Source organism: Mobula birostris, chromosome 3 (assembly GCF_030028105.1).
Source record: "Mobula birostris isolate sMobBir1 chromosome 3, sMobBir1.hap1, whole genome shotgun sequence".
In the NCBI taxonomy this organism is placed as follows: domain Eukaryota; kingdom Metazoa; phylum Chordata; class Chondrichthyes; order Myliobatiformes; family Myliobatidae; genus Mobula; species Mobula birostris.
The window spans coordinates 39,803,041-39,875,129 of NC_092372.1; positions in this window are offsets into that span (position 1 = coordinate 39,803,041).

Below are 72,089 nucleotides of genomic sequence, written 5' to 3' on the forward strand. Positions count from 1 at the left end.
CCAAATGGAATTTGTGTGAGCCTACAGAGAAGCCTTCACTTGCCCATTGGCACAGGACGCAATTTTTTTTCAACTCATTTGTTATGCCAATAATCTATTAAGGTTAAAAATCAAAGCAGAAAAGAAAGGTTGAACAGTCCCAATCAAATCTATTCCACCAGCAGTCAAGACAGGTGTGCAGTTTGTAAATGATCCAAATTGTTTACCTGGAGACATAGAATGGAAGTGACTGGAAAAGGACCTGAATGTGACATGAGAAATCAAAACCTTCATGCAGCAAGTTAGGATATGAAGTGACTGGTCACAGATAGCGGTGGAGGAAACTTTAATTCCCATCATGAAGGACCTCCACCATCCAGGCCATGCTGCTGCCATCGAGAAGGAGGTACAGGAGCTGTAGGCCCTGCACCACCAGGTTCAGAAACAATTATCACCCTTCAACCATCAGGCTCCTAAACCAGAGTGGCTAACTTCACTCACCTGGGCTTTTTCACCCTTCCTTTCCAGTGCTGTGAAGTGTCTCAGCCCAAAACTTATTTATTTCCATAGGTGCTGCCTGACCTGCTGCATTTCTCCAGCATTTTGTGTGTGTTTCTCCATGACTTATGGACTCACTTTCAATGACTTTACAACTCATGTTCTAATTATTTTTTTTTGTATTTGCACAGTTTGTCTTCTTTTGCACATTGGTTTTTTGTCAGTCCTTGTGTGTAGTTTTTCATTGATTCCATGGTATTTGTTTGTTCTACTATGATGCCTGCAAGGAAATGAATCTCAGGGTAGTACTGTATATGGTGACATATACATTGATAATAAATTTACTTTGAACTTTAAAATAAGTTCCCACTGCCATTATGGACCCTCACCACTTAGAGAATGCCCTCTTCATATTACTAGCATCGGTGAAGAGATAGAGGAATCTGAAAACACACATTCAATGTTTAAGAACAGATTATTTTCCTCGCCATTGGATTTTGGAATGGTCCATGAACACTGCGTTACAGAGACAGAGTAAATGTGAGTAGGCTCTTTCCACTTAGATTAGGAGAGATAAATACGAGAGGACATGGCTTTAGGGTGAAAGGGGAAAGGTTTAGGGGGAATATTAGGGAGAAATTCTTCACTCAGAGAGTGGTGGGAGTGTGGAACAAGCTGCCATCTGACATGGTAAATGTGGGCTCACTCTTAAGTTTTAAGAATAAATTGGATAGGTACATGGATGGGAGAGGTCTGGAGGGTTATGGACTGGGTGCAGGTCAATGGGACTAGCAGAATAATGTTTTGGCACAGACTAGAAGGGCCAAATGGCCTGTTTTCTGTGCTGTAGTGTTCCATGGATCTGTGGTTCTACTATTCATCCTTTGCATGCTTTTTGTAAGTTATAGTCATTTTTATGTCTTGCACTGTACTGCTGCCACAAAACAACAAATCTCCCAACATACAGCATGTCAGTGATAATACATGATTCTGATTCTGATTTTGGAAAAGAAAGGGTTTTTTTGGGGAGAAGGGCATGGGGGTAGAACAAGCTATACTGCTCTGGCATAGAGCCATTACGAACTCAATTTTCCATTGCTTCCTCATTGTCTCCTATTCTGTAATTCTACAGAATACAACTGTAAGAGTCTGCAAGTTGAAGTGGAACTCAGACAGAATGAGAAAATTTAAAGCATTGTCTAATTGTGTACGGAGTTTTAACCTATGTTCTAATCCACACTATGCAATAGAGTCCAGTGCACCTGCTTTTTGGCCAAAATTGTTCTTCCATACAGTTTTCTCTATCCCCAACAACGCTCCCTCTGTCAGCATTTAGACAATGGGGATTAATAATGTCATTATTTAGACAAAGAGTATAAATAATGACTTGCTTCTTCTTTGACCTTGTGGTTCTAAGGTGGCCGATAGGACCAAGATGATAACCGCACGTCTTGTGGTCAAGATCACAGGAGGTCAAGCTCTCTTTCTGTTTTCCTGACTGGACGTTCCCAATGTCTTCCAGCTGCTTCAACTCTTTTTTTTGGAGACCTTGTATTTTGTCCAGAAAGTTTTATGTGCTTTTTAGAAGCATTTCCTTTTGTTTGCTGGTAATCACAGAGAAGAGCACTGTTTTAGGAATTCATTTCTGGGCATGCGATCATTGCAGCTGCCCATCACTGCTGGTTGAGTGTAAGTACAGCAATGCCCCTGAGAATATTTGTCTAGAGAAGACAAAGATTGGTTTGTTTATCCTCTCAGTAGATTTGGAGCCTTTGACGGAGACAGTATTTCTCCAGCACTTTTAGATGCTAGCAGTGTGCATTTCAGGCCTCTTCTGCATTGAGGATTAGTACTCACTGCTGCTCATAGACTGTGAACTCCTCCATGGTGACGTCCTGATGAATGGTCATGGCCTGAGATGTTGAATATTTATTTCCCTTCTTAGATGCAGCCTGACTTGCTGAGTACCTCCAGTATTTTGTGTTTTGTACAATATTTTCAAAACTGGAAATTTTTAATTGGGTTTTCTGCCTCAATAGAAATAATGCCAGCAGATTTTTTTCGTAGCTATGGTTTTATGTTTTATCATCATTTCAGTGAATCTAAACTAAGCACTCTCTATGGCTTTATTTCTTTTCCAGCATAGGAATTTGAAAACTGAAGTGGAGTTGAGTTTTACTTAGATTAACTGTCCATCCATGGATAACACCAGCTTTTGATAATATTGCCTAAACTACTATTAATGCTATTATCTCTTGTGAAGTAAAAGTAAGCGATGTGTGTAACAAGACTTCACTTGCAGATGAGCTTAATGCATTCTATTCTCAGTTTGACCAAAAAAACATGGAGGCACCTTCATGAACTCCCACAGTCCTTGACAACCCTGTGATTTTAGTCTCTGATGCCAATGTGAGAGCATCCTTCAGGAGGGTGAAACCACGGAAAGCATCTGGCCCACATGGGGTACCAGGCAAAGTACTGAAGACCTGTGCTAATCAACTATCTGTGGTGCTCACTCATATCTTTAACTTCTCGCTTCAGTGCTCTGGGGTACCCACCTGCTCCAAGCAAGCTTCAATTATAAGAAGAATGTGGTACAGGTGTCCCCCGCTTCTCGAACGTTTGCTTTATGAAACCTCACTGTTACGAAAGACCTACATTAGTTCCCTGTTTTCGCTAACAGAAGATGTTTTCACTGTTACGAAGAAAGGCAGCGCGCGAAAAAAAAATCAGCGCGCGATAAAAAAGGCAGCGTGCGCCCAGAGCAGCTGCTCTCCCCCGGATTCGGAATGGCATTCTCGCCAGCATTGCTTAAGCACGTGCCTGTGAGCAGCCATTAGCAAGATGAGTTCTAAGGTATCAGAAAAGCCTAAAAGAGCTGGTAAGGGTGTTACACTTAGTGTAAAACTAGACATAATTAAGTTTTTCGATCATGGTGAACGAAGTAAGGACTAAGTGAGTTTGGCTTGTGGAAGTTGACGAAGATGATGTTGAAGAGGTTTTGGCATCCCATGACCAAGAACTGATAGATGGAGAGCTGATACAAATGGAAGAGGAAAGGATAACAATCGAAACCGAATGAGTAATGATAAAGTACGACTTTAATTTTGAAAGGGCACGTTGGTTTAAGGCATATTTGCAGGACGGTTTGAGTGCTTACAAAGAACTGTATGATCTAAAAATACGCGAGGCTCAGCAGTCAAGCAAGCCTTCCATATCAACCACAGCAGACAGCAAACCTCGACCTTCGACATCCAGGCGGGCAGTCATAGGAGAAGATGAGCTGCCTGCCCTAATGGAAACAGACGACGACGAGATGACACCCCAGTGTCCCACCACCCCAACCCCCAGGCCACGGACAGATACCGATTCGCGAAGAATGAAATGGTAGCCAGGAGGCACACAGCACATCTTTAAGAAAAAGCCAAAATAAACATGCTAATTAATTAGGTGCCGCCCGGCATGTAATTGTCGGCCTAGATCAGAGACGATTGTCAGTGTGCTCGCTATCTTCCCGATTCCTGTAAGTGTACATATATTATTTCTACTTTATATCAGCTGTGTATTTTTACATGTTACTTGGTATGATTTGGCAGCTTCATAGCTTAAAGGTTACTGGAGAGCGTGTTTTTGCCAATGGCGCTTGCGTGAGATTTTCAGTACGGAGAACATTGCCGGCAATGATTGTGGAAAAGTATTTCTACTTTATATAGGCTGTGTATTTATCATATCATTCCTGCTTTTACTGTATGTTACTGTTATTTTAGGTTCTAAGTGTTATTTGGCATGATTTTGTAGGTTATTTTTGGGTCTGCGAATGCTCACAAAATTTTCCCATTTAAATAAATGGTAATTGCTTCTTCGCTTTACGACATTCCGGCTTACGAACCATTTCATAGGAATGCTCTACCTTCGGATGGCGGGGTAAACCTGTACTCTGCCTCAAAGACTATTATACAGTAGCACTTACATCCTCTGTGATGAAGTGCTTTCAGAGATTGGTGAGAGTGACTTGGATCTGTTCCAATTTGCCTACAGTCACAACAGATGCCATTTCATTGGCTTTTCACTCAACCCTGGAACATCTGGACAGTAAAGATGCTCTTCTTCAGCTTGGCATTCAATACTATCATCCCTTCAAAACTAATCAATTAGCTCCAAAACCTAAGCCTCAATAGCTCCTTGTGCAATTGGATCCTCGATTTCCTCGCTTGCAGACTCCAATCTGTTCGGATTGGCAACAACATCTTCCCCACAATCATCATCAGCCCAGGTGCACCACAAGGCTGTGTGTTGAGCCCCCGGTTCTACTCCAATACCATATTAAGTTTGCTGATGACACCACTGTTTTTGGCTGATTCAAAGGTGGTGATGAATTGGTATACTATAGGATGGAGTTTGAAAATCTGGATAAATGGCGCCACAACAACAACCTCTCACTCAATATCAGTAAGACCAAGGAGCTGATTATTGACTACAGGAGGAGGAAACCAGAGGTCCATGAGCCAGTCCTCACTGGGGAATCAGAATTGGAGAGGACCAGCAACTTTAAATACCATGGCGTTATCATTTCAGAGGATCTTTCCTGGTCCAGTACTTGTAATGTGTAATTATAAAGAAAGTATGGCAACACTAATTCTTTCTTCAAAGTTTGTGAAAATTTGGCATGCCACCTAATACTTTGATGAATATCTGTAGGTGTGCAGTGGAGAGTACATTGATCGGTTGCATCATGGCCTGGTGTGGATCACTAATGTCCTTGTAATGGATACGACCCAGTCCATCACAGGCAAAGCCCTTCCCACCACAGAACATATCTACATGGAGCAGGAAAGCAGCATCCATCATCAAGGACCCCAGCACCCAGGTCATGCTCACTTTTCACACCTGCCATCAAGAGGGAGGTACAGGAGACTCAAGGCTCACACTGCCAGGAACAGTTATTACCCCTCAACCAGCAGGCTCTTGAACCAAAGGGGATAACTTCACTCAACTTCACTCACCCCAACACTAAACTGTTCCCAGAACCTGTGGGCTCACTTTCAAGGACTATTCATCTCATGTTCATGATATTTGTTCTTTATTATTATTCTGTTTGTTTTTTTTTCTTTTTTATATGCACAGAGTGTTGCCTTTTGCACGTTGGTTGCTTGTCCATCTTGTTTCATGCAGTTTTTCATTGATTCTATTGTGCTCTTGGTATTTACTGTGAATGCCCACAAAAAAATTAATCTTGGTTTTGTAAATGGTGACATATACATAGAAACATAGAAACATAGAAAATAGGTGCAGGAGTAGGCCATTTGGCCCTTCGAGCCTGCACCGCCATTTATTATGATCATGGCTGATCATCCAACTCAGAACCCCGCCCCAGCCTTCCCTGCATAACCCCTGAGCCCCGTAGCCACAAAGGCCATATCTAACTCCCTCTTAAATATAGCCAATGAACTGGCCTCAACTGTTTCCTGTGGCAGAGAATTCCACAGATTCACCACTCTCTGTGTGAAGAAGTTTTTCCTAATCTCGGTCCTAAAAGGCTTCCCCTCTATCCTCAAACTGTGGCCCCTCGTTCTGGACTTCCCAACATCGGGAACAATCTTCCTGCATCTAGCCTGTCCAATCCCTTTTGGATCTTATACGTTTCAATCAGATTCCCCCTCAATCTTCTAAATTCCAACGAGTACAAGCCCAGTTCATCCAATCTTTCTTCATATGAAAGTCCTGCCATCCCAGGAATCAATCTGGTGAACCTTCTTTGTACTCTCTCTATGGCAACGATGTCTTTCCTCAGATTAGGGGACCAAAACTGCACACAATACTCCAGGTGTGGTCTCACCAAGGCCTTGTACAACTGCAGTAGTACCTCCCTGCTCCTGTACTCGAATCCTCTCACTATAAATGCCAGCATACCATTCGCCTTTTTCACCGCCTGCTGTACCTGCATGCCCACTTTCAATGACTGGTGTATAATGACACCCAGGTCTCATTGCACCTCCCCTTTTCCTAATCGGCCACCATTCAGATAATAATCTGTTTTCCTATTTTTGCCACCAAAGTGGATAACTTCACATTTATCCACATTAAATTGCATCTGCCATGAACCTGACATATATGTACTTTGATAATTGAAGCCAGGTTATTTATTGTTATTTGCACAAATACGATGAGGTACAGGTACAGTGAAAAACTTGCCTGCAGCAGCATCGCAAGCGCACAGATTCATATAACCCACAGAACAAGATAGTGAAGAAATAGAGACTATGCAAAACCAGATGTAGTGCAAGAGGAAAACAATGGTGGACACATCATGGTATTGAATAAAGTACACCATATCGATCCATTACTAAAGTACAATTAAGCTGTCCAGGCTCCCCATTGCAATGGTAACCATGGACAATAGTTCCATTTAACATGCTCAACTAGTGTCTCCAAAAGGTAGTACACAGAAGATGTAAAATAGACTCATTTTGAATTTTAAAAGATTGTTCTAGTAATAATTAGAAGAAGTAAGTGTACAAGAGTAATGATTTCAGGCACAGAGTGATTCATGCAGAAAGATCACAGAAGTGATGTAAGTTAGCAATAAGTGACAGAAGCTGCTATAAAAGTACATTATTTAAAATATAAATGAAGTATCTAAATAATGCAATGAAGGTTCATTTCTGCACCTCAGCCTTAGAAATTATTTCTAAAGACAACTCAGTACTTTATTCACACCCTCATTAGGAAAGGACTGTCCGCATAGAGAAAGGCAGTGCAGCCCAGATAGGTTTTCAGATAAATTCAATGTCTATGAGAAGTTTGTTATGAAAAGATGGATGTGTGAGGTAATGCAGAAAGATATACATAAAGCTGACTGATCGAAGCAGAATTAGGAATAATCAGTGATGACTGGGTTGTAGAAAGATGGCAAAGTGGCAGAGATAGTAGAGCAGCTCCAACAAATCCTGACCTCTAGAATGGCATGTGTAGAGCTATAGGGCTATTTACATGCTGTGTGACTAACTTTTGCAGTGCTGTATTTGTTTTATTTACAGATAAATGGTGACTTACCATATTCACACGGGAATTCATTTAGAAATTTAAATGGATATCCTGTGACAACATTGGTTCCTCAGTCTCACTTTTGAACAGAGGTGATTGAAGTCTGGTGGTTGAAACAAAGTGGTGTTCATTGGTACCCATTTCTGTAACTTTGTGGACCAGTTCTTCCAGACTTCATGTCGTAAGCCTGGGTCACTATCATTCTGGCTCCACCAGAGCTCCTGTGTCAGAGGCATAGAGCACAGCAACACAGAAGTAGGTTCTGGGGCCTAGCTAGTCTAAGCCACATGGCTATTCATCCTAGTTCCATCAATCTGCACCTGGACCATGGCCTTCTGTAGCCCCCCATCCATGTACTTATCCAAACCTCTCTTAAATTTTGAAGACAAACCCACATCCACCATTTCCACTGTCAGTTCATCCCATGCTTCCACCACCTTCTGAGTGAAGAAATTATGCCTTAGGCTCCCCTTGAATATGTCATCTTTCATCCTTAACCTATGACCGCAAGTTCTAGTCTCACTCAACCTCTGTGGAAAAAACAAACCAGTTTGCACTTATTCTATCTCTACCCCTCATAATTTTGTATACCTCTATCAAATCTCCACTTATCTTCTTCTGTTCCAGGGAATAAAGTCCTAACTCATTCAACCTTTCCCAATAACTCATGTCCTTGTAAATGTACTTTTCTCAATCTTATTGATATTGTACCTGTAGGTAGATGGACCTCTTCTCATTCAGTGCTCAGGCACGTTACGTGTTCTTTCATTGTGCTGGACCAGGAGGGTTGGCAATTATTTCATGTTCACAGTTCACTACTCTGGAGCTAATGAGATTCAAACCTCAAGATATCTATGTTCTCTAAACTCAAAATATGTGGTCTCAGTTAATGAGGTCAGAGGGTACATTGTTTCTGGTCACTCTGCATGAAATAGACTTCTGCCAAACTCAGTGGAGAGTCATACAGAATCTATACGGGGAAATTGGCAGTTGATGTTTCAGGTTGATACCCTTCATTCAGTCCAGATGTAGTCTCAACCTAAAGTTTCAAAAAGTTCCATTTCTGTCTACAGATGCTGTTTGATCCACTGATTTCCTACAGCAATTTGTTATTTTTGCTCCAGATTCCAGCATCTGCATTCTCTCGTGTATCCAGGTTCTACTGAAAGATTTAGCATGCACAATACCAACTTCGATCATTACCAACTAACTGTGCATTACACGAGGAATTCTGTAGATGTTGGAAATTCAAGCAACACACATCAAAGTTGCTGGATAAACACAGAAGGCGGAAGGGTCTCGGCCTGAAACATCGACTGTACCTCTTCCTAGAGATGCTGCCTGGCCTGCTGCGTTCACCAGCAACTTTGATGTGTGTAACTGTGCATTAGTTAGTCTTCCTGTTAGAGTGTTAATACCATAAAGTATGTTCCTTGTAATGATCTCTTCACTGCTTGCTTTGCCAGAGTCAGATATCCTTCCTGTTTCACTGCTTTTGTAAGATGGAGAATATTGGAACATTGTGGTGACATAACTCATTTCAATAGCTTGGCTGACTGTTTAAATTACCATGAATTGAGGAAAGATCAAAGGCCTACTTTTAATAAAGGCTAAAAGGTCTGTGGTTTTCTCACAGAGTTCCATCCAGTATCTGATAGAAGTAAGAATGAAAGTGGAATCTGAATGTCGGTGCCTACAGAGCTTTGTTTTCAAAGGCCATTTCACAGTTCCATACAGTGCCGCCTGAATCAGTATGTTAGGACTGAATTGCGGCTCAGACTCAAAGATGTTTAACAGGCTTCAAGCCTTGTTGACTGGTACAACAACCTCTCAATACCTTAGAGATTGAATAAAGTTACTGAGTGATATCAAGAGCCATAGTTATGATCAGTTGCTAATTAACACTCTCCCTTCCAGGTGAAAGCTCGAGTTTAGCTGCAGCTATTTTATTAAACTGTGTTTAAGGCATAAATGATAGTGAAATACAAACTGTGTATGGTAAGATGTTCGTTGGGAAGATAAGGGGATATGAACGCTCATCGTTTCACCATTCTCAGATGTTAACTCGGTTTCTCATCCCACAGATGTGGTCTGACCTGCTAATTATTTCAGGCATTTCCCCCAACATATTGATGCAATTATGAAGAAGGTTTGCCTGCCGTGCTACTTTATTATAAGTTTGAGGATATTTTGTATGTCACCAAAGGCTCTTGCAAGTTTCTATGTGTGCACTGAGGAGAGCATTCCGACTGGTCGCATCACCGGCTGGAAGCTACAGAGGGTTATAGACTCAGCCAACTCCATCCCAGGCACAAACCTCCCCACCATCAATGAGAGCTTCAAGAGGTGGTGACTCAAGAAAGTGGCGTCCATCTTTAAGGACCCTCTACTGCATATCTGAAGAAGGTCATGAGTAGTGATATGCATTGTTCAACTCACTTTAAGCTCCTCAGAAAGTAGGTGCATTGAAGAATTTTCTTAATTGTGTAAGATGTGTTCTGGGACCATGAGAAGTTGTGTGTGATGTTCACACCCAGGAGTTTGAAACTGCTCGCACTTGCCACTGCTGCTCCACTGATGTAACGAGGAGTGTGAGTGGCATGAGTTCTCCTGAAGTCAATGACCATCTTCTTTATCTTGCTGATATTGAGGAAGACATTACTTGCTTGGCATCAGGCCTCAGGCTCCAGCACCTCCTGTAGTAGGACATCTCATCTTTGTTGGCGACTGTCATATCATCGGTGAACTTACCAATGTTATTACTCGGGTATTTGGTCGTGCAGTCGTCTGTGAGCAGAGTGTAAAGCAGTGGGCTCAGCACACAGCCATGAGAAACCCTTGTGTTGAGGATGATAGGGAGAGAAGAGCAGTTGTGCATCTTTACTATCTAAGGTGTGATAATGGGGAAGTCCAACACTCAGTTGCTCTTTAAACCAAAGAGTTGCAGTTTGTTCACCAAGGTCTATGGGAGAATAGTGTTGAATTCCAAAATGAAATTTAGAAGCAGCATTCAGACATATGTGCACTTGCTTTCTAGGTGTGTCAGGGCCAGGTGCATGCCAGATGCAGTTCCGTCGATAAGCATATTGGTGAGCATCCAATGTGGCAGGAATGGAGTTTTTGATGTGTGCCATTACAAGCTCTTTAAAGCACTTTAGGATGAATGGCGTCAGTGCTACTGGGTGGTAGTCATTTAGTTCTGAAGGTGTGGAGTTCTTTGGTACAGGGATAATATTGGGCAATTTGAAGCATGTGAGGACAACAGCCAGGATGAGTGGAGCATTGAAGATGTCCCTGAAGACATCAGTGATCTGGTGTGCACACTCCTTGAGCACTCGGCCTGGGACGTTGTTTGGCCTGGCAGCCTTACTGGGCTTGACTGTCTGCAGGGTCCTTCTCACATATGTTGCTACTACAGACAGTGTTGCACATCTGGAAAGGGGGCAGACATGGTAGCTTTAATAGTTGGTCTTGTGACGGTTGTCTCAAACTATGCAAAAAAGTTGGTTAGAGCATCAGGGATGAAGGTGTCACTGGTAGAGTCAATGCTGTTTTCTTTGTGTAGTCACTAATGCCATTGATACGCTGGCACATACACTGGGGATCATTATCAGACAAGTACTCCTGTTTTTTTTTGTGTTCAGGTGGTCTTTGCCCTCTTGATGCCTAACATGAGGTTTCTTCTATCTGCTCTAAGAGTTGATCTGACACCAGACCTGAAGGCAGCCTCCCAGAGTTTAGTAGGGAGCGCACCTCTGTGTTCAGCCAGGGCTTCTGGTTGAGACAAGTGATGAACGTTCTTGAGGTACTAACATCGTCCACACGTTTACAGAGGTATGAGACATCTTTCTCGAGGTCTATGTCTTCTCCATTTGTGATGACCTCCTTGAACATCTGCCAGTCAGTCAGTTCACAACAGTCCTGAAGAATAAAGATTGCCTCGTTAGGCCATATAGTGATGGTCCTCTTGACTGTTTTTTCCATGTTCAGCAGCGGTCACAATGCTAGGATTAACATTATGGAGATGGAGTCAGAAGGGCCAAGATAAGGATGTGGGCTGACTATTTCTTCTGGCTTCTCTTTGGATAAACATGGTCCAGTCTGCTTGTTCCCCTAGTAGCCATGGTGACATGTTGATGGAACATGTATAAAATGTCTTGCAGTTTAACATGATTAAAATCTCCTGCAATTATGAGGAGACCATCTGGATGATATTGTAAAGCTCTCCCAGGGCAACCTTGGTGTTCACACTTGGAGGACTGCACAGAGACTTGATGAACACAACAGTAAACTCCCTGAGCCGGTAATGTGGCTGCCTCTTAATTGTGAGATGTTCAAATGCCCAGAAGAGTGACTGCTAACTACAGATGAATTTGGGCACCAACCCTTGTTAATATACATACAGAGTCCTCTTCCTTTAGATTTCCCTGACAACAGGAAATTCCTACCTGTGTAGAACAGAGCCATCCTGTCAAATTGAAATGCTGAGTTGGGCATGTTGTTGTTTAGCCAAGTTTCAAGGAAAACCAGGATGAAGCAGTTTCTCATCTCTTTCTGTGCATTCATTCTCAGACTCAGAGCATCCATTTTATTTTCTAGCAAGCAGATGTTGGCCAGTTCTATTTAGCTCTCAGTCAAGCTAATGCCCCAGGTCTCTTGTCGCATTTCAGCTTCCTCTCACACTACCTATGTCTGGTGCTTCCTCGGCTGAGCCACCCAGGCCAAGTTACTGTCGCTGGGCCTGGTGTCTGTAGAATCCCTTGTCTAAGGTACTGGTGACCCCTGTTTCCATCCAGGGGGTCAGTGTGGACATGGTGGAGGATTACAAATACCTGGGGATATGAATTGACAATAAACTGGACTGGTCAAAGAACACTGAGACTGTCTACAAGAAGGGTCAGAGCCATCTCTATTTCCTGAGGAGACTGAGGTCCTTTAACATCTGCCGGATGATGCTGAGGATGTTCTACGAGTCTGTGGTGGCCAGTGTTATCATGTTTGCTGTTATGTGCTGGGGCAGCAGGCTGAGGGTAGCAGACACCAACAGAATCAACAAACTCATTCATAAGGCCAGTGATGTTGTGGGGATGGAACTGGACTCTCAGACGGTGGTGTCTGAAAAGAGGATGCTGTCCAAGTTGCATGCCATCTTGGACAATGTTTCCCATCCACTACATAATGTACTGGTTGGGCACAGGAGTGCATTCAGCCAGAGACTCATTCCACCGAGATGCAACACAGAGCGTCATAGGAAGTCATTCCTGCCTGTGACTATCAAACTTTACAACTCCTCCCTTGGAGGGTCAGACACCCTGAGCCAATAGGCTGGTCCTGGACTTATTTCATAATCTACTGGCATAATTTACATATTACTATTTAACTATTTATGGTTTTATTACTATTTATTATTTATGGTGCAACTGTAACGAAAACCAATTTACCCCAGGATCAATACAGGATGACTATGACTGTTGAGCACTGCTGTTAACTCTGCTGCCGACAGGCTATAAGTAATTTTGTCTTAATTTTGGTTCAAATCCCTGACATTATTATTGGGAGCTGGAGAAGCTGCTGGCTCTCTTTGTGCCATCGTGTTTAAAGGCTGCCATATTTTTATCCTTTCAACTCCATTGCCCTGCTTTCATCCCATAACCTTTGATGCCATTCATCATCAAGAACTTATTTACAGCATTTTCTTTTTGTATTTCAGATTTCCAACATCTACAGTTATTTGATCTTCATTTTTTAACATGAAATTATTTAGAATATAAGTCTTTGCTTAAAATTACATAGACATTCTGGTTTTCAGATATTTGATACTTTGATCCTACAAAGCAAAAGTTTATAAAATAAAAAAAGGATATGAGTAGTCATCCAAATCTAAATAGATAACAAGCCCTTGTTCCACTACAAGCTTTTCGATCCTGAGCGATATTTGGCACAGCAATAGCCTTTAAAGCAGAAACATATAACTAAGGATATGCTGCATAGCATTCTATTTGTAGAGAGCAGTTTATTTATTTAATTATTTGCAAATTATTTTGTGCACTGTTCATTTGTTACTTTTCTATGTCTTCTAAGATATTCGTCTCCAGATGCAAGATAAATAAAAAAATCTAAAATTAAAAACATGAAACATAAGCATGCTTGGTAACGCCTCAGCTGTTAAGTGTTACAATTTTTCTCCATTCAAAGGCTTTATAATGACACTGACATGCTTATCAGTCGCTCTCATTCCAGATCTCTATCTCAATTTACTGATGAGGGTAGCTCACAGGAAAAGCAACAGTCTTCCAGGGATATGGGTGTTTATAAAACATACTTAGATTGCTTGTTCACTGTCTCCAAACAGCATGTTGGTGCTAAAATTTCTGAATGAAAGTTCTCAAAGTGCTTTCTACTGCATTTTATATTACATTCCAAATAGGTATATGTTTTGCTTATTTTCTGGATCCAGGACACCAAATCCAAAATCAAAGTTTGCAGAAAAGCGTTTAGTGACAGAGGTGTGCATAAAACGTTCTGTTTGTGATTGCCCAGAATAACATATTTTTTATTAAAACATGTTACTAAAGACTTTTAATGAATCAGGATCTGACTAAGGTATGCCTTGCTAATTGCCCAAGGCTTGTATTCCCTGTGAAATACTTCAGAAAAGACTGGTGTTCCTAAATTGCTTTTTAGGCTTTGCTTCATTTTTTCATTCATGCGTAGAACATGCTACGGTTGCCCATTTGTCACTCATTCTTAATGTATCAGGCAAACAGAAATAGCATTTTATTGTTAAAGAAGCCATCATTTTGCAACCAGTATTGTGTCATGTGAAGGTGTCACATGTGTCATGTGTTGAAAGTAAGTCAGTGAGACTAGCAGTTCAGTGAAAGATACACTTTGATCTGACCAAACATTGTTGGTCTTCTAGTGTAGTGAAGTATTCCTATGTGAATGGAATAGTCCAGGCTGCAGTAGTAAATGCACTGAAGCTTGGTGCAGCCAGTGCAAGAGTTTTGTGGTAAAGGAATGCAATCTAATGACCCAATGCAATAAGACATTGCGGTGGGTACTGTGTAATGGCTTTTCAAAGAAGTGAAGGGTATATTGATTAACGGGGCACTGGTGTTTTGTAATAGATATTAACTTACTTAGTGATATAATCAATGTAACTAAAGACATGTACTAATTGTATGGTATTTCCTGAATATATTTTTATAAATAAATATTGATTTTAAATTTAAAAAGGAAAACATTTCCCTTCTCTAAGGAGTCACAGCAGATTAGATGGGTTGTTTCATCGTTTGATAGCGTCTGTGTTTCTATTACTGATATAGCTTTACAATGTAATATTGAATTAATTACCCTGCTTCAGATTCACTAACTTTCATGTGACTTGAACTGATCACCAAATCACTAATCCAAGATCCTGGATTTCTAAACCAGTAACTTAAACACTACTAGACCCTTATTTACAACTGCAGAACATGTGTGCTGAACTTTGAACCTGTAATTATTTCATGACATTATTGTAGGGAAAGTCCCAATGGACTTAATAACTCCATTAACTTAATAATGGACTTAATAATCAGATAAGAAAAAAAAATACTGGGTTGAAGAAAAAAATGAGTGCAAAATCTCACTAAGAAATGAAGATGTATAATAAGAAACATGGAGATACTCCAGCCAGGAAAACTTGGGGAATACTAGCTGGTTGGTGAAAACATGGGCAGTATTAATGGAGAAAAGGCAGTGGTATAAACACAGGAGGCCAGAGTCAAGGGCAGCCACATTGTTTTTCATCAGGATAGCGGAAGTTAAAAAGAGGGTGCATACACTTGATGTTTTAACTGTCTGGATAAAAATTTTAAATAAGGCATGAATTATGCAAACTCCTGGTTTATTAAAATATAGCACTGATCAAATCAACATGTTTTGCTACACAATTAGAAATAACAAAGAGAATATACTATTCAATTCCCAGTGATGGCAACAGCAAATATAAGAGTTTTTCATAATTCAATAACATAATTTAACCAATTTCCCCCGGGATCAATAAAGTATGACTATGACTATGACTATGACTATGACTAATTCGACCATGGCTACAGTCTGCTCAGTCAATCCAGGAAACAAACAATTCTGAAGAGAAAATAAAATTGGTGGAGCGTGATAGTTGAGGGTTATTTTTCAAATTGCACTAGTTTGCCATAGAGATGAGTGCTGGGTCCTCTGTTGTTTGTCATACATATTAACAATGTGCATGAGAATGTACAGTAAGTGACATGATTAGCAAGTTTGAAGATGGCACTAATATTGGTGGTGTAGCATGCAATGAAAAAGGTTGCTTAAGATTGTTACAAGATCTAGATAAAACAATATGAGTGATTCTGCATATGCTTGAAATCCAGAGCAACACACAATGCTGAAGGAACTCAACAGGTCAGGCAGCACCTTTAAAGAAGAATAAACAGTCGACGTTTTGGGCTAAAACTGGAGTTGGATCAACTGAGAAAGTGGGCAAAGGAATGGAAGATGGAATTTAACTTAAACAAGTGCAAATTGATGCATTTTAGAAAGTTAAACCAAGGCATAACTTACAGAGCAAATGATATGGTGCTGGGATTGCTGTGGAACAAAATGGCTGTGAGATGCAATCGCTCACTGTTAGTCTGCGCGCCTCCACTCCGACATCTCTCTGACGTAGTCTAACAGTGAGTGATTGCCTTATCCGCATTTCTTGTGATCGCTAGACCCTATTGGACATTGTTAATGTGGAATGCTTCACTGATTTATTGGCAGATGGGAGGGGAGCAGTGTGGCCTTGGGGGTAGTGAGGACTAGATCTCAGTCTGTGGTGTCACCTATTGGTAACAACACAGGGGAGAGGCATTGGAGTCGGTGCTGGACTTCTGTGTTCGCTTGTCAGTAGACAAGATGAATTGAGTTCAGCTGTAGACTGCTACAACATCCATGGACTTAGGGACTTGGACTATATATATTTTCTGTGTGACTGTATTTTACTGCTTTCTTACAATATATGTGCTATGTGTACCTTGTGCCATGTATGCCCATTGGTACAGTGTTTTACATCTTCACTTCGTAGAAATGCTATTTTGTTTGGCAGTATTCATGTACAGTTGAATGACAATTAAATCTGAACTTGAACCAAAGTAAGGTCCTCTCCAGTGTGAGGTGAATTGTGATTGATCAACTGTGGAATTTACAGCCTGAACATGAACTAATCCCAGCACAGCTCTTTTGAATTAATCTAGAGCACCGTTTTAACATTATGTTTTCTGGTTCTGACATACTCTATACTCAACATTACTTTCCCTTAATGTCCCAATAAATTTATTGTGCCTCAATCTAACAGGGGATGAATTGTTCCCAGAAACTGTTTTCCCTTCTTCATCTTGCAAGCTCTGATGGCTTTGCCATTTACTATCTTATAGATATAATAATACAATAAGGAACGAAAACTGTTTTGATAGGAATTCAAATAATATTATTTAAAAACACATGTGCAATTTCCAGTCAATTAATTTAAGTTGCAATGCATTAAGGTTACCGTACCTGGGAGACTATGGGTGACTTTAGGTCAGTCGAACCCTCAGCCTTGCTCTTTCCAAATCTGGTGACTTTTAATTCCTTCAACCGTATCTTCAAACATTATGAACTTGACGCACTGAAAGGAGAAGTTTTTGAAAAAACCTCAGTTCTAAATACCTGCAACACACATCAAAGTAGCTGGTGAACGCAGCAGGCCAGGCAGCATGTCTAGGAAGAGGTACAGTCGACATTTCAGGCTGAGACCCTTCATCAGGACTAACTGAAGGAAGAGTGAATAAGAGATTTGAAAGTTCTAAGTACCTCTTTGTTAACACCATCTCAATTTGGAAACATATTGCTTGCTATTTCTTTACTGATAGTGAGTCTTTTTCTTAGTACTTGCAGTCTGACTGCATTGTGGGAGTACCTGGTTTCAAGAAGGGTGTCCTCCATCTTTTAAATGTCATAAGAATTAAATGCTGATGACACAAACATCTGTGAAATGACTAAGTAAAAAGTAAACTCGATAGAGACTAATTCATGTAATAGGTCAGTTCTCCATTAATATTGCATCATGCAAATCCAGGTTAATAAATGATAAACTGTATGGATCTGTGTATTTTTCTATTGAGAAAAGCATATGTTTCTCTGCAAGAACTGCAATGGCTATCTCACTGGGTGTTCCACTGTTCTTGATATGATGGATAGGGTTGCTAGTTCTGTACTTCATGGGTCAGGAATGTTTGTACATTTCAGTCACCTACCCTATTGTTCACTCATTAACTTCTGAAGGGCCAACACACTTCCTAAACTTGCAATATCTTTCTTAAGATTTTAGATTCCAATATGTTTCTTATTTTTGTTTCTAGCCAGTTTGTTTTCTCTCTATTTTATTCTTTTACCTCTATTCCTCTGTCAGTCTCAATATATATTTTGATGATCATTCACGATATTTCTTCTTCTATCATTCACTATTTGTACTGATTCATTCTTTCATTGATTAAGGAGATGCATCCATAGCATTTACTGGATCACAGATGTGATATTGGTATCACTGGAACAATGTTTAAAAAATCTTTCAAATAATCTTTATTCTGAATATAGCCAGATGACAATGCTTATACCCATTTCTGGTTTTCCTAACACAAGGAATGTCAGTGCAAGTAGATGTGTTAAAAGAAATAAGGTCTCCTCACACATGAATAAGATATCAGGAGACAAAGATTGGCAAGTAAGAAGAAAATCTAATAATAGATGGACAAGCAAAGAGAAAACTGACATTCCTTGTTAAGTATGACATGCAGTTATCCTGCCTTCCACCTCATTAAGAAATTTTGAGATGTCTCACAGCCAATGAATTCGAATAAAAACCACACTTATGTTGGCAATTATAACAGGTAAATTACTTATAGATGTATCCCATAAACTATGATAGTAAATGGCCAGCAGTGAAATCCATTGGAAAGAAGTAAAGGTTATTTAAAATGACAAGTAACAGAAGGGGTGGTGCGAGTAGGTACTCTCACATTTCAGAAGTACATAGGTGAGAAGTTGAAATATAGAAATCTACAGCAAGACAGCAGGAACATTGGATTGATGACAATAGAAACTCAATGGCCCATACAAAGATGGTGCTGAAGGCCTGCTTTTGTGCTGTAGGACTTTTCATGACCTCTCTCTCTTCATCAGTTCCATAAGATTTGTGATATCTGTATTCAGCTCTGCTTGAATATTATTTATCTGACATAAATTGAGACGACAACTTAATATTTAAGATGAAATTGGATATAGTTTTGACTTGGTTGATGCGAATTAGATTTGCTGGTTCCATTCAACATTTGCTAGGCCAGTGTTTCACTATCCTTTCAGGAAGATTGATGGAAGACAACTAACACCCATTGTTTTTAACAGGTCCAAAACATGAGTCAGAGCATATCAACTTATTTATGAAGAAATTGTACCATATCCACTAGAACTAAATACGTCATTAATCACAGGTTTTCTGGCGAACAATCATCGCAAGTAATAGTCTGCAACTTCTCTTTGGACTTGAAGGCAATTTGACATGGCAGAACCAAGACGAGCTGAGGTGGCAGGCCCAAAGCCAAGAGCAAGTTGGACCCGAGGCTGGATCGATTAAAGTGCTGTGCAGAAGGCCGAATCGAGGCGGCGAGGTTTAGGCACCAGACCGTACCGATTCAACTGAACTCGATGTTTGGACAGAGACTTAAGTGCTTTGCCAAATCAGAAAGGTCAGGTAGAGGCTGAGTCAAATCAGCAGGGTCCAGGCACCGGAGCGTATCGAGGCAATTGAACCCAATGCTTGGATGTCATTTTAGATGCCAAACCAGATTGGAAAGGTCTGAGCGGTGGGCCAGAGGCAAGGGACAGGCCAGTTCCTCAAGATATACTCAGCTCTGCACTGCTGCATGCTGAACTATGGGACTCACTTGCGGACTTCAGTTCCGAACGCTGTTTGCTTGCAGGATTTTTTTTCTCCGCACATTAGGTGTTTGACCGTCTCCTTTTTTTATGTGGGTTCTTTTTACTTTTTATGGGTCCTTTTTTACGGTCATGATGTGTTTTGTTTTCTCTCTGCACATTGGGTGTTCGACAGTCTTTTTCTATATGGGTTATTTTGGATTTCTTTGTTTCGTGGCTGCCTGTTAGGAGAAGAATCTAAAGGTTGTATAATATTTTGATACCTAATGTACCTTGAAGCTTTGAAGTATGCAGCACAGGCAAATCCTGTGAGGCCATGATCTCAGGTGGAAAGGAGCTTTCATGTTCTTTTGCTGTAACCACGTGGCTTATCCTTTGGTTCTCTGGTTCATTCCCAAATCCGAGATATATGTGGATAAGTATATTCATTAGCCAGTGTAGATTTGCCCTGGTGTGCGTTAGTGAGGACTTTGACAACAGTATCAGGAATTAGTATACATAGTTAGTAAAAAGGGATTAGTATACATGGTCAACATGGACATGGTGGGCAAAAGGATTTCTTTCTCTGCGTTATGCCTCTGAAACTAAAGGGAGAACGTACCACCTGGTCAATGTAAAGAGAACAGCAAATACACTTATTCTAATTGTCATTTAACTGGAAACAAGAGATTCTGTGCATGCTTAAAATCCAGAGCAACACACACAAAATGCTGGAGGAACTCAGCAGGTCAGGCAGCATCTATAGAGAGGAATAAACGGTTGATGGTTTAGGCTGAGACCTTTAATCAGGACAAGAAAGGAAAGGGGATGAAGCCAGAGATGTTGTCTGAACTGCTGAGTTTCTCCAATATTTTCATGTGTTACCATTTGAATTTTTGTTTTGCATCCAGACCTTGCAAAAATCGTTTTGAGTTCCAAATATTAACAAGTGTGACAAATAGGGTTTTGCTGAATGCAAATCTTCTATGCTAACATGTTGAATCAAGACAAAGGTATGCTCATTGCTGTTCTGGGGCAATAAGCAAGACAATATAGCACACAAGAACCCAGAAGAATAAGGGAAGGCAGAAGAGGAGGAAAGAGGCTATTTGCCAAGAGGCCATTATCAACCAGAGTGTTCTGTCAGCTAGTTTCTGTCCTCAACCACAACACAGAAAGCAAAACAAAATACTGCAATGCTGGAAATTCAATATAGAAGCAGAAATTCCTGGAAAGGCCTGGCTGTATAAGCAGCATTAGAGAGAATGTTTTAGGTGAATGACCTGAGAACATCTTCGCTAAAATCAGTTGCCACTTTAGAGCAGTGTATTTACAAAATCACCCAAGGTGACTGTGTTAATGAATTGTTGTGTACCCAACTCTCTACTTGGGTTGATGTTAAGTAATTGTAACATCTGGCAGTTTGCCATGTGAAACTTACCAAGTGCTAACTGTATCACATTTCCTCTTCCCAATGGCTCTGTTAGGATTTCAGGCCTTGTTAGGATTGTAGATTTTCCTATGGTTATTGATGACACTGAATATCACACAACAATTTACAGTCATGGCACATCAGCTCAGCCCTACCGGGGAGCCTTCAATGTCCGGTTGGTATGCAGCAATAAACAGCAAATGGTGAAGATCAGTTGGTGATACATTGCCAGCAAACACAATGAGTCTGATTAGGAGCCAGCGTGTCTTTGTGCATGGCAAATCAAGCTTAGTGAAACTTTTAGAGTTTTTTGATGAGGTAATCAAAAATGTAGATGAGGGTGACAGTGGATTTTGTCTATTTTGACTTTATCAAGAACTTTGAGAGCGTGTTTCATGCAAGGCTGGTCTGGATGGTCAGGTTCTATGGAATTTAGAGAGAGCTATCTAGCAAGATTCAGAATTGCCTCAGAGGTAGGAAGAAGAGTGTAGCAACTGAATGCGTTTTCAGAATTATGGTATGTTGGAGGAGTCAGTGTTAGGACCCTTGTTTATTGTTATGTAAATGATTTGGATGCAAATGTACAAGGTTTGTGGATGACATAAAAGGAGGAGCTGTTGTTAATAGTGAAAAATGTTATTGTAGACTACAAGGGGATCCTGATCAGTTAGGGGTGGAGGGTGGGGGTGGGCAGAGGAGTGGCAAATGGATTTCAATGCAGATAATTGTAGAATACATTGTGGAAAGTCAAACGACAATAGGATTTATGCTATGAATGTTAGGGAACTAGGAAGTATATGGTACAAAGGTACTTAGAATTGCAAATGCATTCTGTAGCTCATTGAAATTGGTGCTGCAGGTAGACAGAGTGGTGAAAAAGGTATTTATCATGCTAGGCTTCATCAGTCAGGACACTGGGTATAGGAACTGGGACATTATTTTGCAGTTGTGATTATGTTGTCATCGGTAAGGCCACACGTATATGGGTGTGGTCACCCACTGATAGAAAAGATATGGTTAAACTGGAAAGAGTGCAGGAAATACTTACACAAATATTGCCAGGACTAGAGGGCCTGAGATATCGGGAGAGGTTGACCAAGCCAGATCTTCATTCCTTGGGATGTAGGAAGATAAAGGGAAACCATGTAAAATGTTTAAAATTATGAGAGGTAAGGTAAGTTCAACAGTAACAGTTTTTTCCCCAGGGTAGGGAGTCCAGAATTGGGGGAAATAGATTTATCGTGAGAGGGGAAAGATTTAAGAGGGACCCAAGGGGCAATTATTTCACACAGAAGATGGAGGTATACAGAATGAGATGCCAGCAGAAGTGATTAAGGCAGGTACAATAGAAATACTTGGATAGGTACATGAAGGGGCTGGGCTGTATCGCTGGATGATCACTGTAGTTGAGATGGACTCATTACGCTAAAGAGCTTGGATCCATTCTGTACTACTCTATGAGCCTGTGACAGTGCACTAATTCTGGGGTGTCATTGTTCCAGCTGCATTTAAACAAACATTGCAGACCTGGGAATGACTACCAGGTCACAAGGCCTATCCTCCGATAGCAGAGCTGATGACTCTGATGCATAACCCTTGTGTGCATGAGTGGCATTTATATGAGTTGATCTCACACAATGTAATAGAGCAGATAACTGATGTGTTAGAACAATGCTGCAGCAACCTAACAGTACTTAACCTGCATTGTATCAAGTTCAATGATGAATTGCTGCATGCTTCATAATCTTGTGATGCAACAGCTCTTTTCATCAGCTATATAGAACGCAGATGAGAACCATAAGGAGGTAGAAGATAGTGGAGAAAGTGTAAATGAGAAGACAACAGATATAGTCTTTTTAAAATCGAAGCTGTTGCAATAAACTGTTCTGAGTGAATCCCTAGTTCCCCATTTACCAACAGTTTCTCATAGCTTTCACAATGCAGAAATAAAATCTACTGTAAAATAAACATGCCAATCTAAATTCATAAAAGGATTGATCCCAACAAGACCGTGATACTATATTGAAGAACAGGGGAGGTTTTTTTTCTTGATTCCAGACCAGTTATTATCCCTTAATCAATCTGTCACAGACACATTGATATTGATATGAAATAGCAAAGCATAAATTTGTTACTGTATTCCACTTGCTCCTGCATCGCTTTTGCAAAGAGAAGACAAGATATCAAATGGCCAAAAGGTTCCTTCTGTATTATTATAATTCAACAATGCCATGATTGCATCATTACATCATTACACCTGTTGTAAAATGTGTCCATCCATTTTCAGATTTGATTTGAATTTAGATCTCCCCATCTTCAGCTGCAAACTTGGAATACACAACATTTGTTAACTTGAAGGTGGATAAATGTACTTGTATAAAACAAGAGCCATATCATTTTGCAAGGTTGTAGGAATGTTTTTGTACAGATTTATTATAAAGTTCTGTCGCAAATATCTATGTATTTGAAGTAGAATGAGTAGATTAAAGGTTTGGTACAACATCATGGGCTGAAAGGTGTGCACTGTCCTGCAGGGTTCTCAGTTATACACTCTGTGGCCATTTTATTAGGTACATCTGTACCCCTGCTTGTTAATCCAAATATCTAATCAGCCAATCACATGGCAGCAATTCCATGCATAAGACCATGCAGATACAGTATGGTCAAAAGTTTCAGTGACTGTGGTCAAAAGCACTGTCAACATTTCAGACTGAGATCCTTCATCACAACAGTTATGATTGAACTACTACAATGCAAAATCTCTTCTAGGGATGCCTATCCTGAAGAAGTTTAAATCTTCCCTTTGATGTGAGTTCAGCAAAACCCACTCTCACTGCTCCCCCTCTGTGACTCTGCTGCCCTCTGACAGCCCTGATGAAGGGTCTTGGCCCAAAACGTCAACTTCTTTCTCTTTTGCATAGATGCTGTCTGGCCTGTTGAGTTCCTCCAGCATTTTGTGAGTGTTGTTTGAACCTTGAAGTGGATGAACTATTAAAGTAGAAGAGCATGAATATACATTCAATTTACCCACTGTACCTAATAAAGTGGCCACTGAGTGTATGTTCTATGAACTAATAAGTGATCTAGTATTAAGCAATTGTGCATTGTCAATAAATATTCATAGGTAGCATTAGGCAAAAGGAAAGACTATTCTTGCATACTTGGAACAAGTTGAAGCTTCAATGCTAAGAAACACTTGAAAACTGAGTTAATTTGTCCCCCAACCTTCTTAAAGATAAGCCATCAGTTCAACCAGTAATCCTGACCCTTCTGCACAAATGTCACAGGCAAGATAAATTATGTTTGAGATAAGTTAATGACTTAACCTTGGTTGTTTTGTCTATTTTCCAGCATGGCTATGCAATGACTATAGGGTCATGGAAGGAAAGTCTCCAGGCAAGGAAGCCTCTGTGTGTTTTATCTTTTTACAAATATTTTGAAGAGAATCATCAATCTGGAACTGGTTGCACGCAGCCTGGTTCTTTGGATTCAGGAGTAGCAGCAGTGTAAGGCAAGTGAGGTTGAAGTGTCAAAAGCCATCACCGCAAAGCAAACAAGTGGGAAAACATTAGTGGGAAAACAAACTTTCTTCAGCGTCAAGAAATGCAAACAGCAGCCAGTTAAGCAAGTTACAATCATGGAACAATGGTGATAATAAGGAAACAAAAGAGCAGATTGTGCTGCTTACCACACCAGCTTCCAGAGTTTACAGATAACATGTAATCAAGGCCATTCATAATGCTTTGTTTGCCTTCTCCTGACAGGTGTTTAAATGTTGTTTAATGAAATATTCTTTGAAACAGCAAAATAATCATCTGCACTTCAAAAGCTAATTTGACAATGTTAGTTCTTTGTGTAGAATACAATGTCATAATAAGAAAATCAACAAATGTTATAAAGGTGTACAAATAATAATTATGTATTTTTACGGATTGATAAGGACTTTTGCAAATGGCAGTACTGCATTAAATAAATAATGTAAAAGTACATCAGTGCAGCAAATCAAACGTTATTACCAGAGATAGGTATAAGCGGCAGATTATTGGTCTGCTGTCTATTGTCATCACAAGCATTACTCTGGCGTGATAAAACAATGTTCTATTTTCATAATATGGATATGATGCCAACCTGAACTGTGTCAAATCATAAAGGACATCTCACTGAAAGTAACCATAATGAGAAAGCTTTATACTACTCACATAAGTACACTTTACATTTGTGATTAATGAGTTGAATCGAATTGAATTTATTACTTGTATCCTTCATATACATGAGGAGTAAAAATCTTCATGTTACATCTCTGTCTAAATGTGCAATGTGCAATTTATAGTAATTTATAATAAATAGTATGTGCAACAGGACAGTCAATGTCAATTGTATCAGCATGAATTAATCAGTCTGATTGCCTGGTGGAAGAAGCTGTCTCAGAGCCTGTAGGTCCTGGCTTTTAAGCTGCGGTACCGTTTCCCAAATGGTAGCAGCTAAAGCAGTTTGTGGTTGGGGTGACTTGGGCCCTTTTTACACACCTGCCTTTGTAAATGTCCGGAATAGTCGGAAGTTCACATCCACAGATGCGCTGGGCTGTCCACACCACTCTTTGCAGGATCTTGCAGTTGAGGGAAGTACAGTTCCCGTATCAGGCAGTGATGTAGCCAGTCAGGATGCTCTCAATTGTGCCCCTGTAGAAAGTTCTTAGGATTTGGGGGCCCATGCTAAACTTCTTCAACTGTCTGAGGTGAAAGAGGTACTGTTATGCATTTTTCACCACACAGCCAGTATGTACAGACCACGTGAGATCCTCAGTGATGTGTATGCCAAGGAACTTAAAGCTCAACCCCAGATCCACTGATGTCAATAGCGGTTAGCTTGTCTCTGGTCTTCCTTTAGTCCACAACCAGCTCTTTTGTTTTTGCGACATTGAGGGGAGGTTGTTTTCTTGACACCACTGTGTCAGGGTGATGACTTCTTTTCTGTAGGATGCCTCATTATTATTTGAGATTAGGCCAATCAATGTAATATCGGGTTGAGTTCAACATGGAAGCAGTAAACTTTCACTGTTCTCCAAATGAGAAGAGATGAACAAGTGTTTAAGAGTCATATTTCTACATTTTGAAATCCACTTACAAATACATCCATAGCACTACAATACGGGCGGGGGGGGGGTGATATCCAAGTTATTGCTATTGTCTTTAAACAAGGACAAATCAATGTATGTTATTCAACACAGCATGTACACATACACATAATTCCCTATATATATCCATATCAAGGTTCAGGGTTGTTTAATGTCATTTTTTTAGGCATTCGTTAGTCTCATGAGACCATGGATTTGCGCTTGGAAGGTTTCCAGGGTGCAGCCCTGGGCAAGGTTGTATGGAAGACCAGCAGTTGCCCATGCTGCAAGTCTCGCCTCTCCACGCCACTGATGTTGTCCAAGGGAAGGGCATTAGGACCCATACAGCTTGGCACCGGTGTCATCGCAGAGCAATGTGTGGTTAAGTGCCTTGCTCAAGGACACACACTTGGACGCAGCCAAGGCTCGAACTAGCAACCTTCAAATCACTAGACAAACACCTTAACCACTTGGCCAATGTCATTTACACTGGTTGTATGTACATAAAATGATACTAGGTACATGAGTGACTGTATATAAGGGACTCTGACAGGAAATGATATAGTAGTTGTTGGGGGGGTGTGGTGGGGGTGTTCCACATTGGAGGTGTCCATCAGCCTTACTGCTTGGGGTGTGAAGGAAGCTGTAAATCATAAAACAGTCACAACTTGGAAAGAAGATTCATAAAGTTGATTCCAGAGAAGAGGGTTTGACCTCTGAAGAGATTGAGTCACCTGGGACTTCATTCACTGGAATTGAGAAGAATGAGAGGGGGTATCTTATAGAAGCATAAAGAATTATGAAAGGGATAGCTAATATAGAGACATGGTAAGTGAGACTAGAACAATGGAACATAGCCTCAAGATTGAGGGGAATACATTTAGGATGGAGAGGAGGGGAAACTGCTTTTCCTGGAGAGTAGTGAATTTATGGAATTCTCTGCCCAGGAAAGTAGTAGAGGCTACCTCAGTAAATATATTTAAAATGCTGTAAGATAGATATTTGTATAGTCAAGTCAAGTCACATTTTATTGTTATTTCGGCCATAGCTGCTGGTACAGTACACAATAAAAATGAGACAGTGTTTTTCAGGACCATGGTGCTACATGAAACAATACAAAAACTACATTGACATGTAAAAACAACACAAAAACTACACTAGACTACAGACCTACCCAGGACTGCATAAAGTGCACAAAACAGTGCAGGGATTACAATAAATAATAAACAAGACGATAGGCAGAGTAGAGGGCGGTAGGGTGGTGTCAGTGGCTTGGAGGAAGAAACTGTTACATCGTCTGGTCGTGAGAGCCCGAATGCTTCGGTGCCTTTTGCCAGATGGCAGGAGGGAGAAGTAGAGGAACTGATGGTTATAGGGAAAAGGCAAATAGATGGAGCTGAGTCCACAGCCAGATCTGCCATGCTCTTTTTGAATGGTGGAGCAAGCTCGATAAGCCAGATGAACTACTCCTGTCAGAATATCTTACATTTTAATTTTCTTATAGTGCACAATGCAAACATTGTGCTACTGCATGCCATAAGAGCCAATGAGCTAATGCATTTATTGCATTAAATGACTGACTGAACTACCTTTAATTGAAGAGTCCTTGCAGCTGAAGATAATTTAGCACAATATATGAATCATTTCCAGTTCTTCACATGACCATCAGAGAAGCCCCACATCTTGTGCACACTGAGCATGTACACTGAAAATCTGGACAAATTTATGGAAATGATATTGCAACTAAAACTGAATTACGGAAAATTTATTCCTGATTTTTGCAGCATTAGACTCCTTAAACAATATTTCTGGCGTGGAGTAAAATTGTGTTCTTTGTATGTTCATGTGTCTATCTAAAGGTACCTTAACCTTATCTTCTTCAACTGGCAATGCGTCACAGGCATCAGTCACTCTCTATGTAAAATCTTCCTTCACAAGTCTCCTATAAACTGACCCCTACGCAGCTCCCTTGTCCATTCATCCCCCCCCAAGGATCTCCCTCCTGGCACTTACCCTTGCAAGCTGAACAAGTGCTACATCTACACCTACACCTCCTCCCTCACTACCATTCAGGGCCCAAAATATTCCTCCCAGGTGAGGCAACACTTCACCTGTGAGTCTGTTGGGGTCACTTACTGCAGTGGTCCCCAACCACTGGACCATGGACCGGTACCGGGCCGCAAAGCATCTGCTACTGGTCCGTGAGGAAAAAATATGAGTCAGCTGCACCTTTCCTCATTCCTTGTCACGCACTGTTGAACTTGAACATAGAGTTGCCAACTGTCCCGTATTAGCCGGGACATCCTGCATATTGGGCTAAATTGGTTTCTCCCATACGGGACCACCCTTGGCCCATATTTCCCCCACTGAGGTAGAACGTTCCTATGAAACCTTTCGTGCCGAAATGGTGTGAAGCGAAGAAGCAATTACCATTGATTTATATGGGAAAAAATTTTGAGCACTCCCAGACCGAAAAAATAACCTAACAAATCATACCAAATAACACATAAAACCAAAAATAAATAACACTAACATATAGTAAAAGCAGGAATGATATGATAAATACACAGCCTATATAAAGTAGAAGTAATGTATGTACAGTGTAGTTGGGAAGATGAAGGCAAAACCAACTTGTGGAGGGAAAAATTGGCACGTATGCGCATGCGCATATTACATGCGCACGTCACGCATGCGCACACAGGTGCCCGCGCAAGGCTTCATGGTCATGGTAGTCTTTCCTGGGGTAAAGTGTCCCGAGATTTAACTGCTACTTTTGTCCCTTATTTGGAAGTGAGAAAGTTGGCAACCCTAACTGTAAAAGACATGTTGAGGTGAGTTTAACCCTACTTGAACAGCCCCCTCCCGGTCGGCTGGTCCGCAAGAATATTGTCAATATTAAACTGGTCCATGGTGCAAAAAAGGTTGGGGACCCCTGATTTACTGTGTTTGATGCTCCCTGTGTGACCTCCTGCACATCGGTGAGATCCGATGTAGATTGGGAGACTGCTTCACTGAGCATCTACACTCCGTCCGCCAGAACAAGTGGGATCACCCCAGGGCCACCCATTTTAATTCTGTTACCCATTCCCATTCTGATATGTCTATCCATGGCCTCCTTCACTGTCATGATGAGGCCACACTGAGGTTGAAGGAACAGCACCTTATATTCTGTTTGGGTAGCCTCCGACCTGATAGCCTGAACATCGATTTCTCACACTTCTGGTATTGCTCCCCATCCCCACTTCTACATTTCCCATCCCCTTTTCCCACTCTTACCTCATCTCACCAATCAACTTCCCAGCTCTTTATTTCATCCCTCCCCCCTAAGTTTCTCCTATCACCTGGTGGTTCTGTCTCCCTTCCCCCTCAGCTTTCAAATCTACACCTCAGCTTTTTTTTCCTCCAGTCTTGCTGAAGGGTTTTGGCCTGAAACATTGACTTTTTTTTTCCATAGATGCTGCCTGGCCTGCTGAGTTCCTCCAGCATTTTTGTGCATTGCTCGGATTTCCAGCATCTGTGGGTTTTCTCTTGTTTGTGACTCACATATCAGCCCTGATCCTGACATCGCAAGATCCCAAATCCCATTTCTTCAAATTCCCTGAATTCTCTTCATTCCATTATAATCCTTCTCAGACGCATGTCATCCGACTACCAGAAAATCTTTCCAGGCCGCATTCTAGCCTTCAGCTGCAGGTCCTCTCTCATCTTTGACTGCTCCTCCATTCAAACCCGACTGCAGACCTTGGAGCTTGGCTGCATCCAAGATAGTTGTAGACCCAATGTTCAAAAATCCTATTGTGCACTTTTTAGGGCCCACATACATTTCTAGGTCACTGTGTTTCTTCTGTATTGATTTAACTTTAAATTACGAGCCTTTTTCCATTGGCTAATGAAACTTCCAGAAGTAACCTTGGTGTCTGCCGCAGGCTGAAGAGGCAGAGGAAGGATTTTAAACGCTAATGCATTGAAAGCTTTCAACAGGCTTCTGCACCACTGAACATCTGGCACTCATTACAGGTAGTTCGACTGAAAACCCATAAACACTTAGAGGACAAATTGCTGGACAGCTCTGTCAGCCTTAAAGTATATCGGTATCCAAGACCATGATGGCACCTGCCTGAGTTTACATGGCAGAAGTTAGAAATGCCACAGCAGCAACCAAATATTGTACAGCTTTTTCCACAGACTTGCTGTGCAATCTAAGACTGTGCTCTTAGATGTTTAACGTGGTTGGATCTCCAAATGCTTAAATGGAGTCAAAAAAATGCATCCATGTTGGTAATTTTAGGCTTTAGGATCTGTGCAAAATATTGTAACAGATAGAACTTGATTCTCATGCTCTTTAACAATTTGCAATAACTTCCATTCAAATCTGCCAATAACCCAAACATCCCCTTCAGCCTTCATCCAGGGACAGCCCAGTAAAGCCTTCATCAGTGCTTTCCAGAGCATGCAGTGGAATATATGTTTGTATATCAGTTGCAATTCCAACATAGAACACATGAATAGCCTCATCCTCTTGGCAGTTGGAACCAGAGCTTCAGAAAGCAAGAAATGTAGGGTCATAATGTGGATTGAAGCAAAAGTAAAGTCAATGCTTATACCACCTCCACTTTGTAAACCAAGAATTTCTGATGAATGAGCAAAGCAGGACATTAGCTAGGATCATGCCTTCGCTATGATCTCTGTATAGCGATTGGCCAAGGATTTTGTGCCAACCATTATAATGCTGTCCAGAAGATGCTGCTGTAGTCTGGCCTAAATCTGTTTCATTCTCTGTGAATCTGGACCTGCTTGGTTCAAGTGTATGGTCTCCAGAATGTAACATTTCTGGTGTTTACTTCAATCAGCTTCCATCAATCTTCATACCTCGTACTTGCTTCAGATTCGATCTAGATAGATTCCTGGACCAAAGCCATGTTGAAAATTTGTTATGACTATTCTTCGTTCTGTTACACCATGGCTTCTAAAAATGCTTCTCAATCTTTAGAATTGGTTCCACTCATACCTGGGGGTGGTGGTGGGGGGAGTGGAATAAGCACCTTCCCTTCAAGAAGTTCAGCCTCAATTAGCCCATGCTAGCTTCAACTTGTGTAAGCAAGTAACAGTGCAGTCAAAATTGTCAGCTACGATCATGATCTGAGAAGGGAGCAACACAGCTCAGATCTCAGCATTGTTTAACAGCCCTGTCCAGCTGCATCCAAAATGTTTACTGATGAAGTTCCTTCCCACTATTCAAGTCAAAGTTGATAACAAGCTGTTTCATATAGGATTTTTAATATTGTTAGTCCACACAATGCATGCTCATTTGCTCCTGTATTTACTCTGCCTTTCCAATTCTCAATTAAAGGTAGTTCAGAGGTCAAGAAATAAATATTGAAGTCCCACTAGTGATCTGATCTAAATCCATACATCCATGGTGACATGTTGTTCTGGATAAGGATGAGGGCTAACCTAACAACAGTAATACTGAGTGTGGCCCAGCTGAAACAGCCACTATAGATAGAGAGTGGCGGTTTTGGAAACACAACAAAACAATGAATACTCCTTCAGCATGCCATGCAGCTGGCCATGCCATCTTTATATTATTTATCAATGGGATGTCAACGTTACTGGCAATGCCATAAGCAGTTACAAATCAACCACATTGCTGTTAGGTTTGACACACAAATAGTCCAAATGGAGTAATGAAGACAAATTGCTTTCCATGAAGGATGTTAATGACCCAGATATGTTTTACAACAATCTAAAAGTTCAAAGTAAATTTTATTATCGAAGTACAAATATGTTACCATATACAACCTTGTGGGCATTCTCAACATATCTATTGAATAATAAGAATGCTACGTCATATGTCAATGAATTGGATGATGGAATTTCTGGCTTTGTTGCAAAGTTTGCAGATGATACAAAAATCGGTGAAGGGCCAAGTAGTTTCGGAGAAGTGGGTATGCTAAAGAAGGAGTTAGATAGATTAGGAGAATGGTCAAAGAAATGGCAGATGGAATACAGTGTCAGGAAGTGTATAGTCATGCACTTTGATAGAAGAAATGAAAAGGTTGGCTATTGAGCGCCATGTTGGCAGTCAGTGGAGTAACATCGTTTCAAATTGCTCCTACCATGTTTACTTAATTGTCTCCTACCAGTCTATTCTTTGAAACCTTAATATAATACTTTAATACTGCTTTGCTATGACTGGGAAAAGAACAAAACCCTCTGCTAAAGAAAGAGAAACAGAAGATGAATCCCCAGTCACTTTGGATTCAATCAGTGGCTTCCTTAAATGGCAAAAATCGGAATTTTCTGAGGAGTTTCAATGACAACGGCAAATTGGATACAACTCAAAAAACTTTATCTAAGCATGAGAACCGAATTCAGGAAAATACTGCGAAACTGGTGACACTTGAAGTTGACGTTGACAATAAAATTAAACTCTGCAAAGAGTTACCTTTATCTAATGACAAAATGATGAAAAGGATGATTAGTCTCGAAAATAGAAACAGGAGAAATAACTTGCGAATTCTGGGTCTTGAAGAATCAATTGAAGGTGCTGACCCTACGAAGTTTTTTGCAAACTTTCTGAAACAGCTATTCCCTGCTTTATTCACTTCCGAGCCGAAGCTTGATCAAGCATATCACTCACCGACATCGAAGCCATTGTCGTCGTCAGCGAGACCCAGATCAGTTATTCTAAGCTTTGATGAATTTCGTATTAAGGACCTTTTAATTCGCCATAACTGTCGACAAGGAATGATCGATTTCCAAGGTTAGATTTGTGGAAAACTATTTGCCTGAAGTTATGGCTGATCGCATGAAGTATAAAGTTATGTCAGAATTTTACAATAAAGGATATAAACCATCCCTTCGGTTTTCTGCCCATCTGAGGATTGTTTTGAAGAACGGATTGTGAAAAAAAAAGTCGGTTGAAGAAGCAAAAGAGTTTCTGAAGGATGAAGTCTAAAACTGTTATATTTCTTATTTGATCAATTTTTTCTTCCGTTAATTTGAATTTGAAATAAGGTTTCATTAAGCTTATGTTTTGGCTGTTTATATATTGTCTATTGTTATATTTTTTGCTGATACTTTTTTGTTATATTCCTTTTTGAGGCTTTATTTTAATATAGCTTTCTTTGAATTTGCTTAAACTGATCCTTTCATATTTCTGAATACTGAGTTATTTTTCTTTTTATTTTGTGTCTTGGTAGGGACATAATGACCTTGTAGGACCGGAGTTTTTTGTCACAGGATTTTTTGGGAAGGGAACTTAGTTCTTAGCTCACTGATTGCCTATTGGTCAGCTTTCTCACTTTGGGTGGGAGAGGGAGTAGGGCCTTTTTTACTTTGGGAGCTGTGTTGGGTTGAATATATGATTGCTTGTTTGTATACCTTACCTTACGGTTTGCTTTCTAGCTTTAATAACTTATGGCCAGATCTTTCAGTTACATGATGACTGGTATTTAAAATGGTTTGAAATATTAACTTATTTAGATTGAATGTGAAAGGACTGAATCAGCCCATCAAATAGAACAAAATGTTTACTTATATTAAGAAATTAAAAGTACCCATTATTTTCTTACAAGAAACACACATACGCAGCTGTGACAGCTTACGTTTTTTTACTCGGTGGAAGGGTATGCAATTTCATTCTTTGTTTAATGCAAAATCATGTGGATTTCGATTTTTATCGATAATACAGTCTACTTTGTTCAGCATAAAGTTGCTTCGGACCCCAGTGGTCAATTTGTTATTGTATCAGGGAGTTTAGACAGTAAATTGATTATTTTTGCTACTGTATATTCCCCCAACGTAGACTAACCAGGATTTTTTGAACGTCTATTTTCAGTTTTGCCAGATTTGTGTACTTACTCTCTTGTGATGTGAGGAGATTTTAACTGCTGGTTAGATCCAGTGTTAGATCACTCATCTATCAAACCAGCCACACTTAATAAATCAGCTTTGTTTATCCAATCCTTTCTAACTAAATGTGGTATAGTTGATGCTTGGCGTTTTCTTAATCCGACGGATAGGGAGTATTCTTTTTTCTCTCACGTTCATCATTCTTATATCAGGATTGAATTTTTTTTAATGATCGTCAAGTGATTCCATTAGTTGGATCGATCGAATATAAAGAGATTGCTATTTCTGACCACTCTCCTGTACTCCAGTCTTTAAATCTTCCTGGTCCGATCCCTATGAGTAGATTTTGGTGATTTAATTTAACTCTGTTATCCGATGAGGACTTTTTAAAATTTATGGAGGATCAAATTACTCTTTTTTTTGAAGAAAATACGTTGGAAGAGACGTCTAGTCTTATTATATGGGATACTTTTAAAGCATACATCCGGGGTCAAATTATTTCTTATACTGTAAACATCATTAAAAAAGTTAACAAAGAGAGAAATGAATTAGCCAATCAGTTAAAACAACTGGACCATAAATATGCTTCGGTACCGGATCCTGAAATATATAAGAGAAGTATTGAAACTAAAACCAAATATGGACTTCTTTTAACATAGCCAATTGAAAGCCAACTTTTAAAAGATAGAAGTCAATTTTATATTCACGGAAATAAAACTGGTAAGCTGCTGGCTAATCAATTCAAGCCATTTATAACCAAGCAGCAAATTAAAGAAATACGTAAATTAATGGGGACATGACAACTGACCACCTTGAAATTAATGACACTTCTAGGGAATTTTATTCTAAATTGTATAGTTCTGACTCTGTTAATGATAATGTTGCGATGAATATTTTTTTAGATCAATTAAATATTCCTAATCTTTCGTTAGATGATCGTAGGCAATTGGATCAACCCATTTCCCAGGAGGAAATTGCTCAGGCTATTCGGGAATTGTATTCTGGGAAATCCCCAGGACCTGATGGATTCTCTGGAGAGTTTTATAAGGCTTTTCCTCCTTGCTTATACCACACTTATGTTCTACCCTCACAGATTCCTTTAAGGTAGGAAGATTACCACGGTCTTTTTACAAAGCTTCCATTTCGCTCATTCTCAAAAAGAATAAGAATCCTACTGAATGTTCTTCATATAGACCCATCTCTTTGCTCAGTTTTGATACTAAAATTTTATCTAAAGTGTTGGCTCGCAGACTTGAAAATATTGTATCTTCTATAGTTTCAGATGATCACACAGGTTTTATTAAGAATCGATATTCCCATTTGTTTGTTAAATGTTATATACTCTTCATCTAAGGAAATATCGGAATGTGTGATATCTTTGGATGCGGAGAAGGCTTTAAAGAATGTAATACAACTGATATTAATACTACTTTTAAAATTTTAAGAAAACAATTTATGTATTTAGTAGTAACAATTACTAAGAATTATAAAGATTTATTTAAGGAAAATTCCTCAGCCACACATTTATCCTCCACCTTATCTTATTCCTATGCTCACTGTCACATGGCACAGGCAGTAAACCTGAGATTACTACCTTTGCGGTCCTGCTTCTCAGCTTCCTTCCTAACTCCCTGTAGTCTGTTTTCAGGACCTCTTCCCTTTTCCTACCTGTGTTATTGGTACCAATATGTACCACGACTTCTGGCTGTTCTCCCTCCCACTGCAGGATATCGTGGACACGATCTGAAACATCCCAGACCCTGGCACCTGGGAAGCAAACTACCATTCGAATTTCTTCCTGCGTCTACAGAATCACCTGTCTGACCCCCCTAACTACAGAGTCCCCTATCACTACTGCCTTTCTCTTCCTTTCCCTACCCTTCTGAGCCACAGGGCCAGGATCTATGCCAGAGGCACAGCCACTGTTGCTTCCCGCAGATAGGCTGTTCCCCCCAACATTACTCAAACAGGAGTACTTATTGTTCTGGGGGCAGCCACAGGGGTACTCTCTAGTACCAGACTCTTCCCCTTCCCTCTCCTGACTGTTACCCTCTTGTCTGTCTCCCGTGGCCCTGGCGTGACCACCTGCCTATAACTCCTTTCTATCACGTCCTCACTCTCCATGACCAGATGAAGGTCGTCGAGCTGCACCTCCAGTTCCCTAATGCAGTCCCTTAGGAGCTGCAGCTCGACACACCGGGTGCAGATATGGCTGTCCGGGAGGCTGGGAGACTCCAAGAGTTCCCACATCTGACACCGAGCACAGAACACAGGCCTCGTACACGTACTTCCTTTCCGCAATTAACACAGGTAAACTTACCTCGCCTCGTCCTGTTACCACCTAAGCCTGTTGAGCCAAAGCCCTATTGCTCTGCTACCCTCTCACTCCACTGCCCGCTGGATATGGCAGTCGGCTTTTTAAACTTTTCCCGCTCTACTGGCTGACGTCACGTGCCTGTGCAGCCTTTCCTCTCTTTACCCCGAACAGTAAGATGCCTTCTCTCCAAAAATCCTTAGCCATTCCACTCGCAGCCTTCTTGCTTGGAATCTTAGAAAGGATGTGCTGAAACTGGAGAAGGTTCAAAACGAGGTTCACAAAAATGATTCCAGGATTGAATGGTTTGTCATATGAAGAGCACTTGATGGTTCTGAGCCTGTATTCACTAGAATTCAGAAGAATGAGGGAAGACCTCTTTGACACCTATCGAACAGTGAATAGCCTTAATAAAATTGGATGTGGAGAGGATGTTTCCTATGATGGGAGAGTCTAAGACAAGAGACACAGCCCTAGAATAGAGAGGTATCCTTTTAGTACAGAGATGAGGAGGAATTTCTTTAGCCAGAGAGTAGTGAATCTATGGAATTCTTTCCCAGAAGCAGCTGTGGAGGCTGAATCTTTATTATATTTAATGCAGAGGTTGATAAATTCTTGATTTCTCAGGGCATGAAGGAATATAGGGAGAAGGCAGGAGACTGGGGCTGAGAGGAAAATTGGATAAGCCATGATGACATAGCAAAGCAGACTTGATGGGCCAACTGGCCTAATTCTGCTCCTATATCTTATGGTCTTACAATTCAATGATAGACAACTAGGACTTTCAACCAGAGTGCAGAAGGCAACAAGCAGTGTAAATACAAAATGAAGAAATAATAATAATAAATAGCTAAGCAATCAAAATCGAGAACATGAGATGAAGAGTCCTTGACAGTGAGTCCATTGGTTGTAGGAACATTTCAATGATGGAGCAAGTGAAGTTATCCCCTTTGGTTCAAGAACTTGATGGTTGAGGGATAGTAACTGTCCCTGTTCCTTAATCCAGTGGTGTTTAGAGGTTTCATGAGACCCATTATTGAAACAAGCTTGCGTTCTTTAAAAAACAGATTCTTTTCCTTTTTAGTGTAAATGCCCCAGATGTTGCTATGGTTACTTGAACACATCTCCCTGTATTACATTTTATTTTGGACTTTCGACCTCTTCACATTTGTTTTCTTGGACCACTGCCCAACCACGACCAACCACATCACAGCATGGTTAGAACCATTTTTCATCTCCTTGTCACCTTCACATTGTCTTCCCCAGCTGCCGATTTTATTGAATCTACTTGTAAAGGGTTTTGACATTGGGATAATGCAGCTAGTTAAAATATTGTTTCTTTGATGAATCGTTTTTGAACCCAGATCCAAGTAAGATGAATGAAACAGAACCCAGCAAATAAATGAGTAAAGACAGTCTGTAAGTGCAAATTTTGCATAAGAAGCGATTTAAATAAGGTTACCTCACTCTATTGATCCTTTCCAAATTAAATTCTGGACATCTGAAAACTGGATGAAGCATTCCCACTATTTCACTTTTGCCAGCTGCATCATATGAGACTACAACTCATGCGAAACCAAATTCTACCCATTCTGACATAAATTAGAGATTAAGTTTGTAACCTGCAATGACCTTTGAGTTACAAAATGATAAGGAGATGATGATAGTGAAATCCTACAGAGGTGTGAATTAGGTGGTCTCCATCCAGATATTAATGTACTGATCTGATCATCTACTAGACTCATACTCCATTGGTCAAAATATTTTCTCTGTTATTTTCCCTTGCTTCATTGTTGTTTCTTTCATTTTGTGCACTCCTATACAGCTTGCAGTATCTATAACATTGAACACCCCGTACTTTGCTGTGGCACCATGCCAGTTGTATTATAGTGGATTGCACAGGAGAAATGCCCGCATACACTGAGGATTACTGTGTTCTCCCTCCCCTTCACTTTTCCTCAGCTCCCTAGACTTTTATGCATGTTGCTGATGGGCCCTTTGACACAAAATCACCAAGCTTTGCTGACCTTCTTCGTGAAAAAGTTCTCCATATCAATGGATCGTTGTAGTTGATTTTATGAACTGCAGTTCCCAGTTTCAAGGTTTAACGACCTTAGCATTGTTTGAAACACAAATTGACACAGTTCCCGTATATTTTAACATAAGAAATAAATGGGTATTACTGCTGAGGGCAGCAATGGAACAGGAGATGGAATTGGATGCCTAGAAACTGGCTTTCACTTGTCAAGGCTGTGAACATTGGCCTAACACTTTAATGCAATTATGAAGAAGCACACCAGCAGGCTCTACTTCGTTAGGAGTCTGAGGAGATTTTCTATGTGACCAAAGCTACTTGCAGATTTCTACAGGTGTACTGTGTTGAACATTCTGCTTGGTTGCAACCCAGTCTCATATGGACGCTCCAATACACAGGATGTAAGAAGTTGCAGGGTGCTCTAGACACAGCCAGTCCCATTGTAGGCATATCTGTCCCCACGTCTTTTAGAGAGGTACCTCAAAAAAGGTGGTATCCATCACAATAACATTTGTAATGCTACTGTGACACTATAATTTCCTTTTGGGTTCAATAAAGTATCTATCTATCTATCTAAAGCCTCTCACCATCTAGGATTTGCCCTCTTATTGTAACTACCATTGGGGAGGAGATACAGGAGTCTGAAGATGCACACACAAGGAATCATAAACAGCTTCTTCTCCTCTGTCATCAGATTTCTGAATGGTCCTCTACCTTGTTATCTAAATCTGTGATAATAATTCTGATTCAGAATATTCATTTTGAAAGGAGTTAATGAAGAAAGTTGTTGTGTATTTAATATTTCAGTAATATTTGAGTAATATTGTAAATATATTGTTTGAACAAGCATTCTTTTTTGTTTAAATAATTCATTACAGGTTATATGCATAAATACCTGAATTGCATACATCCTCACGCTGCCAGGTGATACGCGTGCATCTCGTTTAAAGTAAATTCGAAGTTAGATCCTCATTTTAGACACCTGTGTCTTTATTTGAATTAGTTTAATGTTTTGAACTTACAAAACATAATCAGAATCAGAATCAGAATCAAGTTGATTATCACCAGCATGTGATGTGAAATTTGTTAACTTAGCAGCAGGCAGTTCAATGCAATATATAATCTAGCAGAGAAAAAATAAAATAAATAAAATTTTCAAAATAAATAAATAATCAAGTAAATCAATTATATATATTGAATAGATAAAAAATCATGCAGAAATGGAAATACTGTATAATTAAAAAATGTGAGGTAGTGTCCAAAGATTCAATGTCCATTTAGGAATCGGATGGCAGAGGGGAAGAAGCTATTCCTGAATCACTGAGTGAGTGCCTTCAGGCTTCTGCACCTCCTACCTGATGGTAACAGTGAGAAAAGGACATGCCCTGGGTGCTGGAAGCTCTTAATAATGGACGCTGCCTTTCTGAGACACTGCTCCATCAAGATGTCCTGAGTATTTTGTAGGCTAGTGCCCAAGATGGAGCTGACTAGATTTACAACCTTCTGCAGCTTCTTTTAGTCCTGTGCAGTAGCCCCTCCATACCAGACAGTGATACAGCCTGTTAGAATGCTCTTCTCGGTACAACTATAGAAGTTTTTGAGTGTATTTGTTGACATGCCAAATCTCTTCAAACCCTGAGTAAATTATAGACACTGTCTTGCCTTCTTTATAACTACATCAATACATTGGGACCAGGTTAAATCCTCAGGGATCTTGACGCTGGTAACCCTCTCCACTTCTGATCCCTCTATGAGGATTGGTATGCGTTCCTTCATCTTACCCTTCCTGAAGACAGCAATCAGCTCTCTCGTCTTACTGACATTGAGTGCCAAGTTGTTGCTGAGGCACCATCCGACTAATTGGTATATCTCACTGGTGTATGCCCTCTCGTCACCAATAGTTATTGAGGATATGAGAGACAGAGTATAATTTGTGTAGGTTTAGTATGATATCCTTGTTCTTATACTGAACAATCAAGCAGGAGTTCCAAGAATATAACACCAGTACAGCATTGTTATTATGCATTTATTCAAAGTGAGCAATTTGCATAACTTTTATTCCAACTTTATCCATGAGTATGTTAGGAATTCTTATAATTTATCAGTTACCTTACTTAGATAAAATTTAAAGGAGGATTACCATAATAATCTATTGTCTCAAACAAGAACCACTTAGCTTTTCTCTTTAAGTTCAGTTTGAAAGATTTTGATAATGAGTCCAGAATTTGCCTTTTTCAGTCACCTTCCTCTTCTATTGATGACTCTTTCTATGTTTAAATTTACTATAAAGAATAAATATAAATCTTCCACTGCCCACCCACTTCAAAAGAGTTTGAAGTTATCTGGGTGTTCTTACCACCAGCATGCCATGCTTTGCACCCACAGCATCTCCACATTCCAGTTCAGCTGTGCACATGCTCTGCTTACTCACACAGAAACAAAAAGAGTTGGCTGGTCTTTCCTTTAGTTTCTATCTTTCTGGTAGGAGAAAGCAAAAATAAACCTGCCACAAAACTATATTACTAGAATTGCAAGTTACCATTCTGTTTATCAGGATATAATTCAAGATTCAAGATTGTTTAATGCCATTTCCTGTAAACAAATGTAAAGGGGAACAAAATAATTATTACATCACAAAAAAAACTACAGTAAGGTAAAGAACACAATAATAAAAAATGTAATAAATATAAATACATAAGATAGCTTATATACATATAATTTATGTACATTAGTTTATATAATTTATAAGCGACAATAGTTTATATACATTATGCCAGGACTTATTTCCTAGCATAATTTACATATTACTATTTAACTATTTATGGTTTTATTACTATTTATTATTTATGGTGCAACTGTAACGAAAACCAATTTCCCCCAGGATCAATAAAGTATGACTATGACTATGACTATATAATGATTGTATGTCCATAAAGTGACGCTAGGCACAAAAATGTTTGTACATAAGGTGAATGATACAGTGGTGCTTGCAGGTGTGGAGATGAGGTTGTGGCTGGGGGATTTGATCAGCCTTACTGCTTGGGGAAAGGAACTGTTTTTGAGAACTGGTGGTCCTGGTGTGGATGTTACATATCTTCCTCCCAGATGGAAGTGGGACAAACAATCCATGAGCAGGGTAGGTGGGATCCTTCTTGATGTTACTGCCCCTTTTCGGGCACATTTCTGTATATATGTCTTTATTAGTGGGTGGGCTGGCACCGGTGAAGCATTGGCCAGATTTGACTACCTGCTGTAAAGTCTCCACACATAAAAGTTGCTGGTGAACGCAGCAGGCCAGGCAGCATCTCTAGGAAGAGGTACAGTCGACGTTTCGGGCCAAAAGCCTTCGTCAGGACTACCTGAAAGAACAGATAGTAAGAGATTTGAAAGTGGGTGGGGATGGGGGAGATCCGAAATGATAGGAGAAGACAGGAGGGAGAGTGATGGAGCCAAGAGTTGGACATTTGATTGGCAAAAGGGATATGAGAGGATCATGGGACAGGAGGCCGAGGGAGAAAGAAAAGGGGGAGTTGTAAAGCCTTTTTGTCTGCCACAGTGTATCTTCTGTACCATGCAGTGAAACAGCTTGCTACGATGTTCTCCACTGCGCATCTGTAGAATTACATGAGTATAGATGTGCATAGTCCAGCTCTCTCCAGCCTCCTCACAAAGTAGAGGTGTTGGTGAGCTTTCCTGGCTGTGCAAAACATGTACTAGGACCATGACAGGCTGGGCGAGATGTGCACTCCCTGGAGTTTAAACTGCTCGCAGGTTCCACAGCTGTGTCACCGATGTAAAGAGGCACGTGAGAGGTACAAGTTCTCCGCAAGTCAATAATCATCTCCTTTGTCTCGTTGACATTAAGAAGAGGTTATTTGCCTTGCGCCAGCCCTCAAACTCTTTCACCTCCTCTTTGTAGGCCATCACTTTGTTAATGGTGATGAGCCGCACCTCTGTCATGTCATTGGAGAACTTGGCAATATGGTTACACAGGTGTTTGGCCATGCAGTATGTGTGAGCAGAGATCACAGCAATGGGATCAGCACACAGTCCTGGGGGGCACCTGTGTTAAGGATGATGGGAAGTGAAGAGAGGTTGTGCATTCTGAATATCTGAGGACTGTTGGTTAGTAAATCCAACACCCAGTTGCACATCGATGTGTTTAAGCTGAAGAGTAGGAATTTGTTCACCAAGGTCTGTGGAAAAATACTGTTGAATGTGGAACTGAAATCCAGAAATGGCATTCTGACTTAAGTGTCCTTTTTTCTAGATGTGTCAGGGCCAGGAGCATGAGAGATGCAAAGGCATCTGTCACAGTGTAGTTCTGCAGGTAAGCAGATTTACAGGAGTTGAGTTTTTGATTTATGCCATTACCAGCCACTCAAAGCACTTCATAATGATTGGCGTAAGTGCCACAAGCAGTAGTCATTTAGTTCTGGAGGGTGTAAGGTTCTTTGGTACAGGGATGATGTTGGCTGATTTGAAGCATGCAGGGACAGCAGCCTTGATGAGTGAAGTGTTAAAGATGTCCATGAAGATGTCAGTGAGCAGGTGTGCACACTCACTGAGTATTTGGCCTGGGATATTGTCTAGCCTGGCCACCTCACAGAGGGTAGACTCTCTTCAGAGCCTGTCTCATGTCTTCTGCTGCTAAAGGCAGTGGCTGCTAACCTGGGATGGGTGTAGTTTTCATGGCCAGCATTGTACTCCATGCCTCAAAACATGCATATAAGCTGTTTAGAACATCAGGGACAAAGGTGTCACTGGTACAGGTGACTCTGATTTTCCTTGTGCAATCAGTAATGCTCTTAGTAGACAGGTGCTGCTGAATTTTTTGTGCACAGGCAGTCTTTGCCCTGTTGATGATTGACATGAGGTTTCTCATGCCTGCTCTGAGACCTGTTCTGTAACCAGACTTGAAGGCAGCGTCCCGTGCCTTTAGTAGGGAGCGCACCTTTGTGTTCAGCCAGGGTTGGGCCGAGTGATTAACTTTCTCGAGGTACCAACATTGTCTGCACACTTAACTAACGTAGCTGGTGACAATGAAACATCTTCCTCGAGGTCTATGTCTTCTCGCTTTGTGGCGTCCTCCTGGACATCTGCCAGTTGGTCTATTCAAAATAGTCCTGGAGCATAGAGATTGCCTCATTAGGCCATACAGTGATGGTCCTCTTGATGGGTTTCTCCATGTTCAGCAGTGGTTGGTATACTGGGATTAACATTATGAAGATGTGGTCAGAAAGGCGAAGATCACGGTGTGGGTTGACTTTTTATTTCAGTGTCTCTTTGTATAAACATCTCTTTGTTCCCCTAGTAGCCATGGTGATGTGTTGATGGAATTTAGGTAAAATGCCTTGCAGCTTAACACGATTGAAGTCTTCTGCAATTATGACGTGAACGCCTGTATGCTTGTTTTGTAGAGAGCAGATGATACTGTTAAGGTCTCTCAGTCTCTCCTTGGTATTCACGTTGGGGAAAATGTAGACAGCAAAGATGAACACAACAGACCCTGTGTGGGTAATGTGGCTAGCAGTTAATTGTAAGATATACAATTGTCCCAGAAGAGTGACTGCTAACCACAAATGAGTCTGTGCACCAAGCTTGGTTAATGTACACACAGGATCCAGTCCTTTGGATTTCCCTGACAGGGAGCTTCTGTCTATGGGACATCTTGTCGAGTTGAAATGCCGAGTTGGGTATGTTGTTGTCGTGCATTTAATATTTCAGTAATATTTGTGTAATATTGTAAATATATTGTATGATTTACATTCTTTGTTAGTTCATATAATTCATTATAGATTATATGTAAGAAGCATTGAATGGCATACATCATTATGACACAACATCATATACTGCCTCACTAAAGAAAAGGGAAGTAACTGGAGTTATAAAACATAACTGTGGTGACGAGGGAGTTTTAAAACAAAGCCAAGGTGACTAACTATGTGTTGAAGCACAGTGAGATGTTTACATTAAAAAAAAGAAACTCATTTTCTTCAGAAGGGATAGATACAGTCCAAGTAAAAACAAAAAGGAAATGAGACGAAATTAGCAAGCAGCGAGTATGGCCATAGGTTCATAAACAGTGAGTACCAGGTGAAGATGATGATGACAATAATAATAATAATAATAATTTTAAAAAAGCAGAAATGGCTGGCAACAACAGAAAGATATACACTTTCAACTGCACAACAAACAACTTGATGATGTGTGCTGAACAAATTGAGCAGTATTTTAAAGTAAATGGAACAGCCAAAAATAAATGAATGCCAGTGTGTCTGAGTGTAATATATGGAAAAGCATGCAGTTTGCTTAGAAGTTTGACAGCTTCAAGCAAATCAGCCGAAATGAGTTTTGCTGATATCATGAACAGAATGCAGAACCAGAAGTTGATTGCAGAATGCTTTAGGTTTCACAAGTACGTGGCTGAATTTAAATAATTGTTTGAGCATTGTCAGTTCAGCGATTGGCTTAATGAGATTGCTTAGTTTGTGGAATTTTACAAGAAAGCATTCAAAAATGGCTCCTAACTGAAGTACAACTCAGATTTAAACAAGAAGTTGAAATTGCTGTATCACTGGAAACAGAGGCTAGAGACGCAATTGAGTTGCAGTCAGGAATGAAAATGAGCATGAACAAGATTGCAATGCCCAAACTGAAACTAGCCTGGCCAAACAAATTGTGTTAACATTGTATCAGTGGCTCACGTAAACCAGACCAATGGAGGTTGAAAGGTAAAATCTGCCGAAAATGCAACAAAGTGGGATACATATAAAGAGCCTATCAGGCAGACAAAAATAAATGGGTTGCACTGAAAAGAAAAAAGGATAAAAAGTTCAGTTGCAATTCCAAAAAGAGCACTAATCTACATGCTTTGCTGAAAAATTTGATAATGATCAGAGTAACACAGGACTAAGTAGCCTTTAGTTTTACTATGTGAAAACTATCAAGAGTCAAGCAATATGGCTTATGATAAAAGTGAATGGCAAATTAATTAAAATGAAATTGGATACTGATTCAGCTGTTTTAGTCATTCCACAAAATGAGTATGAATAGCATTTCAAAGATACTGTGCCTGCAGGTATCCAACTATGAATTTATACTGGAGAAAAGATAACAGTGAAATACAACAGCCAACAAGCTGGGACTGGAGGACCTGAGTTATAAATAAAGATTGAATAGGTTAAGACTTTATTCCTTGGAATGTAGAAGATTGAGGGGAGACTTTATACAGGCATACAAAATTATAAGGGGTATAGGTAGGTTGAATGCAAGCAGGTTCTTTCCACTGAGGTTGGGTGGAAGTACAACTAGATGTCATGGGTTAAGGGTGAAAGATAAAAAAATTTAAAGGGAACTTGAGGGGAATCTTCTTCAGTCAGAGGGTCAAGAGAGTGTGGAATGAGCTGCCAGTACAAGTGGTGCATGCGAGCTCATTTCAATATTTAAGAGAAGTTTGGATAGATCCATGGATGGCAGGGGTATGGAGGGTTTATGGTCCCAGAGCAGGTTAATGGCAGTAAGCAGCTAAAGAAATTCCTCCTCATCTCCATTCTAAAGGTGCGTCCTTGAAGTCTGAGGCTGTGTCCTCTTGTCTTTGACTCTCCAACTCCACTCTATTGGGCCTTTCAATATTCTATAAGTTTCAATGAGATCTCCCCTCATTCTTCCAAAATCCAGCGAGTACAGGCCCAGAGCCATCAAGCATTCCTCATATTGTATGTTAACCCTTTCATTCCCTGAATGTTGAACTACTATTTATGAGCATGACAAATATTCCCCACTTACAATCCCACCCCCCCAAAACTGAGCCCCTCACTCTCATTACATTCTTCTACGATAATTATTTCCTCTTATTCTATTTTTCCAGATTTATTATTTTCCCTTTTCTTATTAAGACAGCCCTGTTTGGCTTCTTTCCATTTGATACTGCTTGTGTCCTTATTCAGGTTGTAAGATCAGTTTCTGGGTTAACTCTTATCCTGCAGTATGTCCTCACTCAGGACCTCTGCATGACATGAATATGACTAATCTAACCTTCTATGATGCTGCCCATTTTCCTGTCAGAATATCATTTTCTTTCCATCCTGCAATTGTATAATAACCATGATCAATATAACATCCTGCCACCCACATATCCCTCCCCCAAACCACTTCTCTCACTCTTGCACCTCCAATCTCTTAATTGCTGCCCAGCCTCTTAACTGCTTTCCAATCTCCACAACCAAGTTATAGTAATATCATCAAATGGATGTCTATACATCTTTGAATCAGAGCAACTTATTCTATTATACCTACCTAAGATTCAGTCAGTAAAACTGGGAAATAATGAATAATTTCAGGGTGTTAGCATACTTGGGAACAAACTTTCCACATATGCTCTTGTGATTTTCTGTCATAAATTAACAGAACACTGTAGAAAAAAAACAACATAAAATGGTAATATACTGTATGTATTTGGGAGAGCACCATAGAAATTTCAAGTGTTTACTTTCTAATTTGTCAGTGTTACAGAATTTTTAAACGAGCAAGGAGGTGGATTTGGGGGTGGGCAGAGAGTTAAACATGCTGAAAGTGACATCAAGTGGAAATCCAACACCAACCCACCAACTCACGCATTGATTTAATCTGACCTCATGAGGCCCTGTGTGGGAATCCAGCCCCAATTCCCAGGGGAGGGAAGCAATTTGGCATTTTCAACAGGGTAATTGCTCATTAAGAGCAAAATTAAGAGGTGTTTGGTAGTTTAAATGAGCATTACCAGTGAGACCAGTGTATGAAAGCTGATACAGCCAAATCTGTTAATAAATTCTCCAACCTTGCAGCAGCTTCATGGTGCAACTATGTAACTGTTTTCTGCTCAGATGTTATACTGAGAAGTTCCTTAACAAAGTAGGGATATATTTGATCTGGCTTCTAGAGGTGCAGTTTGTTTTGTATGAACAAACCTCCCTGTATTTAAGCTACTTTTTGTATCATTTCCTGCACGGATTAATTTTGAGTTCTTTTTGAAGCACAAGGTGGAAAGCCTTCTATATCCATCTGCTTTTTGTTTGTCCTTGAAACAGCAATAACTGTGAGTCTTAAGTTTTTATTAATATTGGAAAACATTTAGTAGATGTATTTTGAAGAAAGTATGATGTTTATCGCTTATTGTTATTTTAATACACTATACGTTTACTCTTGTTCAAACAGCATAGGTATGGAGTGTGACACGTGTATTAACCTGGTTGTGAGAATAGCTGTGAGTATTAGTATACTCAGGCACATGGCAATTCTGTATCAAATTTAATATGTACTTAACTAAAGTCTCTGCAGTTTCTTAAGTAAGATCTCATTAAAACCCAGAAGGAAGCTTCCATCTCGGGTGACCTTTGAGGAAGTGTTTAACTCAATGCATGGCCTTGTACACCTGCACTACATAGGCAGCAAAGTGAAAAGGTACCTCACCTTCAAAAGCATCACCTACTGTTTTGAGATGCATCTGAACGCTTTACACAACGTCAGCTTCCAACCCAAGCAGCATTGATTGCTGAGACCGGGAAGTTAGGTCAGAAATTAGTGCATCCATCATGTTATCACAACTTTTGAATGAATCTACGATTAGCATAGCTGCAGCACAAGCATGTGCTAGAGCTGATTTGACAAAAATGAGAGCGGTTTATGCTAAACACAAAGTTGAGATGCAACAAAGAAAGCTTGCATAGACATGAAGAAAGCTCGTATAGACATGGAGGGAGCGTGATAGAGGCTACATTAAGTGTACTCAAGGAAGAGCATGAAGCTGAGGCTCACTCAGCAGAGGCAAAGTGTATAAAGCAGCAGCTGACAGACAGTGGCAAGTGTACAATCAGAATCAGCCATGCTCGCCTTCGCAACAGCCAGTGCTGCTTACTAAAGAATATGTCCAAATACAGGGAGATGTTGTCCATATCACACAGCCAACATGCCTTTCCCATAGTCCAGGTATTGGCAGTAAAGTTCTATAGCAGCATACACCCTCAACAGCCCCTTCTGCAGTTTCAAAACAGGAAAGACCTCAGCCAAGATTTGTAAATCATGCCAACTCTATCTGCACAGATGTGGACAGACTGAACTTCCATCCATCCCAGGACACATATTTAGCAAACCAGTCTCCATGATGCACTCATTCAGAAGCTACAAGCGCAATAGATTTGGCTTGGTATCTGACTCATCAGGAACTAATCACAGCAGGACCAAAAGTGTTCCACAACGAACCTGGCAGTTGTTTGTCCTGGAAGTCAAGACTTCACAATGCCGTGGAAGGACTAAGTCTCAAACCTAGCGAAGAGCTAGACCCTGTCTTGTCTGTAAGTGGCTGGATGGGGAGTCACTGCAACATGCAAGAAGGATTAGAACAGTTCACATTAATAATCCAGCTATGGGTTTGCCAATGCTGTGACAGAGGCGGGATAAATGCTATGACTGTCTAGAAGCAATCAAAGAATCTCTGTTTAGAAGACTGGATAATTTTCCGAAGCTCTCACACATTGAACAGCAGAAACTACAGGAACATGTGGATCTGTTGTCAACATCATAAGCCACAAAATAAAGGGTTTCTTACAAGGACGGGATTTTTTTGGGATACAGTGAGAGGAATAAACCATTTAGTGGAGAAACTAACTAGCAACATGCAAGAACAGTGGATAGTGAAGGTTTCAAGTATAACCTGAAGCATCATAACCATTATCTGCCATTTTAAAAATGCAAACACAAGGAATTCTGCAGACACTGGAAATTCAAGCAACATACATCAAAGTTGCTGATGAACACAGCAGGCTAGGCAGCATCTCTAGGAAGAGGTACAGTCGACGTTTCGGGCTGAGACCCTTCGTCAGGATGAGTCTTTGATGTGTGTTGCATTATCTGCCATTTTTGTCTTTGAAGGAATTTGTCTGCTGCCAAGCAGAAGTGCAAAATGACCCTAGTTTTATCCTCTCAACTCATGATTGCACATATTCCAAAAACAGATCTCCAGCAAAAGCATGGGAAACCAGAACTCATATCATGGCGAACAAATCTCTATCAGGAAGCCCAATAGATAATGCCCTGTTCGTAAGACACCACACCCTTTAAGGAAATGCAGAAAATTCAGAGAAAAGCTGCCTGCTGACCGGAGACACTTTCTAAAGGAGCAGCACTCAATATGTTTCAAATGCTGTGCTTTAACAGGACACCAAACAAAGGACGTGAAGCTATCATACACTGCATTGAGTGCAACAGTGACCAACACATATCAGCACTTCATTCAGAGACAGCACATTGGGCTACTATTGATTCCAGCACACCCACAGCAGTACACAGCAGGGAGCCAGTTAAGCAGTGTGCATGATGTAGCTACTTCCTCCTGCATACTGGTATGTAGGAAAGGCTTCTAAAATATGTCTAGTCAATATCTACCACAGAGGACTTCTAGAGTAGAAAATAAAGCCATATGTGGCATTGGATGATCAGAGCAATGTGTCATTCTGACAAAATCAACATTCTTTGACACATCCAGTATCAAAGTTCTATTTCCCTCCACCAGATCCAATCAAATAAAACTGGAATTTGCCCAACTTTGCTTTTTACCAACCTCAGAAACATGCACAAATTCAAATTGTCTTTGATTCAAGTGCAAGCTCACAGGCATATCACTGAAAAATGTGCTTTTATGGGGTCCGGACCTCAGTCTGCTGTGGTCTTCATGTGCTTCAGAACTGAGTCCATTGCAGTGATGGCTGACATGGAATAAATGTTCTACAACATCCTACTGAGAGAAGATCATTGAGACTACAACAGATTCTTGTGGTTTCATGACCACTAACTGGACAATGAGATTCTGGAGTATCGCTCATGTATTTGGAAACTGTCCCTCGACATCTGTGGCAACATATGGTCTTAAAAGGACAGCTATTGAGGGAGAGAAGGAATTTGGGACTGAAGCACAGAAGTACATAGAAAAGCATTTCTTTATTGATGATGGTCTTACATCAGAAGGAGCAGTCAGCATGCTGAAAGACGTGTTGGCATAGTCTAATCTCAGACTGTAAAAAATTACAGCCAACAGTGCTGAGGGCATGCAATGTTTCCCATTTGAAGAACTGGGCAGAGGTCTATAGAATCTTGTTCTTGGACAGGACTCTCCCCCCCCCCCCCACAGAGAGTAGTCTGGGCCTTGGTTGGGACTTCATTCCAAGTCATTGATACTATTACACCTCATGGCGTGCTATTGACTATCAACAGCTTATTTGACCCTCTTGGACTTGCTGCTCCAGTCAGTATCTAGAATTCCTTCACATTAAGAGAGTTGACCTTGGACACTTGTGGATGAGATGTCCCACTCCCTAAAGAGAAACATGAGTAGTGGCAGCAGTGGTGTTAATTCCAAGAACCTACACAACTACAAATGAAAGAGTTTGGCATCTTCTGTGATGTGTCAGATAAAGCTATTGCAGCTAGTGCATACTAGAAGGTTACAGACACTGCTAGATATAGTGAAGTAGTATTCATCCTCAGCAAGGCAAAACTTACTCCCAAACCAGGTCTCACCTCTCTTCTCATCAGACATTAGAGCAAGTACATCATCAAGGATGATACTTTCGAAGTGAGAATGGTTAAAGACTGAATAGCAAGACTGCTTTCAAGATCTTTCTCCGAGATAATCTTTCTTTTGCCAAAGGCTTAATAAAATGCTCATTTGACTTTTAGGTTCAGTAGTTAAATTTGCCATCCTATGGATGTTCTGCCCTCTAGAGATGCAGTTCATTTTGTGTGAACATTCCTTCCTGTATGTTAGTTGCTTTTTATATCATTTCCTGAAAGGGTTAATTTGGATTTTGTTTTGAAGTACATGATGGAAAGACATTTGTTCTTATCTGTTCTTTACTTGCCCTTGAAACAGCAAATCTGTGAGTTTTAAGTTTTTGTTAATATTGGTAAACATTTAGTAGATGAACTTTGAAGCAAGTATTGTGTTTATTGCTTATAGTTATTAAAATATTGCTGTGCTACATGATTACTTTTGTTTACTTGCACAGTTAGGATATTGCATAAATGTATCACCTCAGTTAAAACCAGTTGTGACGAATAATTGGCAGTATTAGCATATTCAGGCGTGTGATAATTCTGTATTGAATTTAATATGTATTTTATTTAAATTTGTCCAGTTTTGCAAGTAAGATCTCATTTAATAACTGTGAAGGAAGCTTCTGACTCAGGTGATTTTTGAGAAAGTGTTTCACTCACAGCATAGCTTTGTATATTCGCACTGTAAGGGTGGTAGAACAAAGACTGAAGAAGAGAGTGTGAACTATTCCATTACCAAGCTGTTCAAATGACAATCTTTCTATAACAATTCAGTGTATCATGCAAACAACCAGAGAAGAACAACAATCAACATCAGATGGAATCTGCTGCTAGAGCACCAGCAGGCCATACCTCATGGGCTACCTCTTTGACTTGATATCAGTAATAGGACCAAGATATGATAAAGACAAACAATTTTTTTCCAAAGAAATTAAGAGAGAATCACTGAAATGCAAAACTGCACCAGAAGTTGAAGGCAGATGTTTCTTTCATTTAATGCCCTCTTGAAAAATCAGGAAGAGACAAGACTAGTGAAAGGTTGCCAACCACTTCAAATTAGCTTCCTTTTGCCAAATATCTACAGAAGTGAGGCAAGTGAATTCCCTACTGCCATCAATCATAGAAAAAAACAACTTTAACTTTTATTTAACCATTTTTGGGCCTTTAAATGCCACATCTGATTCACTTAGAATGCAGCTGAATAATAAAATTTCAGTGATTGTCTCTTTTATTTCCTCCGATCAGATTACTTCTTTTCCAGCACTTTACCTTTACCAGCAACCAGGCTTCATCTAACACCTTCTAGCTAGTTCTCCTTTCCCTACCTTTATATTCTGCCATGTTTCCCCTTTCTTTCCAATCTTTCCATAAGTTTTGTTTTTTTCCCAATTCTGCCCCATAATGCTACCACAGGAATTGATAATTGCATTCTAAAATCTCTTTAACTATCCAGTTTCTGATCTGTTTTAGAAAGCAAGGCCGTAGTGTCTCTGACCGGATCATTTGTGATTTTTCATTTTCCTACACCCTATGTTGGAATAGAAAAAGTTCTTTAGTTTCCTATTTGATACTTCCCCAAGACAACAGAATTATGAGAGACCTCCACCGTCAGTCTCTTTTATACCTACCTCCCATCCTTGTACTATTAAAGAAAACTTCAGTAGTTTTACTTTCCTGTTACCTCAACATTTGCTTATCTTTTTCAACCTTAACAATTCCTTGCCTCCGTGGAAAGAAAATGTTACAAACCACAGAATAACAATGCATCTTCAGTCTAAATCAATAACTTTGCTTACCCTTTCAAAGGTGCTGCCTTGCGTTGCTGTGTGTTTCCAACATTTTATTTATCTGATTCCAGATTTCCAACTTCAGATGTTCTTAGATTTTCATGAATATTATCTTGATCTGGTGGATTCATTCTGTTTCTAAACATAACTATTGAAAGAATGAAACATTGGAAACAAGTAGCTGAATGGAGAGAGAATCATCAACGCATTGAAGGAAGAACATTTCTATCAAGAAAGAAAAAGTCTAAAAACAAAGTGGTGAAACATTAGCCTATTTGGTATTTACTTACAGATTTATCTAACTCCACCATGGATGAACTCAAACACAAGAGATTCTGCAGATGCTGGAAATCCAGAACAAAACACACACAAATTTGGAGAAAAGAATAGACCATGGGAGAAAGGGAAGCAGGAGGGGCATCGGGGAGGGAGGCTGTAATAGACAGGTGTGGAGATGAGGTGAGAGGACAGAGTGTGGAATAGAAGAAGAGAGAAGGCGAGGGAAACATTTTCCGGAAGGAGAAATCGATGTCATTCTCGTCAGCTTGGAGGCTACCTAGATAGAATATGAACTGTTGCTCCTCTACACTGAGAGTGACCTCAGTGTGGCAAAAGAGGAAGTCAGGAACCGACATGTCAGAATGATAATGGGGATAGGATTAAAAGTAGTTGATATTAAAATGGTATTTGGACCACTTTGCTGAGCACCTCCAATCCATCCTCCAAAAGCAGAATTTCTCAGTGGCCAACCATTTTACTACCAGCACATCTTTTCTTAGATAAAGGGCCCAAAACTTCTCACAATCAGACCATTAGAAGCAAAATTAGGCTATTTGGCCCATCGAGTCTGTTCTGCCATTCAACCATGGCTGATCGTTTTGTCCCCTCCTCAGCCCACTCCCTGGCCTTCTCCCATAACCTTTGACACTGTGTCCAGTGTCAAAGAACCTATGAAGCTCTGCCTTAAAAATACCCAATAACCTGGCCTCCACACCTGTATATGGTAATAAATTCCACAAATTCACCACTCTTTGGCTAAAGAAATGTCTCCATATCTCTGTTTTGAATGGATCTTTATCCTGAGGCTGTGCCCATTTGACCTAGACTCCCCCACCATGTGAAACATCCTTTCCACATCTACTCTATCTAGGCCTTTCAACATTCGAAAGGTTTTGATGAGATTCCCCCACATCCTTCTAAATTCCAGTGAGTACAGACCCAGAGCTATCAAATATTCCTCATATCATAACCCTTTCATTCCTGGAAACATTCTTGTGAACCTCCTCTGAACCCACTCCAATACCAGCACACCTTTTCTTGGACGAGGAGCTCAAAACTGTTCACAATACTCAAATTGAGGCCGCACTGGTGCCTGATAAAGCCTTAGCATCACATCCCTGCACTTGTATTCGAAACCTAACATTGCATTTGCCTTCCTCACCACCAACTCAACCTACTATTTAACCTTTAGGGTGTTCTGCACAAGGACTCCCAAGTCCCTTAGTGTCTCAGATTTTTGGATTTTTTTCCCCATTTTCACATTTATTTCTACTACCAAAATGCATGACCATGCATTTTCTAACATTGTATTTCATTTGCTACTTTCTTGCCGATTCTCCAAATCTGTCTAAGTCCTTCTGTAGCCTACCCGTTTCCTCAAACTTCCTGCTCCTCTGTCAATCCTCGTATTGTCTGAAAACTTGGCAACAAAGCCATCTATTCCATCATCTAAATCATTGAAAAACAGCATAAAAAGAAGCGGTCCCAGCACCAACCCCTGTGGAACACCATTAGCCATTGCACATGCCAGTAAATTTCTTGTAACACCATGGGACCTTAAATCGGTAAACAGCCTCATGTGTGGCATCTTGAAAAGGGCTTCAGAAAGTCCAAATATACTGCATCCCCTTTATCTATCCTACTTGTAATCTTCTCAAAGAATTCCAACTTGAAGAATTCCAACAATACTTCAAGTGTAGTCTGACCAATGCCTTATAAAGCCTCAGCATCACAGTCTTGCTCTTGTATTCTAGTGTTCTTGAAATGAATGCTAACATTGCATTTTCCTTCCTAACCACTGACTCAGCCTGCAAGTTAATCTTTAGGGAATGCTACTTCAGAACTCTCAGGTCCTATTGCACCTCTAATTTTTGAACTTTCTCCCCATTTAGAATACAGTCTATGCTTTTATTCCTTCTACCAAAGTGCATAGCCATACACCTAAATACACAGTATCCCATCTGCTACTTCTTTGCCCATTCTCCCAATTTGTACAAGTCCTTCTGCAGACTCACTGCTTCCTCAACATTGCCTACTCCTCCACCTATCTTTGTATTATCTGTAAACTTGACAACAAAGCCATCAATTCCATCATCCAAATCTTGAAAAGAAGCCATCCCAAACTAGTCACTGGCAGCCAGCCAGAATGGGCCCCCTTTATTCCCATTCTTTTCCTCCTGCCAGTCAGCTATTCTTCTATCTATGCTTGTATCTTTCTTGTAATACCATGGCCTCTTATCTTGTTAAACTGCCTCCCGTGCGGCACCTTGCCAAAGGCCTTCTGGAAATCCAAGTACAGAAATCCAAGAAATCCATCCAGCTTGTTATTTCTTCAAAGAATTCCAAAAGATTTATTGGGCAAGATTTTCCCTTAAGGAAACCATGCTGACATTGGTTTATTTTATCATGTGACCCTAAGTACCCTGAAACTTGCCCAAAAGTTCATCTACATAGTGGACTCCAATATCTTCCCAATCATTGAAGAGAAGCAAACAGGCCCATAATTTCCTTTCTTCTGCCTCCCTCTCTTCATAAAGAGGGGAGTGACATTTTTAATTTTCTGGTCATCCAGAACCATTCCAGAATCTAGTGACTCTAGAAAGATCATTACTAATGCCTCCACAAACTCTTCAGCCACCTCTTTCAGAATATTGGGGTGTAGGCCATCTGGTCCAGGTGACTAATCTACCTTCAGGTCTGTCAGCTTCCCAAGCACCTTCTCCTCAGTAATAGCAACTACATGACTTCTACCCACTGACACTCTTTAATTTCAGCCATACTGCTTCTGCCTTCCACAGCGGAGACTGATGCAAAATACTTATTAAGTTCTTCTGCCATTTCTTTGCCCCTCCAGCATCATTTTCCAGCATTCAATATCCACCCTCGCCTCTGTTTTACTCTTTATAGATCTGAAGAAAATTTTTGGTATCCTCTTAGAAATTTTTGGCTAGCTTGCCTTCATAGTTCACCATTTATTTCTTTATGGCTTTTTAGTTGCGTTCTGTTGGATTTTAAAAGCTTCCGAATCATCTAAGATTCCTCTAATTTTTTCTATATGATATGCCTTTCCTTTTGCTTTTATGCTGTCTTTGACTTCCTTTATTGCCCACAGTTGCATTATGCTCCAGTTAGAATCTCTTTGCAAACTAACTATCCTGTGCCTTTCGAATTGCCCCCAGAAACTACAGCCATTGCTGTTCTGCTGGCATCTCTGCTAGTGTCCCCTTCAAATCAACTTTGGCTAGCTCCTTTCTGGTCCCTCTGTAATTTCCTTCACTCTGCTGTATTACTGATACAGCTGACATTCTCCTCTCCCTCTCAAGTTGCATGGTGAATCCTAATCAAATCTGATTCATTAAGTAACACCCAATCCAGAATTTACTTTCCTTTAGTGGGTCACCACAAGCTGCTCTAAAAAACTATCTTGTAGGCATTTTACAGATGTCCTCTCTTAGGATCCAGCACCAATCATGTTTTCCCTATCTACCTGCATACGGAAATCACCCCCACCCCCATCACTATCATAACATTGCCTTTATTGGAAGCTTGGTTGATTACCGAGCTTAGCAAAATGTTTGCGGATGTTTCGGCTCCAATTGAGAAGCCATCATCGATGTACAGTTGATGATGGCTTCTCAATTGGAACCGAACAATCTGCAAAGATTTTGCCAAACTCAGCAATCAAACAAACTTTCAAATAGCCAACCCGAGTTACCAATATTCCACAATATTTCATTGCCTTTAATACATGCCTCTTCTCTGTCACATTGAAATTTACATCCCACATCATAGCCACTGCTCGGGGGCTGGCATATGATCCCCAATCGCGTCTTCTGACCCTTGCAATTTCTTAACTCTACCCACGAAGATTCTACATCCTCCAATCCTATATCCCCCTTTCCTCAGGATTTGATTTTATTTTGATCCAACAGAGCCATGCAATCAGCTCCGTATACCTGTCTGTCCTTTTGATACATGGTGTATCATTGGCTGTGCCTACTTCCAAGCACCTTGTGTTAGCTATGTTAGCCATTTCAGTCCTGGGAAAAAGCCTCTGACTATCCACATGATCAATGCCTCTCATCATCTTACACACATCTGTCAGGTCACCTCTCATCCTCCAACGCTTCAAGGAGAAAAAGCTGAGTTCATGCAACCTATTCTCATAAGACATGCTCCCCAGTGCAGGCAACATTCTTGTAAATCAACTCTGCACCCTTTCTATGGTTTCCACACCCTTCCTGTAGTGAAATGACCAGAACTGAGCGCAGTACTCCAAGTGGGGGTCGACCAGGGTCCTATATAGCTGTAACATTGACTCTTGGTTCTTGAACTCAATCCCATGGTTGATGAAGGCCAATGCTCCATATGCCTACTGAACCACAGAGTCAACCAGCACATCAGCTTTTGAGCGTCCTATGGACTCAGACCCCAAGATCCCTCTGATCCTCCACACTGCCAGATGTCTTACCATTAACATTATTTTCTGCCATCATATTTGACTTACCAAAATGAACCATCTCACACTTATCTGGGTTAAACTCCATCTGCCAGTTCTCAGCCCAGTTTTGCATCCTATCAATGTCCCGCTATAACCTCTGACAGCCCTTCACATGATCCACAGCACACCCAATCTTTGTGTCATCAGCAAGTTTACTAACCCATCCCTCCGGGTTATTTATAAACATCACAAAGAAAAGGGTCCCAGAACAGATCCCTGAGGCACACAACTGGTTACTGACCTCCATGCAGAATATGACCCATCTACAACCACTCTTTGCCTTCTGTGGGCAAGCCAATTCTGGATCCACAAAGCAAGATCCCCTTGGATCCCATGCCTCCTTACTTTCTCAATAAGCCTTGCATGGAGTACCTTATCAAATGCCTTGCTGAAATCCATATACAAGACATGCACTGCTCTACCTTGATCAGTGTGTTTAGTCACATCCTGAAGAAGTTCAATCAGGCTCGTAAGGCATGACCTGCCTTTGATAAAGCCGTGCTGACTATTACTAATCATATTATACCTCTCCAAATGTTCATAAATCCTGCCTCTCAGGATCAACTTACCAATCACTGAAGTAAGACTCACAGGTCTAAAAATTCCTGGGCTATCTCTACTCCCTTTCTTGGATCTTCTCTCAGCCCTGTCTTAGTGAAGTCCACAATGTCATACCTGCCAGTCTTTAACTGTGCTACAAGATCTGTATCCTGTATACATTCAAATATAACACCTTCACTTCTGTACTCATCACCCTTTTTGAATTTCCCCCATGTTACACTTCACCTCATCACATTGACTGTAATTTTTCCCTTATAATCTGCCTGTCCTTCCTCACTACACACAACATTGACTTATATCGCAAACACAAACAATCTAAAATCTTGGAGATTAAGTTCCAAGGTACCCACAATTAATCTTGTGAAGCAAACTTTATAAGTACATGATCTTCCCAGCTGACTGAAAATCAGTTATTGATATGCTAAGTGATTGTTTCCATCTGGTCTGCAAGCTTCCTTAAAATAAAGCAACTTAGCCAGCATTGTCTGTTTTGAAACAAGACAAATTAAATAACCTATTGTCTTTTCTGCACTTCTTCAGCATCAATAAGCCAGCTGCAGTGATCTAACATCCTGCTTTCTATAGACAGAGCTTGTTTGTAAATCAGTTTTTAACTTCAAGCTGATCACTGCTTTCCATTTACTTTAAGAACTGAAGACTGACTTTCATTTATGATCAGAATGAATATTAGTAGGAAATTTAACTTCCAACTGTTTGATCTTGACAAGTGGCGTCTGGAAGCAAAAATCCATCACAGAAGAAAAAACGCATGAATGATCGAAATCTGAGATTCAAAGATTGTAATTGCTGATTATCTGAGCTCATTGAATTGTTGACTCCAGTGTTATAATGTGTCAAGAGGAAGAAAAGGTACTGTTCTCAGGCATGTGGTTATCGTTCATTGGAACAGTGCAGGGAGTTGAAGACAGGCACTCCCGTGGTACTGTGCTATTGTGCCGTTATGAACTCTGTATTTTACTCCCTGAAGATGGAGAATCCATAACCTTCTGACCAAGAAACAACTGTGCTACCAATGGAGCCTCTGGCTAACAAAACAAATTACCTGAGAAATGCTTAAAAACAGCAAAATGTGATTGGGTAGATTATTTGCAGACTATATAGTGTCATGACGTAAGCTGTTATCACCATTAAATTAAGTATAAAGCAAAGGTCTAACTCTCTGGCCTTGACACAGTCATTCTAAGGATCACAATGGCAAACTTTGCTGGCATTTGACATATTGCTTTCATGTTTTTTTCTTCTGTCAGTTTGCTTCTTCCCTTCATAATTATGTTCTTTAAAGTGTTAAGTCTTTTAACCAATGCAACGTGTAATCTTTTATCATGTTTCATGGAGTTGAAGGACATAAATTAAAGCAGCTGCACTGGCTCCTGTGTCAAGTTACTGTCTGAATGAACAAAAAGACTATTTCTGCATATCTCTACCACCAGCCTCTCCACTGCACATTGTACGCATGGTGAAATCAGTCAATAATTGTTTTTCCTGCCTGAATGCTCTAAGGCGACATCAAACAGCCCTGGTAGTACAGAATCAATACCCCAGCGCCAGCAGTAGCAGCAAAGCTGTTATCATGATTGTGTTTACCGTTGATCAGATTACACCCTTTCCATCAAAACTCACTAAAAATACCAGCAAGTACATACACCAGCAGTTGCCAACTCCTCTCTAAACTGCAGGTATTGAACAATTTCACTTTTATCTGCAGCAACAAGTACCAGGGAAATCAAGATAAAACAAGTGATTAGAAAGATTTGCTGTGTGTAGTTCATTAAGTGATACGTGCTGGGCACAGACTCAAAGAATAGAGCTCATTTGCTTCTGTCATTCTGACAACAGAGAGATGACCTCACCCAAGTACATTTGACAGGATGTAGGAATTACAACCAAACTCAGATGGAAATGTCCTTTTTTAGTCAGATTCCCTTACCATTTCATCATTTCTTTAGATAGTATCAGCCTTGGTCTAGCAGTAACATACTTGCCATTGGAATGATACACAATGGATAAAGAGGTAGGTTGGGCCATATTGACCATGTGGTAATGCCCTCCACAAATGGAACTTCTTTTTCTTGGTAAATTACTGGGAAATGAATGTTTTGCACAAATTCAAATTCTTCAAAATGTTAGATAGTCAGTAGTATCTTAAATTTAGTCTCCGACATCATTAGCTTTTTATTGAGCTATCACCATAAAACAAAATTGCATGTATTTAATTCAGAAGGCAAATAAATCTAAATAACTATTATTCCATGCTACTGTGTAGAATGAAAGTTTAAACTTATCTGCCTTTTTCCAGTAAATATATACTTGTGGTTTCACCTAAATACAGATTTTTTTTTCACAAATGCATTTACAAATAGCGATCAAAGGAATTCTTACCTCATGGTGTCATCTCTTTTGGGTTGGCAGATTTGGGAGCGTTCCTGTACAGAAATTTAATACCTGGAGTTTCTAAGTGAGTTTATTTTCCTTTTAAAGTGTGCAGTGTTAATACAAGCATTCAAATTTGATCAGCATTTACCGCTTCCCTCGAGGTTAGCTGGAGTAACAAACACAATGGCAGGTATTTCAGGTCACTACACCGTAAACTGCTTGGAAAATGAGATTAGGCTAGGGTCAACATAATGTGTAGCCATTGTACGATCAAACCATTCATTTTAAAAGCACTAGCCCTGGCACAGTAGCAGAACATTATCACTTGGAAGTTTGAGAGTAAGCACATTTAACAGATTAAGTAGTCGGTATTGATACCAATGTGTGGGAACACGATTGGAGACAAGCTGAACTAAAATTGAAATATGTGATTAGTACTGCTGACAAAATTGCAGCAGTTGGCATATTTCTTCTTTGATACATAGAACTTTCCATTATGTAATCTGGCTATGTTTTATAAATTGATACTGAACTATTTCCCATCCAACTTGGGCTTCATTGCCATTCCCATAAGGTGATAACAAATATGTAGAGGAGTACACCATTCAGAATCAGGTTTAAAATTACTGGCATATGTCATAAAATTTGTTGTCTTTGCAGCACCAGTACAATGCAATTCGTAATAATAGAAAAAAAACAGTGAATTACAGTAAATCTATAATAGTTAAATTAAATAAATAGTGCAAAAACAGAAATAAAAAAGTAATGAGGTAATATTTGTGGGTTCAATGTCCATTCAGAAATCAGATGGCAAAAGGGAAGGAGCTGTTCCTGAATCATTGAGTGTGTGCCTTCAGGCTTCTGTACCTTCTCCCTGATGGTAGTAATGAGAACAAGGCACAACTTGAGTGATGGGGTCCTCATTGGTAGTTGCCAACTTTTTGAAGCATCGATCCTTGAAGATGTCCGCCCATCATGCCTGCTGTTCCTTTCAATAATATTATGGCCCTCCGGATCTTTTCAAGTCACTTTGCTACTTTTTTCCCATCATCCTTGATTCCCTTCCTATGCAGAAATCTACTTATCTCACTCTCAAATATACCATTAGACCAGATGATATAGCAGTAGAATTAGGCCACTCGGCCTTTGGGTCTGATCTGCCATTCCATCATGGCTGATTTATTATCTCTTTCAACCCCATTCTCCTGCATTCTCCCCATAACATTGACCTAATGCTATAACTTAACAAGAGCCTATCAACCTCTACTTTAAATATAGTCAATCACTTGGTCTCCACAGTCATCTGCAGCAATGAATTCCACAGAATCACCAGTATCTGGCCAAAGAAATTCCTTCTCATCACAGTTCTTAATGGATGTCTCTTTATTCTGAAGCTGTGCCCTCTGCTCCTTGACTCAACCACTATAGGAAACATCCTCTCCACATACACTCTGTCTAGGCCTTTCAATATTTGATAGGTTTCAATGAGATTTCTTCCCCCACCCCCCACCTCATTCTTCTAAACTCCAGCAGTGCAGACCCAGAAACATCAAACGCTCTTCATATGTTCAACCTTTCATTCCTGGAATCATTCTCATGAACCTCCTCTGAACACTCTCCAATGCCAGTCCATCTCTTCTTAGATAACGGACCAAAATTGCTCACAATACTCTGAGTGGGTTCTGACCAACATCTTAAAAAGCCTCAACATTACATCCTTGCTTTTATGTTTTAGTCCTCTCAAAATGAATGCAAACATTACATTTGCTTTCCTTACCATTGATTCAAACTGCAAGTTGACCTTTTGGGAATCATGCACAAGGACTCCTAAGTCTGCTTGCACTTCTGATATTTGCATTTTCCTCTCATTTAGAAAATAGTCTATGCCGTTATTCCTTCTACCAAAGTGCATGACCATATACTTCCCAACATTATACTTCTTCTGCCGCTTCATAGTCCATTCTCCCAATCTGCGTAAGTCCTTCTGCAGACTCCCTGTTTCCTCAAACTCCCTGTCCCTCCACCTGTTCGTATCATCATCAAACTTGGCCACAAAGCCATCAATTCCATCATCCAAATAATTAACATATAAAAGGAAAAAATGTGGTTCCAACACCAACCCTTGCAAAATACCACTAATCCCTGGCAGACAACTAGAAATGACCCCATTTATTCCCATTCTTTGCCTCCTGCCAGTCAGCCAATTTTCTATTCATGCTAGTGACTTTCTGTAATACCATGGGCTCTTATCTAGTTAAGTAGCCTCATAAGTGGTACCTTGTCAAAGGTCTTCTGACAATCAAAGTATGCAACATCTACTGATTCTCCTTTGTCCATCCTGCTTGATATTTCCTCAAAGAATTCCAACAGATTTAAGGAAGCTGTGGTGACTTTGGCCTTTTTTATCATGTGCTTCCAAGTCCCCAAAAACCTCATCCTTAATGATATACTCCAGAATCTTCCCAACCACTGAATTTAGGCTAACTGGTCTATAATCTCTGCCTCCATCCCTTCTTAAAGAGTAAGGTGACATTTGCAATCTTCCAGTCATCTGGAACAATTCCAGAATCTATTAATTCTTGAAAGATTGGTATAAATGCCTCCACAATTTCTTCAGCTACCTTGGTCAAAATCCTGGGGTGTAGTCAATCTGGTCCAGGTGACTTATCTACCTTCAGAACCTTCAGATTTCTAAGCTTAGTAACACTCCTTAGTAATAGCAACTACACTCATTTCTACTCCATGACATCTTTGAATTTCTGACATACTTCCAGTGTCTTCCACAGTGATGACTAATGCAAAATACTTATTAAGCTTGTCTGCCATTTTTTTGTCAAAATTAGTACCTCACTAATCTTACTTTCCAGCGGTCCGAAATCCAGAAATCCAGTCTCACCTCTCCTACTCTCTCTCTCTCTCTCTCTCTCTCTCTCTCTCTCTCTATATATATATATATATATATGTATATCTGAAAAAGAAACATTTTATAGTCTCTTTTATTTTATTGGCTCAATTATCTTTTCCCTCCTTATGGCTTTTTTAAATTTCCTTCTGTTGGATTTTCAAAGCTTCCCAATCCTCTAACTTCTTACTATTTTTTCTCTATTTATATACCTTCTCTTTTGCTTTCTTTCTGCCTTTGACTTCCCTTATAAGCCTCAGATCTGTCATTCTCCCTTTAGAATACTACTTCTTCTTTGGGATGTATCTATTCTGTGCCTTCACTTTGCACCCAGAAACTCCAGCCCTTGCTGTTCTACCATCATCCTTGCTAGTGTCCCCTTCCAATCAACTTTGCCATCTCCTCTCTCATGTCTCTGTAATTCTCTTAACTCCACTGTATTACTGATATATCTGACTTCAGCTACTTCCTCTGAATTTGATCATGTTATCATCACTGCCTCTTAGGGGTTCCTTTACCTTAATCTCCCTAATCAAACCTCATTCAGTACATAATATCAAGTCAGAGATGCCTTTTCCCTATTGGGTCAACCTCAAGCTGCTCTAAAATCCTCCTCATAGCCATCTACAAATTCCCTGTCTTGGGATTCAGCCCCATCTTGATTTTCCCAATCTACCTGCATATTTAAATTCCCCAGGACTATCATAACATTGCCATTTTTGACTGCCTTTTCTAACTCCCATTGCAATTTGTACCTGACATCCTGACAACTGTTCTAAAGCCTGTGCAATGGACCAACCCATGGACCCTGTGCCAATACCAGTCCCCTTTGGTGATCAGTTCACATGCATTATCAGTCCCCTTAAGTGATCAGTTTACTTGCTGTGATTTGTCCCCACACAATAATCATTTTTCATGGGATGATCGCTCCCTGTGTTGTGACCAATCTCTATGATCGATCTCACTGATGTAATTAATTCTTTTACTTTGTTATTCACTGTGATTTATTTATATCTGCATTGGCACAGTTTGTTGCCTATTGATCCTGTTTACAGTTACTGTTTTATAAATTTACTAAGTATGCCTACAGGAAAAAGAATCCCAGGGTCATATGTGGTGACATGTATGTACTCTGATAATAAATTTCACTTTGACTTTGACTTTCCTTTGCCTCAGGCAGACCCTCCTCCATGATCACCCATTATCCCATGAACAATCCCCATGTTGTGAATAATCCTCCTGCTAGGAATAAGCCATGTGCCATGATCGCTCCCTGTGCTTTAACTGGTCCCGTGCCATGATCAATCCCGTGCTCTGCTAAATTCCTGTTCGATGTTTGGATCCTGTGCTGTGAATAATCCCTGTGTGGTGATCAATCCACGTGCCATGATTAGTTCCTGTGCTGTGAATAATCCTCGTGCTGTGATTAGACACCATGCTATGATGAGTCCCTGTGTCATGATTAGCTACTGTGCCGAGATGAATTCCTGTGCTGTGATTCATTCCCGTGTCATGATTAATCGTCGTGCTGTGATTAGTCCCCACGCTGTGATTACTTCCTATGTCGTGAATAGTTCCATCCAGCCTTTATAAATCATGAGAGTGAAGATCGAATCAATGCCCCACCAGGATCCCTTTATTCCCCCCCCCCCCCGCTGTGTTATCTGCTCCTAGTTTTACTGTGAAGTGAACAATGATTAGTTATACTGTGAAGTTCTAGTGAACAATGAAGATCTCAGCTCCCAATCATTTGATTCAACATTAATTGGTAAGTTCAGGAATGCATGGTGAACATACTGATGATGACATTTGATGGGAAACGACAACTGATTGGCTAAATTGTAACAGTAAGTGACTAGACTAATTTCTAAAAGCAGGGTGTCAGCAATGACAGAAATACAAAACATACACCAGATGTTTCTTATGCACTACTTAGGAGTTGAGGATAGGGCTGATTCCTTTTCTAATTTAGTTTCTGGATTACTATTTTATCTCAATACCACTATACGTATCTGTAATGGTTACAAAGCATCCCAGTGACCTCCACAGGAGCATTATTAAATAACATTTCACCTTGAACCACCTCAAGAGATTTAGAAAACTAATCAGTGGTTTGAATTTCCAAAGAAAGACTTGAAGGAGAAGCAAGAGGGGTTAAGAATTAACAGGCACATTCCAGATCTTGGGCCTAATCAGCTGAATCCATAGTCATGAATGACAGAACAATAAAAAAGAGGTAATGTTCTGACTACTCTGGGTTAAGCTAATCTAAAAAAAAACTATCATTCAAATGGTTATATGCCTTTAAGCCATGCTAAAAATCATCTGTTATAGTTGTATCAATTATATTTATCCTTTGAAATGGAATTTCTATTGAAGTGGAGACCCTTCACTGTAGTCTTTAAAGTATTAAATACCTGGAAGTTGTCCAGATATTTTTCATTTACATAGTTACAGAGAGCTTTATGCATTCTGAAGATGCTGTTCACAGAAACCCCTTGCAGTTCATGTAGGAATAGGATTTGGAAAGTAGAACAATTTGCCCCTTATTTCTTAAAGAATTAATTTTATCATATTGTAATATACACTGGATCCCATTCACTGTATTCACATACACTGCAATCTGAATCCCATCCCAATCATCAGACCTTAAACAAGGTGTTCCCTTTTCTACCCAAAAACATCAATATTTTGTGAAATGAATATCGGAACATTATTTTCTAAATTACTTTGTTTAATCACTAATGGTTATGCTTACTAAAGATCATAAAATGATATATTCATTCATAATATAGTCATCCTTTTATTTCTCCAAGGAAGATGGCAGCACGCTTGGATGCAGCAGCTTCTTGGGCCAGCCAAGGGTGTTTTTTTTTACAACTAAAAAACATGGCTGGACATAAAGAACTTCAAGTACTGCAGCTCTACCCCATCAGTGAGTTGTTCGTTAGCAGAGGAGCTGGAGGAGCTGGAGGAGCTGGACTTGATGCAACTGCCTGATGCAGAAAGATATCAGAGTTGGTACACAAAGGCGGCCTCTACCATCAGTACTGATTTCTGGTGCTCGTTCAGTGGAAGTCAAGTTGGATTGCGTGCATGTGTGCCTTTGTCTGTGGACTGCTGAGGGCTTGTTCTTGCCAACAACATCCATGCACCATCAACTTACAGGACATGTCACTCAGGGACTTGGGCTATATTATTTCTTTTTTTCAGTGTGCCTGTATGTTTACCACTATCTTACGTGCTCCTTGTGCCTTGTGCTGTTGGTAATGTTTTGTACACTGGTCCTGGAGGAAAGCTGTTTCATTTGGCTCTGTTCATAGGTATTCATGTATAGTTGAACACTAATTAAGCTTGAACATATTTATTTATTTTTTAAATTTATGAATATCTACACATGAATGCTTTTAACAAGAATCTATAGTCAAAAATCAGTTTATTGAAGAAACTAATAGTTGCAGATAAGGTCCACGAATTCCCAAAAATTTTTGGACCAATTTTGGTGGTGGGAACCGAACTGAAGAGACGGAGGAAGGGGCGGTTGGCTCACAAATAGAGAAAGCTTGGAGACAGTGTGAGAGGGAGGATAGGCAGGTGATTGAGGAGGGATACGCTCAGACCGATGGGTTGAGATGTGTCCATTTTAATGCAAGAGGCATTGTGAACAAAGTAGATGAGCTCAGAGCATGGATCAGTACTTGGAGCTATGATGTTGTGACCATTACAGAGACTTGGATGGCTCTGGGGCAAAAATGGTTACTTAGAGTGCCAGGTTTCAGATGTTTCAGAAAGGACGGGGGGTGAGGGGTGGAGGCAAAAGAGGTGCGGGCATGGCACTGTTGATTAGAGATAGTGTCACGGCTGCAGAAAAGGAGGAAGTCATGGAGGGATTGTCTACGGGAGTCTCTATGGGTGGATGTTAGGAAAAGGAAGGGGTCAAAAACTCTACTGAGTGTTTTTCATAGACCACCCAATAGAAACAGGGACATCGAAGAGCAGATAGGGAGACAGATTCTGGAAAGATATAATAATAACAGGGTTGGCGTGGTGGGAGATTTTAATTTCCCAAATATTGATTGGCATCTCCCTAGAGTGAGGGGTTTGGATGGGGTGGAGTTTGTCAGGTGTGTTCAGGAAGGTTTCCTGACACAATATGTAGGTAACCTACAAGAGGAGAAGGCTGTACCTGATCTGGTATTGGGAAATGAACCTGGTCAGGTGTCAGGCCTCTCAGTGGGAGAGCATTTTGGAGATAGTGATCACAATTCCATCTCCTTTACCATAGCTTTTGAGAGGGATAGGAACAGACAAGTTAGGAAAGTGTTTAATTGGAGTGAGGGGAAATATGAAGCTATCAGCAAGAAACTTGGATGCATAAATTGGGAACAGATGTTCTCAGGGAAATTTATGGCAGAAAAATGGCAAATATTCAGGGGATATTTGAGTGGCATTCTGCATAGGTACGTTCCAATGAGACAGGGAAAGGATGGTAGGGCACAGGAACCATGGCGTACAAAAGCTGTTGAAAATCTAGTCAAGAAGAAAAGAAAAGCTAATGAAAAGTTTAAAAAAACTAGGTAATGATAGAGATCTAGAAGATTATAAGGCTAGCAGGAAGGAGCTTAAGGATAAAATTAGGAGAGCCAGAAGGGGCCCATGAGAAGGCCTTGGTGAGCAGGATTAAGGAAAACCCCAAGGCATCCTGTAAATATGTGAAGAGCAGTAGGATACATTAGAGAATAGGACCAATCAAGTGTGACAGAGGAAAAGTGTGTATGGAACCAGAGGAGATAGCAGAAGTACTTAATGAATACTTTGCTTCAGTATTCACTATGGAAAAGGATCTTGGTGATTGTAGGGATGACTTACAGCAGATTGAAAAACTTGAGCATGTAGATATTAAGAAAGAGGATGTGCTAGAACTTTTGGAAAGCATCATGTTGGATAAGTCACTGGGACCAGACGAGATGTAACTGAGGCTACTGTGGAAGGAGAGGGAGTAGATTGCTAAGCCTCTGGCAATGATCTTTGCATCATCAATGGGACAGGAGAGGTTCCGGAGGATTGGAGGGTTGCAGATATTGTTCCCTTATTCAAGAAAGGGAGTAGACATAGTCCAGTAATTATAGGCCAGTGAATCTTACTTCTGCGATTGGTAAGCTGATAGAAAAGATCTTGAGAGACAGGACTTATGAACATTTGGAGAGGCATAATATGATTAGGAATAGTCAGCATGGCTTTGTCAAAGGCAGGTCATGCCTTACGAGCCTGATTGAATTTTTTGAGGATATGACTAAACACGTTGATGAAGGTAGAGTAGTAGATGTTGTGTATATGGTATATGGATTTCAGCAAGGCTTTTGATAAGGCACCCCATGCAAGGCTTATTGTGAAAGTAAGGAGACATGGAATCTAATGGGATATTGCTTTGTGGATGCAGAACTGACTTGTCCACAGAAGGCAAAGAGTGGTTGTAGACGGGTGATATTCTGCATGGAGGTCGGTGACCAGTTTCTCTCCGCCAGAGAAAGCAAGATCTCCCAGTGGCCACACATTTTAATTCCACATCCCATTCCCATTCTGATATGTCTATCCACGGCCTCCTCTACTGTAAAGATGAAGCCACACTCAGGTTGGAGGAACGACATCTTATGTTCTTGGGTAGCCTCCAAGCTGATGGCATGAACATCGACTTCTCCAACTTCCGCTAATGCCCCACCTCCCCCTCGTACCCCATCCGTTATTTACTTATATACACACATTCTTTCTCTCTCTCTCCTTTTTCTCCCTCTGTCCCTCTGACTATACCCCTTGCCCATCCTCTGAGTTTTTTCCCCACTCCCCCTTTTCCTTCTCCCTGGGCCTCCTGTCCCATGATCCTCTCGTATCCCTTTTGCCTATCACCTGTCCAGCTCTTGGCTCCATCCCTCCCCCTCCTGTCTTCTCCTATCATTTTGGATCTCCCCCTCCCCCTCCCACTTTCAAATCTCTTACTAACTCTTCCTTCAGTTAGTCCTGACGAAGGGTCTCTGCCCGAAACCTTGACTGTACCTCTTCCTATAGATGCTGCCTGGCCTGCTGCGTTCACCAGCAACTTTGATATGTGTTGCTTGAAGTACTGTGCTCAGTTCTGATCACCTCACTACAGGAAGGATGTGGAAACTATAGAAAGGGTGCAGAGGAGATTTACAAGGATGTTACCTGGACTGGGGAGCATGCCTTATGAGAATAGGTTCAGTGAATTCGGCCTTTTCTCCTTGGAGCAGCGGAGGATGAGAGGTGATCTCATAGAGGTGTTTAAGATGATGAGAGGCATTGATCATGCGGATAGTCAGAGGCATTTTCCTAGGGCTGAAATGGCTAACGCAAGAGGGCACAGCTTTAAGGTGCTTGGAAGTAGGTACAGAGGAGATGTTCGGGTAAATCTTTTATGCAGAGAGTGGTGAGTGGTGGAATAGGCTGCCAGTGACAGTAGTGGAGGCGGATACAATAGGGTCTTTTAGAAGGCTCCTGGATAGGTACATGGACTTAACAAAAATAGAGGCCAAGGATAACACTAAGTAATTTCTAAAGTAAGTACATGTTTGGCACAGCATTGTGGGCCAAAGGACATGTATTGTGCTGTAGGTTTTTCTATGTTAATTTTGCCAATTAGAAGCTATTTGTACCTATAAAAGGCATAACCATGTAGAAACCTTGCCATTTTACTCTGCTTTAAGATTTCTGAGCCCTGAGAGATTCTGGTTCGGCCCAGAAACGTTGCTGCACTTTGTCTCAGGTTACCAAATCCCAACCCTCACTTCTCAGTATACCTACAGTAGTTCTAAGGCAGTGCTGGTACATCAGTGCATTGTTATTTAGGGTGAAACTTACGGTATTATGAAACCTTTCAAATAGAATATGAAAAATAGCAGAGATTTTTAAAATATGTTATCATTCATATTGTTGCTCATCCTGCCAATAAGATTGCCTTTTCAAGCAAGTCATTGCAAAATTTTGAAAATTTCATCTCACTTCAGTGTTGTGGATAAATAAATACCTTATTAATAGGTGCCATCTTAATTATGAGAATTATTAGAAATATCAGAATTGGAATTGAAACTGGAATTGGAATTGATACTGGACTCTCGAAACACTTTCGCTACTCATGCTCAGCGAGACTATACCGGTTTACTTTCACCTATGCAGTCACACACCTTCTCTGGTTCTGTATTAATGTGGTAGTCCATTGGACTAAAAACAGACAATACTCGAATCATAGAGAAGGCCAAACAGAATCTGTTAAAAGAGAAACAAAGAAATAGTTAGCATTTCAAGCTGATTACTTAATCTCGGCCAGATATTTTGTTTTTTGTGGTCAAAATGAATTAATTGTGCATTACCATAACTAGTCCAGATAAAGACTCTCAACCCAAAATTTCAGCTCTTTATTCCTTTCCATAGATGCTGTCTGACTTGTTCCTCCAGCATTTTGTGTAGGAATAGCAAGAAGGATGTGGGATGGCATGAACAAGATGGGCCGAAAGGCCTGTTTCCGTGCTGTATTACTCTTATGACCGTCTATGAAACATGTGTACTTCTGTGCTGCTCAAAGGCATCCACATAGGTGGCAATGCTGCTTGGTATACAGAAAGTGCTCACACTATCAATATTTAAAACCAATGACTCTACACGCTGCGAATGGAAGGAAAGCCATGCACTTGTTTGTATTCCTTACAATTTTATCAATCAAGTTTATTTTGAAAGAAAAAAATATATAATCAAGCAGATCCTGTATTTTTGGTCTTTTTGCATGGAAGCACAGAGCCATTTCTGCATTCTATCCCATTGTTCCATCCAGATTTGCCCCTCCCAATAAGGAAGCAGATGAAAATCACTTTTAAGAAGCCAGAAAAGCAAAATGGAATGGTAATAGAAATTGATCAAAAGTAATACCCAATTACCTGTAATTAATATTAAAAGATATTTTATACAGAAATCTTGTAATATTAATTAAATTTAGATGAATTAGCTAGTTTTTACAAGCAGATTCCAAATTATACAGGCCACTAAAACAATTCAAATCTATGGAAAGAACGAAAACTAAACAGATTAATCCATTAAGTCATGTAGTTGGTCATAACGTATATCTTGTCATTGGAATGTTATCTTGCGGTTGGTTAATGTTATTGTATAAACCTAGCATGTCAACTCTACTTCATGCTAGGTAGTATCTAAAGAAAATGCTGCTTCACCATATTCTGAGCAAAAGATAATGATCAGCACAGGAAGAATAATAATTGAAAAATATATTCCAGGAAAAGGGTCTGGCAAAAGACGCCACTAAAAAGTATGCAGACTACCAGAGATCAAAGAGGCTGAGGCCAAACTGCATCTTTCTAAGTTAGTGCAGTGAACTGTGATTTGCTCGACCTTTCACTACCAGTCCTGCAACCTCTATCTATCCCCACATCGAGTGCAAATGTAGGAATGTGACAGATTAGGTCAACTGCCCATGAATAGCAAATTATTTTAGTTATTTCATAAATCTGAAAGTGTCACTGATTTGGAATGAAGACCAAACAGCCAATACAGCTTCTGTTTGGGTTTTAAAGTGAAAAAGGTATGTAAAATATTTGCTGCCTAGTTCAAAGAATTGTTATAAAAGTAAAATTGAACTCCATTTCAAACTCAATTGCCAGCAAATTCTATTACAGAACATAGAACACAGAGCACCGGAGCACAGCACAGGCCCTTTGATCCACAGTGCTGTGCTGATCTGTAAACCTACTCTCGGATCAATTTAACTCTTCCCTTTCCATAACCCTCTACTTTTCTATCATCTGTGTATCTAAGAGTATC